Source organism: Sarcophilus harrisii, chromosome 1 (genome assembly GCF_902635505.1).
Source record: "Sarcophilus harrisii chromosome 1, mSarHar1.11, whole genome shotgun sequence".
NCBI classification, from domain to species: Eukaryota; Metazoa; Chordata; class Mammalia; order Dasyuromorphia; family Dasyuridae; genus Sarcophilus; species Sarcophilus harrisii.
The window spans coordinates 642,596,414-642,667,715 of NC_045426.1; the positions used below are offsets into that span (position 1 = coordinate 642,596,414).

At 41.4% G+C, this 71,302-nt stretch overlaps 2 protein-coding genes across 6 annotated transcripts; one reads left to right on the plus strand and one right to left on the minus strand.

The window, feature by feature from the left end:
- Nucleotides 1-4,608: 4,608 nt before the first annotated feature.
- Nucleotides 4,609-22,745, plus strand: CPSF1 (cleavage and polyadenylation specific factor 1). Of its 2 annotated transcripts, none has more exons than XM_031947371.1 (38): nt 4,609-4,770; nt 6,323-6,496; nt 7,102-7,129; nt 7,234-7,376; nt 8,011-8,091; nt 8,496-8,647; nt 8,937-9,083; nt 10,752-10,891; nt 11,014-11,124; nt 11,297-11,390; nt 11,650-11,737; nt 11,922-12,059; nt 12,273-12,324; nt 12,460-12,554; nt 13,334-13,408; nt 13,616-13,696; nt 14,104-14,193; nt 14,742-14,852; nt 15,163-15,304; nt 15,451-15,629; nt 16,016-16,152; nt 16,243-16,417; nt 16,698-16,904; nt 17,008-17,097; nt 17,499-17,642; nt 17,756-17,908; nt 19,417-19,533; nt 19,731-19,821; nt 19,948-20,032; nt 20,113-20,254; nt 20,336-20,488; nt 20,602-20,778; nt 20,870-20,936; nt 21,044-21,091; nt 21,240-21,395; nt 21,475-21,604; nt 21,690-21,828; nt 21,922-22,745. In XM_031947371.1, exons 2-38 carry the CDS (start codon nt 6,353-6,355, stop codon nt 21,967-21,969), a joined length of 4,350 nt encoding a protein of 1,449 aa, XP_031803231.1. In that variant the 5' UTR covers nt 4,609-4,770; nt 6,323-6,352; the 3' UTR covers nt 21,970-22,745. The 2 variants fall into 2 exon arrangements, with proteins under 2 accessions (XP_031803231.1, XP_031803232.1); XM_031947372.1 differs by lacking the exon at nt 4,609-4,770 and adding an exon at nt 5,009-5,228.
- ADCK5 (aarF domain containing kinase 5) lies at nt 22,174-57,057 on the minus strand. Of its 4 annotated transcripts, XM_012541984.3 has the most exons (15): nt 56,955-57,057; nt 37,618-37,736; nt 35,801-35,950; nt 28,396-28,471; nt 27,481-27,681; nt 26,906-27,046; nt 25,846-25,959; nt 25,550-25,681; nt 25,294-25,377; nt 24,928-25,009; nt 24,756-24,834; nt 24,497-24,588; nt 23,011-23,263; nt 22,613-22,729; nt 22,174-22,494 (listed from the first exon to the last, which is right to left on the minus strand). In XM_012541984.3, exons 1-15 carry the CDS (start codon nt 56,964-56,966, stop codon nt 22,389-22,391), a joined length of 1,758 nt encoding a protein of 585 aa, XP_012397438.1. In that variant the 5' UTR covers nt 56,967-57,057; the 3' UTR covers nt 22,174-22,388. The 4 variants fall into 4 exon arrangements, with proteins under 4 accessions (XP_012397438.1, XP_031803233.1, XP_023352422.1 ...); XM_031947373.1 differs by lacking the exons at nt 37,618-37,736; nt 56,955-57,057 and adding an exon at nt 28,728-29,657 and having other exon boundaries at nt 27,481-27,676; nt 35,801-35,883; XM_023496654.2 differs by lacking the exons at nt 37,618-37,736; nt 56,955-57,057 and adding an exon at nt 28,728-29,657 and having other exon boundaries at nt 35,801-35,883.
- Nucleotides 57,058-71,302: the final 14,245 nt, after the last annotated feature.

A 71,302-nucleotide genomic window follows, 5' to 3' on the forward strand; every position in this document is an offset into this window, starting at 1 on the left:
AGTAATTTGCCTTTTCCTTTTCCAGTTCATTTTACACAGGAGGAAACAAGCAAGCAAGACTGACTTGCATCAGATTACACAGCTAGTTAAATGTCTAAGATGATATTGGAACTTAGGAAGACAAGTCTTTTTTGGTCTTTCTTGGTACAAGCATATTGTTCTGCGCACTATGGCACCAACTGACTGTTAGATTTAAGGCAATAGAAAACTGCACTAGGGCTGGAGCAGTAAGGAAGTAAAATGATATATATCTAGGTTTCTAGGTTTCCACCCTAAGTAACTTGAGAGGATGGTCGTACCCTCTACAGTCATGGAAATTTGGAAGAGAGGAGAGTTTGGGGGGAAGAGCTTTGTTGAGTTTAAGTATGTTTATGGGACTTCCAGTTTGAGAGTCCAACAGAAATTTTGGGATGTGAGATTGAAGGTCAAAAGATCAGGGCAGGACAAATAGATATATTTAGAGATGACTATTGAATCTATGGGAACTGAGATCACCACAGTAGAACAGTTTAGATCAAAAAGAGAATGTGTCTAAGACAGAACCCCAGGAGACCTTCACTATTAACAAGTATAATCTGGATGAACCTTTAGCAAAGACGACTGAGAAGTGCTCAGATGGGTGGAAGAACCAGGAGAGTAGTGGGATTGCTAGGTCAAAGGGTATGAGCAGCTTCTGTTGTTGTATAATACCAAATTGAAATTCAGAACATTTGGACCACAGTGTCTTGCCACAGTTCCTCCGGTGCTGATTCTTTAGATTTTTGTTCAGCTTTACTAGTTTGAAAAGCATTTAGTGTATCTGATCCCTTAATGACATTTAAATATTAAATGACTTTTCCCAAAATGAGGTCTGTAGATATAATACTTGGTGGAAAAGGCTTAACAGGTTATGTATAAGAATCAAGACTAGATACAGGGGAGAGGGAAGACATAAAAGATTTATTTTCTTTTTCATCAGGCAATAATCTAGCTAATTAGTCTGGTTGTATGTCTCAACTCTTGACTATCCAGCCAGTTTCTCTCTTAATAAAGTGGATATGGGTGTGGGGAGTGTAGGCAGGACGGAAATAAGCATTTATATGATACCTACCTCATGCTGAAAACTGTGATGAGCACTTTTTACAAATATTACATCTCTGAAAATTATAGGCTATCATTATCCCCATTTTACTGTTAAGGAAAGGGAGGCATAGTAAAGTGTCTAAGGCTGGATTTGAAATCAGGTCTTCCAGCAGCGAGCAGGCTGTATGGGTGTAATCAGTCAACAAGCTTTTATTAAAAGCCTACCAGATACCAGACATTGTGTTCAATCAGGGATTTTGTATAATACTGGACTCTTTGTTAAAAGGAGCTGAAGAAGAAGATTGACCATTACATGCTCTTGTGGACACTGCTACCTATATAATAATGGCAACTCCAGATCTTGTGATCTTGGTTGACAATGTGGGGAAGGCCATAAAAGAAGAGAGAAAAGTCTTTCTCCCTCATTTTCTCAGCTTCAGGAAGCTATCAGGGCTAGAATGCAGAATTTAAAGCTTATACATCCACTGACCCAAAGCCCATTTGTTATATTGTTAGTCGATTCAGACTTTTTTTAACCCCATTTGAGATTTTTTTGGCAAACACAGTTGAATGGCTTGCCATTTCCTTCTCCAGCTCATTTTACACAGGAGGAAACTGATGCAAAGAGGGTTAAGTAACTTGCCCAGGGTCACATGGCTAAGTAAATTTCTGAGGTCAGATTCGAACTCAGGAATATGGGTTTCCCTGACTGCAAGCCCAGTACTTTGTCCACTAGCCTCAAATTCCCTAGCCAGGATCTTTCATATTAACTATTCATTCACATCTACTGTTGCAGCTGTCTTTTAAGGGCTCATAGCTTATGAGCCCTTTGATCTCAGAGGTGAGATGAATGAGGCAGGAGACTCAGAGTGTGAAAAGTGCTCCAATTTATTATGCCCTACAGCCTTGTTGATTTACATTTTTGCAACTGTGATCAGTGTAAATAGTAAGCAATCCTCAATCATCATTCAGAGAAGCAGCTTTGAGCTTTGCAGGTGTGTGGTATCTGTCAATGGGAGGAGAGCCAATCCAGCCACGCCAGCAACCTGTTCCTAGGCGAGAGGCCCTGTCAAAGCATCCCTTCTCACGAGCCACTAGCTGTGACCCTCGGACACCCATTCCCATGTTCACAAATCACTGCTCCTTGCTCAACAAAGGCATTTCTGCAAGGTGGCAGAAAACTTATTGTGCATCAAAGGTCCAGGTGGCCTACTTGGTACTCCCTTTTGGCAGAGTCCCATAACTCAGCAATCTACTCTACATTTGATTGACCCAGCCATTCCCTGGTTATAACTATGTCCTGATTAGTTCTACAATTATTAACAATGATAACATTTAAATAGAATTTACTATGTCTCAGGCCTTTAAGTCTTCCTGACTTAAGAATCCTGACTCTTTGATCAGGCCACACCCTTATTTAGGAACATAATTTGGCTACTAGATGGGAGCTGGATGGGAGAGAGGAAAGACTTGGAGCAGGGAAGTCAATCAGGAAGCTATTGAAGAAGGGATTAGGGGCTAACCTAACAAAGAGGATATATGAAGAGTGAGAAGCTCTGCCCAGGTTTGACTTGTTTCCTAGCTGAAACGGAGAAGGGAGAGAAGAGATTGTAAGGTACCATATAACTACCAAAAATATGCTCATCTACCATAATTAGGAGAGGGTCAAGTGCTAGTGGATACCTTGGCTAAAAGATTCAAGGCAGAATGCCATATTAGCAAAGAAGAGGTTCTGACAAGAGTACTCTAGGAAATTTTGAGGAAGTTAAGATTACTTTTTGAGGTGGATCCAGGACCAACATGATATGATCTATGGTATGGAGTCTGGCACCAAAAGATATGAGGCACCAAAAGTTGGGGGTCGGTCATGTGAAGAATTCACAATGGTCATTCTCCTTGGCAAAAGGTAAATTTATTTAGGGAAGAGGTTACAAACAAAATAAAGGGATACAATAGAAACGGGGAATGATAAGGAGAGTGGGAGAGCATATGAATGACAAGTTCTTCAGTGGAACTCAGGTTACCCAGAAGAAAGAGAATACCCCATGGAGCTGGGTGCATGGAGCACCCCATGCATGTCCTCGGCTGGCAGGCTAAATCCTGAAAGGGGCTTAGCATCCTAAAAATTACTTGGCCTTAAGGAGAAGTGGGATCAGAAAGCACAGGAGAGTTAGGAGAGATCCCACTGTGGCAGGGGGGAAGGAGAAGCTGAAGAGACACCAGAGCGTCCTGGGGGGCTGACCCAAAAGAAGGCATCAACCACGGGATGGCCCTAAATAGATTTTATAGGGAAAATTTAATCTCAAGAGACACGACTGGCATTTCTGACAGGCCATGGCAAGGTGAGACTGCTTGAGACCCCTACAGAGGGTGGGTCTCAGGGGCTTGGGATAAGCTGGATTTCAGACTGGCCGATTGCTCCAGAGTGGGACCATCGACTAAGCCTTCCCTGCCTGCGCCAGGGATTTTCTGTCCGATACACTACCCAGGACCTCTTCACTTTTAGTTCAGGTCGTCATGCTGAGGTGAGGGGCGAGGGCAGCTCAGGAATGAAGGGGGGTGGCTGCGACTGAAAGAGCCACAGGCAGAGGGTCGGGGGTAGAGTCGTTAGGATCTGGGGACGGAGGATTTCCCCGGAGTCCCCTCTGCAGAGTCCCCACTTATAAGGGGCTTGGGGAGCCTAAAATGGAGAGAGGGAGCCTCCGAGGCCGAGCCCCTGAGGCCGGGAGCCCCCGGAAGCCGGGAGCCTCTGAGGCAGAGCCCCTGAGGCCGAGCCCCCGAGGCCGAGAGCCCCCGGAAGCCGGGAGCCTCTGAGGCCGGGAGCCTCCAAGACCTGGAGCCTCTGAGGCCGGGAGCCTCCAAGACCTGGAGCCCCCGAGGCCGGGAGCCCCCGGAAGCCGGGAGCCTCTGAGGCAGAGCCCCTGAGGCCGAGAGCCCCCGGAAGCCGGGAGCCTCTGAGGCCGGGAGCCCCCGAGGCCGAGCCCCCGAGGCCGAGAGCCTCCAAGACCTGGAGCCCCCGAGGCCGGGAGCCTCCAAGACCTGGAGCCCCCGAGGCCGGGAGCCCCCGGAAGCCGGGAGCCTCTGAGGCAGAGCCCCTGAGGCCGAGCCCCCGAGGCCGAGAGCCCCCGGAAGCCGGGAGCCTCTGAGGCCGGGAGCGAGGGGACCAGCTCCCGCAGCACCAGACTGGGGGGGAGGGGCACTCTCTATTTTCGTTGGGCAGCCCCGGACGGGGCGAAAGGGTTAAGTCCTTTTTTAAGGGGAAAAAAGTTTTAAGAACGACTGAAAGGAGGAAGGCGGCCCATCACCCCCGGGCCTGCGGAAGATGCCGAGTCCGGTCCCCTTTACTGAGGTTCCCGTTACTAGGGCAGGGGCTGCTCATGCGCAGGCGCCGAGGAGAGCAGCCGGAAGCTCTTCCGGCCCGCGGCTTGCTCCGCCCCCACGCTTCTCCGACGTTCGACTACCCGGGTAGGGGCGGGGCACACATAGGAGGAGCGGAGCAGGGAAGGGGGCGGGACGAGAGCCGGAACGTTGGTACTGGGGTTCCGCGGAGCGGCCGGAACAATTTCCGAGACGTCCTCTGGCTCGCTCCCTTCCCCATCTCTTCTCCCCAGCCTGCCGCCGCGAGCCCAACGGCCGCGGCCGGCGCGCGCCGGGAGCGGGACCGCGTGAGAACGCGTGGAGAGGCAGAGGGGGCGGCGCGCGGTCCAGGTGGGGGAGGGGAAAGAACGTTAGCAATGAGGGGGCTCGGGGGGCGGGGAGAAGATGGGGAACCCTGAAGGGGGGAGGCGGAAAAGAACCCGGGAGGGGGGGAGCGCGCCGGGGCGCGGGGGGGGGGGGGGGGGAGCGCGCCGAAGGGTAGTCGGGGAGGGGGAGGAGAAAATGAATGATCCGGGGCCCCCCTGGAGGAGGGTTGGCCTCTGGGAGGAGGGAAAGATGCTGAAGGGGAGCCCGGGGGAGTGGGGGAGAGGCTGAGGGAGGACCTGAGAGAAGTAGGCTTGGGGGCTCAAGGAGAGCGGGCTACGGGGAAGGCTCGGAGGGAGGGAGCTTGGGCGCTTGTCTGGAAGGTCAGTGAGAGAGAAGGGTCCTGCCCAAGAGGGAAGGCGGCGCGATGGATGTCCGACCCTAGCACCACGTAGTGGTTGGTGGCCTGTTCCCTGAGCCTTCAGGTCATTTTTTAACGATAGTCACTGTTTGTATGTGTGCACGTCCCGCACACTAAGGTTCACAAAGCACTTTGCAAACGTCACCCCACTCGGTCCCCACAGTAGCCCCAGCGGGCAGCGACTGTTATCGTCCTATTTTATAGATGAGGAAACTGAGGCACACAGGCTGAGGGGCCTGCCTAGGGCCACAAATGTGAATCCAGTTCCTGCTGACTCCAGGCTCGGTGCTCTCTCCCCTTTTCCCGGGCATCCCCGCGTGATGCCTGACTTATTTATTGTGTGCAGAACCCCGCAGGGGGTATTAAGTGCTGGGGAAGAGCCATTCCTTGCCCATATAGAGCTTACAGGGCAACGAGACAGGGACAGATGCTTCTCATATAGAAATGCTAAATCCATGGAAGAGGGACCAAGCAAAGCCCTCCCTGAGCTGGGAGGGAAATGGCCATCACAGATTAAATGGGAATCGGGGAAGGCTTCCTCAAGGTGATGTTTGAGCCGGGCTTTGAAAGACAGGGTTTCAGCAAGTTTGTGAAGGTGAAGTCAGGAAGAATAGCAAATTTAGGGAGAAAGATAAGAGCAATGTAGGCTTTTTGTGTATCTGATTTATATTTTAATATATTGAACATCTACTGGTCATCCTGCCATCTAGGGGGGGGGGGGGGGGTAAGAGGTGAAAAATTGGAACAAGAGGTTTGGCAATTGTTAATGCTGTAAAGTTACCCATGCATATAACCTGTTATCTTTTTTTTTTTTTAAATAAGGCCAGTTTTGGATAAGTTTGTCAGGGTGGAGGAAGTGAGTGTGCCTGGGAAGCACGGATATGAGGGAGCCAGCCTATGGGGAAGGTCAGGGCTCAGAAAGGAGTATAACCGTGATGGAAAACCTAGGGAAGGGGGGTGCAGGGTTAGACTGAGCTCTCTGGGAGTAGTGTATGTGTAAGGGAGATTCGGGTACAGCCCAAAGAATAGTCTCTGAAGGTGTTGTGGGGCATGGATGACCTTATGTAGGTCTCAGCCGGATCTCTGAGGGAGTGTCTGGTTCTGGTACATGGTGGTTACCAGCAATCAACTTGATCCCTCTCCCATATTGTTTTATAGGTTGTGAGGTTCTTTCCTTCAATCACCACCATGTATGCTGTGTACAAGCAGGCCCACCCTCCTACGGGCCTGGAGTTTTCCATGTATTGCAATTTTTTCAGCAATGCTGAACGTAACCTTGTGGTGGCTGGGACTTCACAGCTTTATGTATACCGGCTCAACCATGATGCTGAGGTAAACATCTTAACTTTTCCGTATTCACATTCCCTCTCAGCATGTCTCTACCTAACAAATGCATCCCTGACCTTGTCCACAATACTTTGGTTTCCAAAGTAGTGAGAAAGAGAGAGACAGAAGGAAAAGTGGGGGAAAAGAGAGTGGGTGAGACAGAGAGGGAATTAGAGACAGAGCAAGGGGTGAAAGGGAGAGACAGAGAGGGAAATAGAGACAGAAAGGGAGAGGGAGAGAAGGAAGGAAGGAGATAGAAAGAGGGAAAGGGGGTGAAAGAGAAGGGAGAAGCAGAGAAAGGGAGAGGTAGAAAGGGGGGTGAAAGGGAGAGGGAGAGAAGGGAAGAAAGAGACAAAGAGGGAGAGGAAGTGTGCGTGTGCACATTTAGCTAAGTTCACTGGTTTACTTGGTTTATTCCCTTCCTAGGGCTAAGGGTGGAGTGGTAAATAGCAGTAGGAAAAAGCTTCCCAGTTGCTTAGGCTTCTGACCTTGTTCCTCCTATAGCCCCCATAATTCTGTGACCCTAGCAGGAAAGGGGAGCAGGGAGGGACAAGGGGAGGGGAATTTACTTTGCATCATCTGACTTTTCCTTTGTGTTTGTTTTTCCCAAGACTTCAACTAAGAGTGATCGGAACGCAGGTAAGCAGCTGGCCAATGGATAGAGAGGAAGGTCTGGTACTTCAGAGGGTAGGGTTGTCTGTGGGCAGTTCCTCATCCCAATATACCTTTGCTTCTACTCCCAGAAGGGAAATTACACAAGGAACATAAAGAAAAGCTGGAACTGGTGGCTTCCTTCTCCTTTTTTGGAAATGTCATGTCAATGGCCAGTGTGCAGCTTGCTGGAGCCAAAAGAGATGCCCTACTTCTCAGTTTCAAAGATGCCAAGGTATCAGGGCTACTTGGTACGGGTGAGGGGGAGAAGAGAACAAGGCAAAGGTAGATTACTTTTTCCTCTCTATGTTTCCATCTCTGTAATAATAATATCCACACATTTTCTGGATCTATTTGGGTATATTTGGATAACTACAGAAAGTGGAAATTTTTCCTTAGGGATTGGGGTAATTGCCCTACTAGGAGTCCTTTCCCTAGCCAAGATTCCATGATTCTTGATTGAAGTTCCCCAAAGTATAATTCTTAAAAAAAAAAAAAAAAAAGGCTTCTGATTTGGAAAATATTACATGTCTACCTTAGTTCTCCAGTTGTTCTAGTTCAATAATCTCCATCTGTACATCAGTTAACTCATGGATTTTGCTTGTAGTATTAGTGAGGGATTCTGACCTGGATAGACCTTCCCTAGCCTTGGGTCACAGATGGGTCCTTAGACAAGGTTACCCCTGAAGTGAACTTTTAGATTCCCCATTATGTTTCTGACTTTATTTCCTTTGCCCTTGTGGCTTCAAAGAGAGATAATACAGTCAGTCTAGTACCAGGATATGGATACAGAATCCCTGTGTGTGCCTGGGATGGTGTGAGGAATCAAGAGTGAAACTAACTCTTCTCTTTTTCCACCTGATTTTCAGCTGTCAGTAGTAGAGTATGACCCTGGGACTCATGACCTGAAGACCCTCTCACTACATTACTTTGAGGAGCCTGAGCTGAGGGTAAGAGTCTGTATGCCCCATCCCTACACCTTATGAATTGTTTCCCTCATGCTCCAGTATCTGGTTCTGTGTGCCTGTAGCTTCCTACCCTTCTCAGGCTGAACCCTATAAGTCGGGGCCTATGGGTTTTTTTGGTAGGGGGAAACTAGATTAAAAATTAAAAATAGAAAAAAAATGTTTAAAAAGATTAAAATCCTCTGAGTTTCCCTTTCTCTACAATAGGAGAAATGTCTCTGTGCCTCAGATATGTTCATTGTGGACCTAAATTGGTGCTGGTCTTGATACTACCTATCTGTTCCCCATTACACTTCTTCTCAGGATGGGGTTCTCTGCATCCTTGCACAGGCTTTGACAGGTGCGAATCTGGCCTTGTGTTCTCCCTCAACCCTTTTCCCCCATCCTAGGATGGTTTTGTCCAGAATGTACACACACCCCGGGTGCGAGTGGACCCTGATGGACGCTGTGCAGTCATGCTTATCTATGGAACACGACTTGTAGTGCTGCCCTTCAGGAGGGAGAGCCTGGCAGAAGAACATGAAGGGCTGGTAGGGGAAGGGTAAGTGTCAAAGAAGAGGGGTTGAGGGGATTCCTGATATCCTGGAGAAAAGCTGGGATCTGTGAACCTGGGGTTTCTCCATATATTTGGAATTGGGCTTTTGGAAGTCTTATCTTTCTTGGAACCCCTTGTTTTGTAGGTATATACTTGGATTGGAAGGGCAAGGGCTCTCCAGGTTGGGGAGAGATTTATGTTTGGATCTGCTTTTTGGCCATGAATTGGAACTGCCCAGAATGGGGACTTCATATAGAGTTCTCCCCTCCCTTTTCTCCTAAATCTCTCTCCCCAGGCAGAAGTCAAGCTTCCTGCCAAGCTATATTATTGACGTTCGGGCCTTGGATGAGAAGCTCCTGAACATCATTGATCTGCAGTTCCTTCATGGGTACTATGAGCCCACTCTCCTCATCTTGTTTGAGCCCAATCAGACCTGGCCAGGGTAAGGCCTTTTCTTTGTCCTCTTTGATATTTGTCATGAAAATAACAGTGACAGTAGACAAATATATAGTGCTTTGGGACCTTCAGAGTAAGTGCTTTACGGACATACTCTTGTTTAACCCTCACAAACTATTGAGAGCAACACTATAAGATATTATTGTCTCTGTCTTTGAGGAAAGAGAGCTGAGATTTAGGGAGGTAAATGTCTTGCTTGTGGTCACAGATAATGAATGCCATTGATAGAGTTTGAATTCTGCTCCTTCCCTAATTCAGTCTAGCATTCTTATTTTAAAAAAAAAAACAAAAACAAAAACAGGCTGAGTTTACAGGTACCATAGAGAATTTTCCATTTCTTTAAAGGTTTCACTATAAATGTTTGGTTTTACAGCACCCAAATAGTTGCCAGATATTTCTTTTCCCTAACGTGGTTTCTTCTGAAATGTGCTTGTGATTATATAGTGGGTACTTTTTTTTTTTTTTTTTTTTTTGGTAGTAGTACTGCATCCATTCAGTTCACTACCCAGTGCATTTATTGTCACGGGGAAGAGTTTCAGGGGCAAAACTAATAAGGCTAGTAGAGATGTAGACTTTGATTCTATTTAAAGAAAACTTTCCTAATAATCAGAGGTGTTCAAAAGAAAAGTAGATTGCTTTGGAAGGAAGTGAATTTCCCATTATTGGATCAAGCAGTGTCTGCACTTATTAGGATTGCTGTAGAGAGGATTTCTCCCCAGCTATGGAGTAGAGGAACTCATGAAAGTCTATGAAGTCTGAATTCTTAAGATTCCACTGTGAGAATGCTTAAGAATTTGGATTTGAATCCAAATAAAGAAGTCAGTCTTTCCAATTTCTAACAGTTTGATATCTTTGGGAGTCTAGGTGAGCTTAATGCATTCCTTACTCTGTTAACCTTTGGGTATTTATTGTTGTCCTTCAAGAAGGCCTTGGTTGTCTGCTTAATTGTAGAAAATTTCCCATATAGCTTATCCCATAGGAATTTATGTGACCATTGTCCACCTTTTGACCTTGTGAGCCAGATACTTATTCTCTACACTGGTGTTTATCAGATTTCATTTAAAGACAAGTTTTTGGATTCTACACAACATCAATCCAAGATGTTACTTTGACAGTTTTATATCTCTGGGGGCTATGGCAAAGACTTCTGGGTTAATTAGTAAATCAAGCCTCAGAGAAAATCTACAGAGGAGGTGCAGATATTGAGTCTAGCCCTGATTGTTTTTAATTCAGTACTTGGAGCTTCTTTCTTTAATAAGGATCAACCTTCATTTCTTTTGAATATTTTGTATCTATCCAATTTGAAACTTATCCTATTTAATTTTGTTTAAAATAAGATAATAAAATAAGATAACATTACCACCTCTCTAGATACATATCTTTTGTGCCCATCTGTATCTGATGATTTCTTGTGTACTTATCCCACATTCTAATGGGGGGAGGGGTTATTTAGCATGATGCATGCTCCTTACAAAATGGATCTACTTCCTCCTGGATTTCTCCCTCCGTGTCTTATGATAGGGGACTTTCTGTAGGATACATGGTTCATGATGAGCCTGAAGCCTTTTCAAGCACCCCTAACCCCTATTTCCCCACCAAAAAAACCCCCAAAAGCTCCTGGCAGCTTCTGAACTCCTGTATTTTCTTTGACCAGGCGTGTGGCTGTACGACAGGATACATGCTCCATTGTTGCCATCTCTCTGAACATTCTGCAGAAGGTTCACCCAGTTATCTGGTCCCTCACCAATTTGCCTTTTGACTGTACCCAAGCGCTGGCAGTACCCAAACCAATAGGTGAGCAGTGGGGTTGGGGACCAACCCACTTCTCTAAAGAGGAGTCTCTTTCTCTAAGGGAGGTAGAAGGGTTGGGAGATTTTTCTGGGAAACCCCACCTGCTTATCTACCTTTCCTCCCAGGAGGAGTAGTGATCTTTGCCGTCAACTCCCTGCTCTACCTGAATCAGAGTGTCCCGCCCTATGGTGTTTCCCTCAACAGCCTCACTGCCGGCACCACAGCCTTCCCTCTACGTGAGCCAGCCAGGGATGGAAGGAAGGATGGGAGGGAGTTGTGTGTGTGTGTGTGTGTGTGTGTGTGTGTGTGTGTGTAAGATGAATAGAGTTGGAGGAAAATGGGCTCAGTGGGAAGAATTGGGACTTTGGTGTGAGTCGTAGATGCTTGATGTGTTCTCTCTGCTTCTAGGCATGCAGGATGGAGTGAAGATCACCTTGGATTGTGCTCAGGCTGCTTTCATATCCTATGACAAGATGGTCATCTCCTTGAAAGGGGGAGAGATGTGAGCCTGCCCTGACTTCCAGCCCTTCTTTGCATGTTTTCCCTCTGTCCTGCTTCTGATTCTGCTTCCTCCTTCTCAGGGTCTGCGTCCAAAGACTTGGATTTGAATCAGACTATGTTGCTCACTGCTAGTACTCTTTTCAGGCCTTAATTCCTTCCCTAATAGAATGAAGCTTTAGTTTAGTCTTCTCAGGACATTCAGCTCGAGATCTGATAATTCAAGTAGAATTCTGTCCCCTGACTCTGCCCTCTCTTTCCAGCTATGTACTGACACTTATCACAGATGGGATGCGCAGTGTCCGATCCTTTCACTTCGACAAAGCAGCTGCTAGTGTTCTTACCACCTGTGTGAGTTCATGTGATGAACATAGACATTCCCTTCCCTTGGGAGGGTTAGGGAGGAGCCATTGTGGGGGGAAAGACAAACTTGTTGGGGGAAGCAGATCCTGGGAAGCAGTAGGTGGGGAATGGCTTCCAGGAACAGAAAGCTTTTAGGCCTTCTGGTATATTCTCCTTTCTGTCATCTCCCCAGATGATCACCATGGAGCCAGGTTACCTTTTTTTGGGCTCCCGTCTTGGGAATTCACTTCTACTCAAATATACAGAGAAACTACAGGAACCACCAGCCAGTTCTGCTCGAGAAGCCCCATCACGGGAGGTATCTGACAAGGTAAGATTTCTTATGCTACATGAAGACACCCTGACGACCCTCCAGGTCAGTAGCAGGAAGGGGCCTCGGTACAGGGAGTTGGAGAACAGGAAGGGGTAGTCATGACAAGGTTTCCCACAATAATTCCCTTTCTTTTTCCCCAACTTTTGTGTTTTTATGTAAACACCAAATTTAGTATTACATAAATGTGAATTTTTGTTATTATTTCCTCAGGATGAGCCGCCTGTCAAAAAGAAGCGAGTGGAGTCCACGCTGGGCTGGGCAGGTGGTGGGGGACACTGGCCTGGCCTTGGGGGTGGGGATGAGGAAAGGTAGCTGGGATTTTGAATCAGGGTGGGGTACGTGTTTCAGGGGAATCTGATCCTGGGCCTGAGAGTGTCTGATTGGGCTGACATTGCAGGTGGGAAGTCAGCTCCCCAGGATGAGGTGGATGAGATTGAAGTGTATGGCAGTGAAGCCCAGTCTGGTACCCAATTGGCCACCTACTCCTTTGAGGTGAGAGAGAGTGAATTAGAAAGGGAAAGGGATTTGTCCTTGAAAGAACTTTTGCCACACCCACCCACCCATCAGTTTTCTATTTCTACATAGGCTTTGACTGAATTGTGGAAAGGGTGGATTGGGCCCTTAATTCGTATCTGTCTTTCTGACTTAACAGTCTGTGATATTCATCTTTTTTCCTCATAATTTCTGCCCCTTTGCCTTTACTTTCTTCTTATTCCCTTTCTCAGTCTGTTTTCTCTCATCTGTTCTATTTTCTCATCTCCAACTTTTATCTCCTGCCCAATTGAGGAAGCATAGCAGACTGGAGCAATGATTCTCAAAGTGTGGTCCAGAAAATCTTGGGGAGGCAGTCTCCAAAACCCTTTCAGAGGGTCTACAAATTCAAAATTAGCTTTTATTTATAATATGATAAATATGTATATTAAAAAAAAACCCATATCAACAAAAACTTTGGAAAGATCCTCAGTAATTTTTAATAGTATAAAAATACTGAGAACAAAGTTTGAGAACCACTGGGCAGATACCTGACCTAGAGTCAAAGAGAATGGTGTTCAAGTTCTGTATCAAAAATTTGTAAATTGTATGACCCTAGGCAAGACATCTTAGCGTTTTGAATCTTGATTTCCTCATTGTAAAATGAAAATGATAATCAGACTTAGCTATCAAGTTCAGAATGGATACAGAATGCTTTGCAAACCTTAGATAGGAACTATTTTTTCCTATGTAGATAGGAACTATTTTTCTAATATCTTTGCTGCTTCTCAATTTTTCAGGTGTGTGACAGCATCCTGAATATTGGACCCTGTGCTAATGCTGCCATGGGGGAACCAGCTTTCCTATCTGAGGAGGTATCCACCCCACTTGGGGCATTTTTCTTTTGAAGGGAGGCAGCTGGAGTTCCAGCCCTGATGTTAGCCTCACAGAATAAGGTTGGGACCTTGAGGTAGGATGGGGAAAGCGGAAGAACTATAGATGACCACAATATTGATGGCCATTCTGGGCACTAGTGGGGATCCTCTGACTGATGCTGTTTCCCTTTGCTACCTGCTTTATAGTTTCAGAACAGCCCAGAGCCAGACCTGGAAATTGTGGTTTGCTCAGGTTATGGGAAGAATGGAGCATTGTCTGTGCTTCAGGTGATGATAAACCTATTATCTTCTCCTTTGGTCTGGGAGGTGAGGGGAACTGTGAAGAGGGACTATCAGAACTGATAGCAAAGGGAAAGAGGGAGCTGGTCCTGCACCCTGCGAAGGCCTGTGGCAGAGAGTGTGTGCTGTAGGTCTGGTACCAGTGCCACAGGAATCGCTACTCTTGGTCCCTTCCTGGGCTCCCTGCCTCCTGTTGGACTGCCTGTGAGCAGCAGCTGGGAACAAATGGAGATTTCTGGGGGGAAAGTCAGGAAGACTAAATCCCAACATGTGCTGCTTCCTACCCTCCCTGTAATGCATCCCAGGAGGCAGGAGTGGGAAATGGGGCGGGGCCCGAGGTGGATATAAAGGGTACCTCAGGGGATGACTTCCCCAACAAATGTTTGCCCCTCCAGAAGAGCATTCGGCCCCAGGTGGTGACCACCTTTGAGCTGCCTGGCTGTTATGATATGTGGACGGTCATTGCACCCTTACGCAAGGAAGAGGTCAGACCCTGCCCTTGGGGATCCTCCCACCATGCCCTAAGCCTTGTCAAAGCTAACACAGGAGCTAGAATGAGGCCTTCCCCTTGGCTGTTCCTACTCACCCCAGTTCTTTTCCTCTTCCCATCTCTTTCTGATGGTACTTTTGAATACTGGAGCTTGACTTAAGGTGGTGTAAGCCAGGAGATCAGGTTTGTTCCCCTAGGCACCGGTAACTGAGAATATCATGGTCTAGGCACTTCTATAATAACAACTTAAAATGAAGAGTAAGAAAATGTAATGAATAATTGCTAATTAAAAAGTTGGTAATTGACATCTTAAAGTATGTTGGAATGGAAAAAGTTCTAGATTTGGAGTCAAGGCATTGAGGTTCAAATCCCCTTTCTTGCTCTGCTTGAGTGATCTTGGGACAATCCCTTAAAATCTCCTTGATACTTTTCTTTGTGTCTCTTCTCCACCCCTCTTCTGGCACCCCATGTAGGCTTCCTCACTTGTCTCTTTTCTTCCCCTTATTTTGGATTCCCTAATCTTATGTCTTTCTCTACCCCCAGGATGAAACTACCAAGGGGGAGGGGCCAGAACAGGAGCCCAGCTCTCCAGAAACAGAAGATGATGGGAAGAGACATGGCTTTCTTATTCTCAGCCGTGAAGACTCTACCATGGTGAGGGGCCAGTAAGGGAAGGAGGACTTTGACATGGGGTAAGGATGGAGTACTGAAAGACAGATTGGTGTTAGAGAAAAGAACCCTTAACTGGAAATGAGGAACCCTATGTTGGAGTCCAGTCTATTCAGCAAATCACTTCACCTCTTAGAGGAGTTCCTTGGTATGTTTTCACAAATTATGGGAGGCAAGATAGATGGTCTTTAAGTTTTAGAGATGATAGCTATTTATAAATACCCATGTAATTCTTCATTGGGAAAAAGGTGCTTTTAGACCCTAGACCTGAGGTCTAATATCTTCTACCCCTTAGATTCTACAGACAGGCCAAGAGATCATGGAACTGGACACGAGTGGCTTTGCCACGCAGGGTCCCACTGTCTATGCCGGTAACATTGGTGACAATCGCTATATTGTCCAGGTATCGCCCCTCGGTATTCGTCTGCTAGAGGGAGGTGAGCGCTTTGGAGCCTGGGATTGGGGAAAAGCCTTGGGAGAAGCATAGTAGAAGAATCAAGCCTGAGTATGGGCCTGCTTCTTCATTGGTAGGGGAATGGGGTTTGGCCCTGGTATGATGATGGTTCTGTCGCTTGCCTTTCAGTGAACCAGCTGCACTTCATTCCTGTGGACCTGGGCTCTCCCATTGTGCAATGTGCTGTTGCTGATCCATATGTAGTCATCATGAGTGCTGAGGGTCATGTGACTATGTTTCTTCTGAAAAGTGATTCCTATGGGGGAAGGAACCATCGCCTGGCTCTTCACAAACCCCCTTTGCATCATGTAGGGAAATGCCCCTGCTCTTCAATCCTACTTTTTAATCATTCATCCTAGATCTAATTCTCTTCCTTCATTTCCCCTTTTCTATCCCCTTCCCCCTATATATATTTTTTAATTTACAGAACATGTGCATGGGTAATTTTTCCAACATTGACCCTTGCAAAACTTTTTGTTCCAAATTTTCCCTTCCTTCCCCCCACCTCCATCCCTAGCTGCCAGGTAGTTCAATTCATGTTAAATATGTTAAATCTCCCTATAATTTCTAAAAATGACTCCTTTTGATTTTTCTTACACCCAAATCATATTCTTGATCCTCTTTTCTGACCACCAGTTGCCTTCCCCACCCCTCTGACATGGTGTGCTGACTTCTTATTCTTTCCTTATTACAGCAGTCAAAGGTGATCGCACTCTGTGTGTACCGGGATGTCAGTGGGATGTTCACCACTGAGAGTAGAGCATCTGGGTCCCAGGATGAGCTGGGAGGTCGAGGGGGCTTGGAGGCTGAGGGCCTGGGACCTGAGATCAGGTATATATATGGGAAGGGGTCAGGGCCAAGGGCTAAAACTTTTGTGTATGAAGCCTGACTGTGCTTTGTTTTGTCACCGTCTGCCTCCAGCCCCACTGTGGATGATGAAGAGGAGATGTTGTACGGAGATTCCAGTTCCCTGTTCAGTCCCAGCAAAGAAGAGGCTCGAAGGAGCAGTCTCCCACCTGCTGACCGGGACCCTCCCCCATATAGAGCAGAGCCCACGCACTGGTGTGTGCTAGTACGAGAAAGTGGGGCCATGGAAGTGAGTGACCCATGACCCTCTTCCCTCTTCCCCACTGACCCAGGTGTGCTGATGCCAGACTGGGAAAACGTAGGTGAATAAACTTGACCTGAGTTAGTATAGGTTTTTGGGCCCATGGACAGCAGTAACCTCCACTGACACAGCCTCCTTGTATTAATGGGGCTATGGAGTTGTGGTCCTCTACCTCTTACCTCTGTGGTCTTGGTGCGTTGATACAAGAGAATGGGATTGGGAAGGGAAGGACCTTTTGGCCACTTAACCCTTTTCTTCTCTTTCCTAGATCTATCAGCTCCCAGACTGGCGCTTAGTGTTTCTAGTGAAGAATTTCCCTGTTGGGCAGCGGGTACTAGTAGACAGCTCCTTTGGACAGCCCGCCACCCAAGGAGACACCAAGAAAGAAGAAGTGACAAGGCAAGGAGAACTTCCTCTTGTTAAGGAGGTGTTACTGGTTGCCCTGGGTAACCGTCAGACCCGTCCCTATCTGCTGGTGAGTTTTATACATAGGATTCCCCCTTTCCTCTAAATGATTTCCCTTATTGCCAGGGGCAATCCTCCAACCCTCACAGCTCTTCCCTCAACACCTCCCTTAGGTTCATGTAGACCAGGAACTGTTGATCTATGAAGCCTTTGCCCATGACTCCCAGCTTGGTCAGAGCAACCTCAAAGTGCGGTTCAAAAAGGTACCTGAGCCCCTGGCTCCTCTGGTTTATCTTCAGTGTAGGCTATAAACCTACGGGTCCATTCATGAGGGGTAGGGCCATGACTGTGTGAGAAGGCAAAGCTCCAAGCCACAAGTAACAGCGGTCAAGGGGAAGTCTTCATGGTGATGCCAGGGCTGGGGTGACAGGAGCCAAGTTTGAAATAAGTTTAATATTTAGCCGTTCGTGTGACCTGGAGCAAGACCCATTCTTTATTTTTACCAAGATTTGAGAGCTGTAAAGTAATTGGGCTGCTTGGATGGTTCTTATTGCTCGGTGTCAGGGTTCTCCATACTACCTGGAAACCACTTCAGGTATGGTGGGGTGTTGCCCCCATCTCCCCTCTTACTCCCCTCCCCCCCCTCTTTTCTTCTGTGCCTTAGGTTCCCCACAACATCAACTTCAGGGAGAAGAAACCAAAGCCATCAAAGAAGAAGCCAGAAGGGGGTGGGGCTGAAGAGGGTGCTGGTGCTCGGGGCCGTGTGGCTCGGTTCCGTTATTTTGAAGATATTTATGGCTATTCGGGGGTCAGTGAGAATGGGGGAGTGGGGCAGGTAGATGACATGAGGAGTGGTCAGTGAGACTGGCTGGAAACTTTGGATGAGGTCTGAAACAGTTTTAATACTTCTCCTTTACCAAGGTGTTCATCTGTGGTCCCTCACCCCATTGGTTGCTGGTGACTGGTCGGGGAGCCCTTCGATTGCATCCCATGGGTATTGATGGCCCCATCGACTCCTTTGCCCCTTTTCACAATGTCAACTGTCCAAGGGGATTCTTGTACTTCAACAGACAGGTAGGAATGAAATAGGAACAAAAGTCCTTCATATATCCCTCCCTTTTTCTGCATTCTACTGCTTAACCCTAACCCCTCATCCTTCCCCATATATGGATTATTATTCCTCAAGATCTGCTATTTGTGCAACCTGATCTTTCATATGACTGCCAGACTACTCTACATAGCAGCACTTTGTCATGACTCTCTTGCAATCTTCAGAGCTCTGTAAAATACAGCCTTAGCTTGGCTCTTGTGACCTTGCAGTATATCAGTCTATTTTTCTATCTGAGTTGTCCCAGAACATATCACAGAGTCATTGATTTAGCAGTAGTGTGACGTGGACAGATTTCTGCTTTTAAAGATTATTTTGTCAGCTATGTGAAAGTTGGACAGGAGAGGGAAGATACTGGAAGTCCACTCTGATTAGGGCCTATTGTAATAGTCTAAAGCAAGGAGTGATGCTTGTCATTGTGAATGGAGAGAAGCAAATGGGTACAGGGAAATTATAAAGGAAGAATTGGCAAGACATGACAACTGATTAAATGCAGAGTAATGAGGAAAGAAGTAGTAAAGAAGAAGGTAATGATGATTTTAAACCAGGGTGTCTGAAATAATGGCACATTCACCAGGAATAGAAAAGTTGTAAGAAGTCTGTGCTTTGAGTTAAGAATTTAACATTTGTGATGCCCGTGGAACATCATTTAAATAAAATAATCTCTCTGAAGATATTTTTCTAACTTTGGGGAGTTGTGGCAGTCACTAAGAATTCAAAGAGAATGACCCAGGCCAAGGCCTAGGATATGGTAGGGAAACGATTATAAATACACTTGAGGTATGAATGGCAATTCAATAGAAAAGATTAGAATGACCAGACAGGCAGGAGAAGCCATGCTATGAAAATCCAAGGAATTTGAGAATATTGAGGAAGGAATTTAGCATTGCCTAATGTTACAGAAAGGGTAAGAATGACTGAAAAAAGGCCATGGGAGACCAGTTTCATTTAAGTGGTGAATTTAGAAGTCAATTTGTAAGTGAAAAGGAAGAAAGGAAAAGAAATGGAGACAAAAATTTTTCTGGAGTTCTGAAGAAAAAAGACATGGTCAAGTCAAGTTTTTTTTGGTTTGTTTTAAAAATTCTGGGGGGAAGGCCTTGGTGTGTTTATAAGCTTCAAGAAAGGAGTTGAAGAAGGTCATAAGGATGATGGAAGGGGGAATTTTAGAGAAGATGGGATCAAGGGCATAAATACAGTGGTGGATGGCTGGCTACTTCATCAGAGGCTGAGGCAAAGGACATAAATGTTTCACAGTATAGGAGATGAGAAATCTCATGGTAGATGGCATTTATATTTTTGTTAAAATAAGAGGGCTTCTCTATAACTCTATAGAGTTATATATTATATATATATATTCCTGAACTGAATGGGAACTTAAATGGGAAATTTAGATTTCATTTAAATTTAGAGGGGCCTGGAGAGTTTTGCCCAGGTCTAGGAACCTTCCTGATCTCTCTCTTTGTGGATTCCCCAGGGGGAGCTTCGGATCAGTGTGCTCCCAGCCTATTTATCCTATGATGCTCCCTGGCCAGTAAGGAAGATCCCATTGCGATGCACAGCTCACTATGTTGCCTATCACGTGGAATCCAAGGTTAGCAGCCTGTCCTCATGCTTCCCACTCCTAGATTTGCTTAAGAACTCATCGAAACCATAGCTAGTGATGTCTTGAAATCCCCAATCCCTTCTACCCTATCTTGTTCCTAAACCTCTTGAGAATTTTCTGTCTTCTGCCCCTCACCCATAATTATTATACCCCTTAACCCTGGTTCCTCCAAACAAACCAAATAGGTATATGCTGTAGCTACCAGCACCAATGCCCTGTGTACCCGCATTCCTCGAATGACAGGCGAAGAAAAGGAATTTGAGACAATAGAGCGAGGTTAGTGATTTGCTCACTTAGCCATGCCTTTTTCTTCCTCTCCCACCTCCAACTACTGTACTGGGCTCTCTACAAGTAATGGGACGAGGGGGAAAGGCTAACTCTTGACTCTTTCTCTCCTGCTAGATGACCGCTACATCCATCCCCTGCAGGAGGCCTTCTCTATCCAGCTTATCTCTCCTGTCAGTTGGGAGGCCATCCCCAATGCCAGGTAAGACCTCGGGTCAGAACTTTTTTTAAATTCTCAGCATTTCTTTAGGCCCCTCCAACGTTTCTGGGTGATCTCTGCAGGATAGAGCTGGAGGAATGGGAACATGTCACTTGCATGAAGACAGTATCCCTTCGAAGTGAGGAGACTGTGTCTGGCCTTAAGGGCTATGTGGCTGCTGGGACTTGCCTCATGCAGGGCGAGGAGGTCACGTGCCGAGGCAGGGTAAGCAGCCATGGGTACAACAGGAGGGACGTGGGTCTGGAGGTGGCTGGCTCTGAGTTTTTCAATTGCCCACTCCCACAGATTCTCATTATGGATGTGATTGAGGTCGTCCCAGAACCAGGACAGCCACTGACAAAGAACAAGTTCAAGGTGCTGTATGAGAAAGAGCAAAAGGGCCCCGTGACAGCTCTCTGTCATTGCAATGGTCACTTGGTATCAGCCATTGGCCAAAAGGTAATGACCCCAGCCAGATGGGGAGAGGCTGGGGGCAGAAGGGTTGGGCTTTGCCCAGGCTCCCCTCGGGTGACCCAAGTTGTGCTTCCTCCTCTTCCCTCTGTTTTCTCCAGATCTTCTTGTGGAGTCTTCGGGCCAGTGAGCTGACGGGCATGGCCTTCATCGACACACAGCTCTACATTCACCAGATGATCAGTGTGAAGAATTTCATCCTAGCAGCTGATGTCATGAAGAGCATTTCTCTGCTTCGCTACCAGGAAGAAAGCAAAACCCTGAGCCTGGTGTCCCGGGTATGGGCCTGAGGGTGTCGTCAGAGCCCAGGAAAGGCTGGGAGGAGGGTCTGGTCCCTCAGAGAGGAAACTAAACTCAATTTATCCTCAGGATGCCAAGCCTCTGGAGGTATACAGTGTGGATTTCATGGTAGACAGTGCTCAGCTTGGCTTTCTAGGTGAGTGAACCTGGAGCTCCAAGGAATGGAATGGAAACTTTCTAAGGTAGTTATGGATTGTGGATTGGCTGACCCTTCCCTCTCCTTTCCCCTTTCTTCCTCGACAGTGTCAGACCGGGACCGTAACCTCATGGTGTACATGTATCTGCCAGAAGGTGAGTGTAATTGACCTTTTCCCACAAACCTGACTAGAGGGAGCCACTAAAGCCACACAGAATCACTGCTTTTCACCCATCTCAGTGAGTTTTGAGGGAGGTGGGTGGGAGTAGAGAAGAAAGTAATAGTTCATCCCCATGTGCTTAGCCAAGGAGAGTTTTGGAGGAATGCGGTTGCTGCGACGGGCAGACTTCCATGTGGGTGCCCATGTGAACACATTCTGGAGGACACCATGCCGAGGGGCAGCTGAAGGACCAACCAAGAAATCTATTGTCTGGGAGAACAAGCATATCACATGGTTTGGTGAGTTAGTCACTAGAAAGAGGAGGAGAGTCCTTTGCCAGGTCTTTAGTTAATAATGCTGCTCACATTTTTCCTCCAGCCACATTAGATGGTGGGATTGGGCTCCTACTGCCCATGCAGGAGAAGACATATCGGCGGTTACTGATGTTGCAAAATGCCCTGACTACTATGCTGCCCCACCATGCTGGCCTCAACCCCCGTGCCTTTCGGTGAGACTCTTCAGCCCTCTTCTTTTAACATCCTTACTCATCCCTTTCCTTAGATGACACTGTTTTTAATCTCCCCAAAATGCAGGATGCTGCATGTTGACCGTCGCATCCTACAGAATGCCGTACGCAATGTCCTTGATGGGGAACTCCTCAATCGTTATCTCTACCTTAGCACCATGGAACGTGGAGAGCTTGCCAAGAAGATTGGAACCACACCTGACATTGTAAGCAGACTCTCAATTTGTGTGTGTGTATTGTATATTTGCCTGTGCTTTAGAGCCCTCATCTTACCCAATTCTCTCTTTCTGTCCTTCCAGATTCTGGATGATCTATTGGAGATTGATCGTGTTACAGCTCATTTCTAGTTGCCCCTATCCCAAATACACACTTTTGGATAAAACAAAGAGGTTTTGTTTTAAGGAAACTAAAGAGTGTAGGGATGTATGTAAGAGTATTATTAGAGTTGTACTTATTTTTTATGAAGAAGTGGCCATGGTGAAGACAGGCCTTTCTATCATTGAAGACTGCTCTCTTAGCACCCCATAACCAAGGAAGCGGTTGGAGGCTGATCATTACATCTACTCCTTTATTCTTTGCCCTAAGGGGCCTCCCTTGCCTTAGTCTGAGCAAGCAGAGGAGACTCGAGCCTGTCATCTCTCTTTTCCTGGCCGCTTGACTCTAGGGGGTCTTGCTGCCCCGGTGGCTGACGCCAGCTCCTCCTTTCTTTTCATTGAGGAAGGTGGATCTGTGCTGCTGGGGGTTGGTGTGACAGAGCCACCCAGATCTAGGGCTCCATTTTCTTGAATACCTCCTCAGGTTCAGGCATGACACCCAGATAAACCAGGAATTTGATGAACTTGGAGGTTAGGCGCATTGATAACATCTCCAACCTGAAACCAGGAGAGGGAGGGAAAGGTGAGACCTAGTAGTGGTTCCAGTCCCTCCATCATCATTCCCTCCCCCATCTCTCCCTCTCCCCACTTTACAAGGGTTACTGTCCCCTCTCACCTGAGGACAACTTCAAACTTGAAGCTTTCCCATGTGACCTTGACCCAATTCAAAAACCGTCTGTATAAGTTTCTTTGAGTCTGTTCTTTCAGCAGTCGGCTCCAGCTTCTCACAGCACTTCTCCGCCACCCCCCCCAAAAAACCCACAGCATTAGTACTTCTTTGTATATTATACATTCTCTACTACCCCATCCTTTTCTAACTCTCTGGGAGCTATAATGAAAGTGCTGAGACAGTCAAATAACCCAAACCTTCTGCTATGGGTTATTTTTTTGGGGGGGAGGAGAAGGGGGCACAGTAGCTCTCAATTCTATGCAGGCTCCCTCATTTTATGGGGCTAACACTTGGCTGGATAAGTCCCTCCCTTCTTTGGTAACCTGTGTTCCAAGGGCACAAACCTCTTGGCCATGAGGAAGTATCGGTCCACAGGGGACTTCAGGTTTATGGTGATGGAGCGCACCGTGTTGATGTTTCTCAGGACCAGCAGCATGGGACGGGGCAAGGCCTTCAGCACCTCCATGATTCGGGCAAAATGTTCCTTAGCCATTTCCTGCATGTAGGTCGTCTCTGCATGGCTCAGCATGCCAGAACGCCACAACTGCCCCATGTGAATTGGTCGTTGCATTAGGATTTCACAGAACAGGAAATAATCTTGGGATAGAAGGAGAGGGAATGTTTATAGTTTTAGACACTGGAGATGTAGGAGAATGTGATAGCTGTCTTACATGTACTTTAAAGCATAGGTGTCAAACTCAAATCCTAGCCTGAATCAGATTGTAACAATGTAATTGGGAAATGTTTAATAAAATATATAATACAATATAGAAAATCACAAATACAACATGGTTTATATAAGTCAACAAGAGTTTGAGTTTGAAACCTCTGCCTTAAAGATTGTTGGGTAAGAGGGATTAGCCTAGTTCTGGTGTGCAAAGTGAAGATATGGAACAATGGGAAGTTTGCTAATGTAGCTTTCAAGCAAAAACACTGCCTTACAATTAATAATTTTTGTCCAAAAGGGGGTTGGGTTTTTTAAAAATATAATGTAAAAAAAAAAAAAAAAAAAAAAAAAGTCACTTCGGGAGGTTAATTGTGCAAGGTCTAGAAAGAGACTAATCGTGAAATAATACTTTTTATTCTGTTCAGCTAGTATAACCTGGGAAGAGATGAGTAAATTTGGTGCTCATCAAAGTCCTTAGATGTCTATTAGTAACAAAAGAAACCCAGGACTGGGCTTCCATTGGAAGAATTAGGAAACACCTATTTCCTTGAATGTTAAATGAGGGGGACTAGGCTCTGCCAAGCAAGGCAAGCTTTTTTGTAACGCAAATAAGTTCTTATGTTTAAAAGGTGAGTTTTTAAAGACAGTGGGTTAAAGAGTAGAAAGCAGCTGCATAGAGCAGAGGCAACACATAATCAACCATATTCTGAGTGCATCCTGAATCAAAATATAATTGGAAAATATTTTAAAAAATAAAAACATACTGATATGCCTCAAAGGGATCCTTATATATGGATTAGAGTGGCCCCTTCTAGTTGGGTTGGATACCGGTAGTCTAAAACATTAGTCTAAACACTCCAGATGTCTAGTTTAAAATTAAAAAAAAAAAAAAAATTGTGCATTCCATTTTCATATGATTAGTCATTCTAATCATACTATGTCAATACTTAGTTGCTCTAATGCAGAGTTCTAATTCTATTAAAGAATCATTTATGTTGACCACCTGTGTAGAAGCTTGCTTATTTGAACCCCAATCTCAAAAGATCCAAGCAATACTTCCCAACTAACTAGAAGCTTACTCCTACCACCCTGTGACTAAGTCCTATACAGAAAGTCTAAGCAGGACAGCCCACCCCTCAACATCATCTCATTCCCTTTCTTACCTTCAACACCAAGCTCAGCAGAATGCTTCTTCATGGCTGCATCATCCCGCAAGATAATGGCCCGCCACAGTTGGCACAAGGCCAAGCGATCCCTGGGAAGGGGGGGGTGGTGACCCTTCTGGTCAGGTCAGACATTCCATCCCTTGCTCCCCGCTGCTTGGTCTCTGGGGGCCCACAGTATTGGTCCAATGCCAGTCACTGATTCTTTTCCTCTTTTTTCCCCCCAGGACTAGGGTATTGTCATAGGGATGGATCTTACTTTTCATCCAGGAACTGATAGAGGCCATGGTCCAACAGCACCAATTCGGCTTGCCCATCTGAACCTTTCCGTACCAATACTAAGAGAGAACGTGGGTGGGGAGTACCCAAACTTAGCCCAACCTAGGATGGCCCAGACTAATTTCTTCCCTCCCAAGAATGAGGCATCTTACCATTTCCAGGGTGGGGATCTGAGTGGATGAAGCCCGTGTAAAAGATCTGTTCAGCAAATACTCGGATCAATTTAGATGATGTCTAGAAGGGTAGGTGAGAATCACTTCTCAGAAGCAGAAATGGAACATCCCCGGCAGTCAGAAATAGCACAAGTCTGAACCCACCAAGCTACAACTTCTCATAAAAAAGACAGACAAATCCCACTCTTCCTCACTTCTTTCACACATTAATTTCGCCAAACAACTGTGTTTAGGATGTGTTAAGATAATACCAAATTTAAATTAAATAGTTCCTGCCCTGATAGAGATCAATCTAAGAGATAAAAAATATAAATTACAGAAATGCAGACAAACTAAGTTTCATACATCACTCAAGCTGAGCCCCTGCTTCTGGATTTCTTCCACATTGTTCACCTTACAGCCATTACAGAAGTCGGCAGTCAGCACCCTCTGGAAATTGGGAGACAAGGGCTGATGAGTAGGCCAGATCTCCCAGCCAGAGAGGAAGAGTAAGGTGGCTGAGGAGGGTGTTGTCAGAGGACTTAGTTTGGGCAGGACAGGGTAAGTCGTGGAAGGGAAAGAGGATGCTGAATTAGTCCTCAGAGAACCTCAGGGCTCAAACCTTGCTGGACTTGTCCCAGTGCACACGGGGTACCACCACATAGTGAAATTGCTTCAGGTCGTTAGCACAGCGCTCTGAGTTCCGAGCCTCATTCTCAAAGTCCAGTTCCTGAGCCAAGGTCCCTTTCAGGTCCTGAGGTAGAGAATCCGTCAAGGGTAGGCATCAATGTAGGGACTGGATTTGTTTGTTGGGAGGATGGGGGAAGGATGTAATAAGAAAGGCCTAAGGTAGAGCTGTATTTTTCACTCTCTTGAGTGCCATGTACAATGTATGTAAGGGGCGGGGTTCATATCTACCTTGAGAACCCAGCTGAAGCCAAAGCCGGGATGCATGAATTCGATGATCTGCAGCAGGAGCTCAAGGGTGTAGATGTCCCCATCAAACCTATCCCTTAGATCGATGTACTGCACCTGTACTGGATGTAGGGGTTGAATCATCTTGTCTCATCTACACACATTGACAACTCCTGTCCCCATTCCATTTTAGAAGTCCTTGCTTTCTTCAAGAAATAGCCCAGGGACCAATCCTATTTAAAGTCTTTCTTGATTTCCCCTCATTCTAAGTATTTTCTCATTCCTTTAGTTATCTTGTATTTACCACCTAGCAGAGGGATCTGATTTACAACCCCTGAACTGGTCTTAGGTCAGTAAGGAAAGGTTCAACAATATGGTACTTGCTTGGGAATAGACCAGCTTAGAAAAGAAAAAGCAATGGGGGCTGAGATGGGCCAGTAGGACGTCCTAGTGGTAGGGGGCCTGAGGTTCAATGAACCCTGGAAGACAGATAAAGGAGGAAAGGCATTCTAGGCATAATTGGGGATAGTGAGAAAAAGTAGGAAACAGGTGGATATAATAGGAAAGACTGGAAAGGCCCAGATTATGGAGGAGCCTCGAGTACTACCCTAACTTCCTGTTTTATTCTATGAACAGTGAGTAAATTTCACAAGCAGGGTAGTGACCTGATGAAAACAGCCTTTTGGTTCAGCCCTGTGCAGCAAAAGGCAGGAAGGCTAGCTGCTATACTGCTATATGAGGTAAAGAGGGCCATGTAACGGATTCAAGACTAGAGTCACAAGAGCTATGTTTGAATCCCACAATCTCTCTCAGGATCTAGTTTTCTTTTCTGAAAAATTCTACATAACTCTTAAGGTCCTTTTCTGTAAGATCCTGTGATCTCAGGCCCCAAAGGTGCCAAGGACTGTTCCAGCTGAACAAGAACTAAACATGCTGATCACCTACAAGTGGTGATAATCCCCCTGCCTAGTGATCCTCATGGTCCCATCTACCAGTCCCAAGACTTTGGGCAGAGCCCAGGCACACTCAAGGGGTACCCCATCCCCTCCGCACACAAACACACCTTCACAGCCACCTCTGTGCCATCCTTCAGCTTTGCTTTATGCACCTGGGCCAGACTGGCCGCTGCCACAGGCTCATAGTTAAATTCCTGGAACACTTCGTTGGCTGGGGCCTGGAAATCCTCTAGGAACAGCTCGTCCACCTGCAGGAGAGAGGGAGCCTAGCTCAGGGACAGTCTCCCACACTCTGCCTCAGGCCCACTAGCTCATTAGCTTCCTTTCTTATGATGACCAATAGGATCCTTATCAAGCAAAAGGGTAATCTTCTTCAATACTCTCCCTACATTCTCCCTCCCCCTCCCCTTCATATGGGTCGCCCCGGACTGTTTTCAATATGCCCTCTAAGAAGTCATGTCTTTGGCTCCTGGCATGAAGATGCCCCCTCCCAATACCCAGCACATCTCCTACAGCCAGAAAATCCCCAGAAATCAAAGCCTAGGCCTAGTTGCCTCTATAGGTGCTCCCAGTGCTGGGCACGGGCTGGAGCCCTTCACAGCTGTTGGCAAAAGAGTTAGCTCCCGACCTCCCAGTTTCTGTCCCCCGCTTCCCCCACTTCTCCAGGCCCAGGGCTGCTCACCTCTTTGTAGCCCCGAGTGAGGGCTTTGTCCTCCAGCAGGCGAAGGGTGGTGATGTACTCGGGGGGTAGCAGGTGATTAAAGGAGCAGAGTCCCTGGCCCAGCTTCACATAGAGGCCCCCATTGAGGATGGCTGCAGCTACCAGGGCATCGGCTGCCCGCTGGTGACACGCTGACATCACCTCCATGTAGCCAGGGCTGTTCTGGCCACAGGGACAGAAAGAAGGGATGGGGGAGGGGATGTCTACTCTTCCTCAGTTCCCCCACCCCCATCCTCAGGGCAATCCTAGGATGGCTTCCATCCTGGCCAGATAACTTTTTGGCTTCCCTCTCCTATCTTTAAGCCTTTGGTTCCCTTCCTCTGTCTTTTATGTTCATTTTACCTCTCTGGTCTATTTCTCTATCTGTAAAATAAAGGGGTCAGAGTAGGTGGTTTCTAAGGTCTCCTTCAAAAACCCATTATCCCATTCGTTTCTCCTTTATGCCATAATTCAAAACCAACTCCTAAGGGAAGGGTTCCTTGATCAACTAAATTCAATTTACAATCTCACAGGAATATTGTTAGAGATCAGAGGGTACTTTAGAGATAACACTGAGCCCAAGCTTCTAATGCTACAGGAGGAAAATGAGATCTAGCGAAGTAAAATGTCTTTCCTGAGGTGTCATAGCAAGTTACCCCAGAACTGAGCTTGGTCTAGTGGGAAGAATCACTGGCACTGGATTCAGAGGATCTGTAATCCTGTGATATCTAGGCCTATTGTTTCCCAGCCTGGTGGGAGCTTGACTGATGTTTTAGGGCAGGAAACAGCACAGCCGATCCAAACTGAAATGCTGACGCTGCTTGACTCTCCTGCACACTAGCGGGCTTCCCCCGGCTCCTGAAATGCCCTCTCCACTCCCAACGACAGGAGACATACCTCGTCCACCCCTCGGAGAACCACATTTGTGCACCACCAATAATCCATGGAGATCTGGAGGCCCACTTTGAGAGACCTAGCATGGAACAAAGGGGAGGGACAGGTCATTGTCCAGAATCGAACCGTCCCACACAGACGCCGACTGGACAGACTCCCTCAGGCCCCTCTTGTGGAGGGGAGGCTTGTGACTGGGAGACTCAAGGTCTGGGTGAGGCCAGCCCACAGGAGAGTCCCTTTAGGGGCCTAGGGCCCTCAGGCAGCCTGCTGCAAGGGGAAGAACCCTGATCTGGGAATCGGGACACCTGGCTTCAGATCCGGGTTCCACCACTTACTAGCTGCGTGAGCCTCAGGTTCATCTCTAAAACGGAGATAACTGCCCTGGCCCTGGATCTAGTAAGAAAATGCATGGGAAAGGTGTGAGTCATCATTCAAATGAAACATATAACAACAACCACCACAATCCCGGTTGGGGTTCCTGTCCTCTCCCAGAGGCTGGGCCCCTTTAATTATTATGAGACAACACGGATTTGCTAAGGGAAACCTGTTTAAGCAGGGCTATCTCTAAGAAAATTCTGGGGCTCACTTGGCACTGGATGAATTGGAGGGCGCTCTGGCCTTACCACGCGTTTTTTCTCTGCTTTTTCCTTAATTGAGATGGTGGAGGGAACAGTGAGGAAGGGCCATCTAATAAACTCAAGGGCTCCATAGCAATGTGGATGTAGCCTGCCAGAGACTTGGCAGCACAGCAGAGAATGCTCAAGTTCAAAAAAAGATGGCTTCAAATCCTAGCTCCAAAACCAATTTGGAACTATGCCTTTTGATGCAGTAAATGGCACTACTGGATATATTCCTCAAGGGGTAGGTGAAAATCACAGACAAGGAAAGATCCTCTTTACCAAATATTTCTAAAAGTACTTTTTGTGATAGCACAAAGGTGGAAGCACAATGGGTACCCATTAACTAGGAGAATGGTTAAATAAACTATGGTATGCCAACATGATGAAATATCACACTAAGAAATGACCCACATGAGGAATTCAGAGAACTTTAGAAAGACTTGTATAGACTGACAGACAATAAACAGAACTAAAAGAATAACTGTTCTGCTTACCCAACTCCCTATCACTTGTCCCCTCAGGGGTCCGGGGAAAAGAACCCTGAATGAGGAAACGGAATACCTGGGTTCAAGTCCAGGCTCCATCACTTAATAGCTGTGTGGCCTCAGGTTCCTCCTCTCTAAAATGGGGATAACCACCTTTGCCCTGGATCAAATAAGAAAATGCATGAGAAAGGATTTCTCTAAGTCATTATGGCCACCATAATGTAAGGGAACATATCATAAACATAACAGGGACCTAAGAATCCAGCTCAGTGCTGGGATCCATCCATACTCTAGGAGCCTGAGGATGAAACACACTTCTCTCTTTCCAGTGGAGTTGATATACTACAGATGTGGAATGAGACATATGTATCTTATATGGTCAATATATAAATTGTTTGGCTTAATTGGACTATTTTGTTTCAAAGTAAAGTTCTATTTACTAAAGAGAGGCAGCTATTTTTTTTTTTTTAAAGCACCAACGAACCATTTTTTAAGGTACATCCAACAAAGCTTTCTGGCTTTCTTCCAGTCTTAGTTAAAATCCTACTTTTTAAAGGAAACTTTTCCCAATTACTCCTTAAATCTTTTTTTGTTTGTTTGTTTGGATTTTAAAATTTTTATTTTTCTTCAACTAAATTTTATTTATTTTTCAATTTTATTTTTATTTTCCCCAGTTACACATAAAAATGAGTTTTTTATACATGTACCTTTTTTCCTTTTTATGTTTTTGAATTATGTTGGGAGAGAAAAATAAGAGAAAAATAAAACAGAAGAAAAAGAAAAAAGTGAACATAGCATGGTGTTGATTTTACATTCAGTCTCCATAGTTCCTTCTCTGGATATGAATGGCATTTTCCATCCAATGTTTATTGGAAACGCCTTGGATCACTGAACTGCTGAGAAGAACCAAGTTTGTTATAATTGATTATTGCACAAACTTGTTGCTGTATACAATGTATTCCTGGTTTTGTTTGTTTCACTAGGCATCAGTTCATGTAAATCTTTTCAGGCCTTTCTAAAACCAGCTTGTTCATCATTTTTTTTTTTTTAAAATAGAACAATAATATTCCATTACTTTCATATACCATAACTTCTTCAGCCATTTCCCAGTAGATAGGCATCTACTCACTTTCCAATTCTTTGCCACCACAAAGAGTTGCTACAAACATTTTTGCATATGTTCTCTCCTTTATGATCTCTTTGAGATGCAGATCCAATAGAGACTCTGCTGGATCAAGATGTATACACAGTTTTATAGAACCTTGGGGCATAGTTCCAAACTGCTTTCCAGAATGGTTGCATCAGTTCAAAAGTCCACCAACAATCCATTAATGTCCCAGTTTTCTCACATCCCCTCCAACATTTATCATTATCTTTTCCTATCATCTAAGCCAATTTGAGAAGTATGAGGTAGTATCTTAGAGTTGTTCTAATTTGCATTTTTCTAATCAATAGTTTTTTTTCATATGATGATGGACAGCTTTAATTTTTCATCTGAAAATTATATGTTCATATCCTTTGACTATTTATCAATTGGTTACCCCTAAATTCTAGTGCCATCCTTCTATTGATTATTTCCAGTTAATTCTGTTTAAAGCTTGATTGCACAGAGTTGTTTGCATGTTCTTTCCCCCATGGGATTACATGCTCTTTGAGAGCAGGGAATGTCTTTGACCTTTTTTTCTTTATATTCCCAGAATTGTGTATACCTCACAGTAGGTACTTAATAAATGCTTATGGACTAACAATCTTTAAGTAAGTTACTTCCTCTCTCTGAGTTTCTTTGAAAATTGAATGCTTTTCTTCATTGCTTTCCCTACCTGCCAGGTTACTGTAAAGTAAGTGAAGTAAGTGAACCTCAAAGCACTATAGGAACAAAAGCTATGATGAATATCTTTAAACTGAGAGCTGGGATTTGAGAGAGGGGTAAAAATACAGGCCAGTATGTGCAGGGAGGTCGATTTCCAAGTCAATACCTACTCTGTTCTCTCAAGTAGACATTCTCATCTCTGGAAGACATTCTCATCTGGGGCACAGGAAGAATAATTATGGCCTAACCCAAGCCTGTGGAGCTATGGCTAGAGAGACTGACTTAGCAGCAGCAAACTGTCCAGTTGGAGATTTCTTTCATCCACATTTCAAACTACTTTCGGGTAGATATTTCAGAACTGGCATCCTCTCTTTTTCCATTGTGAATAAAATCCTAGAAGATGTCTCCTTCTGACCCGAAAGTCCAGCAAAACATTGGGCAGAAGGGGAGGAGTGGACAGACACTGTCCTTAGGTATCTGATCATGGTGGTAGCAGCAGAGTAAGGAAGGAATAAAGGGCATTTGATCTCTGTAATCTGGGCACCAAAGCGATTCAAGGGCCACAAAAATCCAGGGAATTCAGGGGCTTGAGATTGGTGTCTGAGGCCTGGGAAAAGTTAACAAAGCTATGAAAGGTGAAATTCCTATGCATGAGGCCACATTTACTGTGGAAATCCTCCAAGCAAAGGAGCAAGTGCCCTGGGAGACTCAAGTCAGGTTTAAGATGAGCAACACAATAACCAGAGGGATGAGGCAAATGACAGAATTTCCAGCTTCAGATATGAGCCTAGAGGCCTTTTCCATCTCCTTCCTTCCGTCCCATCATAGTAGGGATCACTTTAGTACAATACTTTTTTCACCCCTTAATTTTTTTATATCATCACATCAAAGTCAACTTGTATCCATATTTATATCCTCCATGTATACCCTTCTAACTGTTCTAAAGAAGATAGAATTCTCAAGAGTTACACACACACACAATTTTTTGAGTCTTGTATTTGAAGATCAAATGTTCTGTTTACCTCTGGTCTTTTCATTAGAAATGGTTAAAAATCCTCTATTTCATTAAATGTCCATTTCTCACCCTGAAAGAAAATGCTCAATTTTGCTGAATTTGATTCTTGATTGTAGTTCAAGATCCTTTGCTTCATTTCTGCGTGATGACAGCCAGCACCATTGGTAAGAGAAGAAAAAAACAAGAGCAGGGACAAGTGCCACAGGAGCTCAATCCACTCTCTTTTATGAGAGCACAGGAAGCTCAGCAGAATAAGTTAATATCTGATTGAGGTCTTGCAGGGTGGGAGTGTCCATCAATTGGGAACAGATGAACAAGGTATGGTATAGTATATGACTATGTGGTAAGGAATGATGTTCAGCATGTTTTCAGAGAAATCCACGAAGACAGGAAAGAAAGGGATATGGCTGTATATGTCAAAGAAGAAGATTTGACATCCAAATGGAAGTTGGGTATGAAGGAGAGGCAGGAGTCAAAAATAACTCTGGATGACTACAAGTACTGGTATCTTCAATAAAAAAAAGTCAGTAAGGATTAAAAAAGGAATTCTGAGCTGGGAAACAATTTTTACAGCCAGTGTTTCTGATAAAGACCCCATTTCCAAAATATATAGAGAACTGAGTCAAATTTATAAAAATACAAGTCATTCCCCAATTGATAAATGGTCAAGGGATCAGAACAATTTTCAGGTGAAGAAATTATAGCTATCTATACTTATACAAAAAAATGCTCTAAATCACAATTGATGAGAGACATGCGAATTAAGACAACTCTGAGATATCACTATACACTTCTCAGATTGGCTAAGACAGGAAAAGATAATGATAAATGTTGGAGGGGATGTGGGAAAACTGGGACACTGAGGCATTGTTAGTGGAGTTATGAATGGATCCGACCATTCTGGAAAGCAATTTGGAACTATGCTCAAAGGGCTATCAAACTGTGTGTATATATTTTTGATCCAGCAATGTCTCTACTGGGTCTGTGTCCTAAAGAGATAATAAAGGAGGGAAAAATGTTTGTAGCAGCTTCTTTCATACAGTCAAGAAACTAGAAATTGAATAGATACCCATCACTTGGGAATTGACTGAATAAATTATGGTATATGAATGTAATGGAATATTATTGTTCTATAAAAAATGATGAGCAGACTGATTTCAGAAAAGACTAGAGACTTACATGAATTGATGCAGAGTGAAGTGAGCGAATCAAGAGAACACTATACACAGTTAACAGTAAGATTATGTAATGATCAATTATGATGGACTTGGCTTTTCTCAACAATTAAGTTGAATAACTGTTGAAAATTCAACAGGCTTGATATGGAAAATGCCATCCATATCCAGAGAGAGAACTATGGAGACTGAAGGCAGCATAGTATTGAAGCATAATATTTTCACCTTGTTTTTTCAATTTTTTTTTCTTGCATTTTTCTCCCTTTTGATCTGACTTTTCTTGTGTAACATGACAAATCTGGAAACATATTTAAAACGACTGCACATATTTAACCTATATCAGATTGCTTATTGTCTTAGGAGGGGGAGGTAAGGGAAAGAAGGAGAAAAATTTGGAACATTATATTACAAAAATAAATGTTGAAAACTATTTTTACATTTATTTGGAAAAATAAAATACAATTGAAAAGAAAAAAAAATGAGTTCTGCTTTGGTCGTAGTAAAGATGCTTAAAAATATATAGGCAGTGATATTTGGGGCTAGAGCACAAAGTTCAGACAAGGAATGGTTATATAGATTTAAGAATCATCTTCATAGAGAAAAAATAGCCTAGTAGAATCTAATAGGAACACTATGATCAAGAAGTTAGCACAGAATAGAGCTTTCGAATACATCTATGAATAGGAGGTGTAGTGCTAGAGTGCAAAGTACTCTGGTTTTGGAACTAAGGAACAAAGATTCATCTATCTCCTACACTAACCACTTATATAACTTTGGGCAAATTATTTGATCTCACTGGGCCTCAGCTGCTTCATCTTAAAAACGAGAGGTGGTACCAGCCCTGAAGTCAGTCAGGAGGACTCAAGTTTGAATCTAACTTCAGACAAACACTTCCTAGCTGTGTGCCCTGGGCAAGTCATTTAACCCCAATTGCCTCAGCAAAAAAGAGAGAGAGAGAAAGAAAGAGGGAGGGGTGGACTATGGTGATGATCTAGCAAATAAAATACTTCTACCATCATGAGGTGACTCTTGCAAAAGAGCCATGAAGGAGCTACCAGAGCTCTCTGTTGTACCTGGTCCCAGGATAATCCCTGGAGCCTTCTTCTTGGAGAGGTCAATCTAAAGAAAGTCTTACAAAAACAACAGAAGTTGGAAGCATTACCACTGTTGTCCTTTACACCAACTAGGGTGCATTGCTACAAAAGGGAACTCTTCATTAGGCTTAGTTTTTCCCCCAAGACAAAGGAAATGTAATATACCTGGAGAGGTAGTAGGCAAGGTAACTATTACTAATCCTATTGTACAAATGCAGAAACTGAGATTTAGAGAGGTAAAAGGACTTTCCAGAGTTAAATAACTGGTAAATCTCGTAGCTAAGATTAGAACCCTAATGTCCTGACTCCAAATCTAGTGCTCTTTCCATCATACCGTACTACCATCTAAAATGTCATGGACACAGACTCAAGGAATCAACAGTTTACTTCTTGGAGATACACAGTTACCTTTAAGGAAACAGAAATTATCAATAGCTGTAAAGGGCTGAAACTCTGAATAGGTGCACTTGAATCAGACAACCGAGCACTTAAGGCTATTTACCTATTGGACAATAACTCTATTAGCATATCTGGAATTTCTCTTCTCACAGTTAATGCTAGCTCAATGCTTGGGTTTAAGAGAATTGTAGGTGAGGATTAGGGGGTGGAGTGAGACAAGCCAGACTCACTTTGCAGGAGGACAAGGAGAAGGGAGGTTGTGGAGAGCTTTTGGCAGTTTGTCTGTTTTCTTCACTTCTCCCCCTAAAGACCAGGGACTTTTGCTTATCCTGACTCCGGCTGATTCTGAGGCCTCCAGGGAGCTAGCCTGGACTTTACAAATAACTACCTGAAAAAATGTCAAACTCCCTAGAAGGGACATGTAGTGCCTTGCACACAGCAGGCATTTGGCCAGGATTTAAGTGAATCACCAGTCAAAAAGACAGCTCAGGACATAGACGTTCTGAGCCTGCCCCTTAGCATCAGGCTCAGACTATGGTTTTCTCAAAGATGGTCAATGTTTCATAGGCAGTGAGTGACACCTGGAGGTAACACCTAAACACCTTTTAAAACCTCGATCCCTCCCTCCTGAGGCCCTGGGGGTGACGGGATCTGGTCTGGGACATGGCCTAGACCAGACATCTTCTGTGCTCAGGACAAGGTTTTAGAAACAGGCCAAACCAGGTAAAATGTTGTAGAGGAATCCTTTGTGGTTTAAGGCAAACTGGAATGATGAGCCCAGGAAAAGGCCCTCACACATCGCCAACTGACCTGCCAAATCGTCCAATGCCATCGGTCAAAAGCCTCATCTTCCTCCTTTCTCGTTTGTCAGCAACAACGTAGCGGAGCCCAAACAGCATGGGCACCCCCACCACCACGATGGAAACTGCCTTCTTCCATAAAGGTCTGGGAACTGTGCAGCTGGAGAGGAGCCATAGCATGGCGATGATTCTTTTTCCTGTTGTCAAAAACCCAACCCTTCACCCTCACCCTCCCTCATCCATCATCTTCCAGCAATTTCCCTTTCCACTTCTACCCCATTTCTTGCCAATAACATCATTTGAAAAGAAGCTCCCAAAAAAGCTACAGGGTGAACTTATGCAGTTCTATTAGGATTTTCTCTCTCTGTTCTGCCTTTTTTTTTTCACCATCCAAAGAACTTAAAGGTTTTGCTGCCACTCATACAACAAAATTTATTATACACATACACCTCAGTATTAACTGAAATCATGTCCTATTGTCCCAAAGGCAGTGATGGCTTGGAGAGATTGGGACAATATTTAGATAAATGCTATTCTTTCTATAAACTGCCCTAACTCCAGGCTGTCTTACAGAATTTTGGGTCAGAGAAGGCCCAGGTGACATATATATATCTTCCCCTATATATATCACTCTCCTTAGGCAGTCACAAACTACATGCATTTCTTTTCCTCTAATTCAGGGATGGGGGATGTCCAGCCCAAGAGACTATATAAAGCCTGTGAAGTCATTTGCCAAGGCAACTGTGGGCAATGATGAGCTGAAAACTAGGTATGACAACCTCCCACGGCTTGATATAAGTTGATAATTTTGTTTGGCCCGTGAGTGATGTTATAAATATCCAAATGGTCTTTGGCAGAAAAAAAGACTCCCTATCCCTGCTCTACATCCTGTATGATGTAATGTTTCAAACATCCAACAGAAAGAAGGCTGGAGGTCCAGTAACTGAAAAACATGGCTCCCCACCTTGAGCACTCCATATGTTTGTAGAGGTAGCAATAAAGGAGTGGAACAAAGCTAATTGTGAAGCCTGGAAAGCAGAATTTGAGTTACAGTTCCAAAACACACAAGTTAGATGATCTTCAGTTCTATGATTTTGCTCCTTTGTAAAATGTGAACAGGAACATTTGCACTATTTGTCCCACAATGGTGATATAAGGGCAGAACGTGATAAGTTGCCAAATGCTGTATAAAAATGATGTATACATATGTGTATACAAATGCTATATAAGTGTTGTATACAAATGTAGTATATAAATGTTGTATACTAATGCTAGGTTATAAGCTCCTCTGAACCAGAGACCAAGAGATCAAAGTCTCCTGATTGATCATGTACACACAAAACACATTAGGCTTGTTCACAAGCTGATTCAATATTCAATAATTCAAACAGACATGCTCCTAGAAGGCCAATAACTCACATATTCTGGCATCCCTCACAGGTATTTAATACAAGGCCTCAGGAAACATATTTACAGACTGATTGGATAACAATGATTGTTATTGGATAACAGACTGACTGGATAAGAAGCCATCCCTAATCAATCAAAATATATATATATATATATATGTAATGAATAAGGGATTTTTTGAGCCAGTCAGTCTATAAATATACATGAAGAAGTATGTTCAAGGTTCAGTATGCACTGAGGAGGACATAAAAGGATAAGCCAGTCCCCTTTATCCTATCAGAGTTAGTAATGAGGCCAGGAGAAAAAAGTAATGACAAGGAACATGGAGAACAGCCTATGGGCCAGGGCTAAATCTCAAGCATGTAGTACAGATGTGAAGTTCTCTAAGACCTTGGTGGCCCAAGGAGCTAACATTACCTTGTAGGTAATAACCTTGCAGGTCTCGCTGTCAAATTTTTCCTGAAGAATACGGCTGAGGATAGCCAAGGAGGCTGTCTGCTCTGCAGCAATGCTGAATGGAACCGGCAAAGCTGTAACTGGAAAAAGAACAAATGGGTTAAGGGGCAGGTAGAGAGGCAACATTTCTTCTCCAGCCTATTTATATTATAAGCCAGGGAGAGCTCCCATGGCCCTGGATTCAATGCTTCAAGACCTTGGATCTCATCAAGGACAATAAAGGCCAATAAGAAGAGAGTGTCTGCTCTCTGCTAGCTCTGCCTGAGCTATCCTGGTCCTCCTCTGATCCTTAGGTGCAAGTCTAGCATTGCACAGGCTTATGCAGCAAGCCCTCCACAAATGGCATGGACTTCAGGACACAAGAGTCCCTCGAATAGTGTGGCTACTAGTTCTGGCTTCCACAATTACCAGCTTATATGATAGTGGATTCTGTCATATCACTTCTGACTCTTGATTTCTCCTACCTTTAGTGCTGCTAGAAGAGTATAGTGTTAACGGTAAAGCCCTACAGAGATAGAAGTTATTTTTGTTACTACAAAGACATACAATGGAAGGAATACATTCTAGAAGGAGGTTGAGGCTCAGAGGGAACACTGAACAATCAGGTCCCCTTCCTTTAAATATCCAGCTGAAATCAGTAGTCTAAGGGAATGGGGTAACCCAAGACAGTACTAAAGAGGGACACACTGGTGGATGCTATAGAAAGCAAATAGAGGAGGTGGCAGAAATGGGGTGAAAGGACACCACAGTTAAACCAGTCAAAGTTAAAGGGCAGAAGCCACTTCACTTTATCACAGAAAGACATGTTTATCTGTGAATGCTAACACCACAGATTTAACAAGTTCCAAGAAACCAGCAGGTTCTATTGGGGAAAGGGAGGTTGAGAGACTGAGGATCTAATGATAGCAGGCAAGTTTTTGTTTTTTTTTTTAAATAGCTTTTTATTTACAAGTTATGTGCATGGGTAATTTTACAGCATTGACAACTGCCAAACCTTTTGTTCCAATTTTTCCCCTCCTTCCCCCCATCCCCTCCCCCAGATGGCAGGTTGACCAATACATATTAAATATGTTAAAGTATAAATTAAATACATAAGTATACATGTCCAAACAGTTATTTTGCTGTATAAAAAGAATTGGAGTTTGAAATAGTGTACTATTAGCCTGTGAAGGAAATAAAATAGAGGGATTGGGAATTTTATGTAGTGGTTCATAGTCATCTCTTTCTTTCATCTCAATTCTTTCGCTGGGTGTAGCTGGTTCACTTCATTACTGCTCTATCGGAACTAATTTGATTCATCTCATTGCTGGAGAAGGCCATGTCCATCAGAATTGATTATCATCTAGTATTGTTGTTGAAGTGTATAATGATCTCCGTCCTGCTCATTTCACTCAGCATCAGTTCATGTAAGTCTCTCCAGGCCTTTCTGAAATCATCCTGCTGGTCATTTCTAGCAGGCAAATATTTTTAAAAGTTGCTATTTATACATGCTTTAAAATTTACGAAGCATTTTGCATACATTATCATATTTGATCCTTGCAAAACTCTTTGACATAGGCAAGGCCATTTACATTATTTTATATATGAAATAACAGTTTCAGAAGAGTGACCTGTCCAAGATTAATAAATAGCAAAACAGGATTCAAACTTCAGTCTCTTGACTCCAAGGTCAGTGCTCTTTCTGGCCTAACAGAAGCCTCCCCATTTCAGATGACATCGGACCCTTTGACAACAGGCAGTGCCCACAGCAGGGGAAGGACACCATATAGATGAAGCACAGAGCAGAAAATCCATTTGGAGATGAGCAGTTCGAGAAGGTAAATAAAAATATAGCTCTAAAAACTCCACCCCACCTTCCCAGCATCCCTTCCCTCCCCAAAGTCTGGGTTATTTATTTAAACAAGTTTCTTTTCTGTTTCATATTGTATCTCATCTAACCAGACCCTCAAACCTGAAGAAAACTCTTCTTAGCTCACTCAGCAGCATTCACACCACAGACCACCTTGTCCTCTCATTCTCCCCCCCCCCCCCAATTTCTCTAGTTACTGCTCTTTGCTGAATTTTTTTTTCCAGTTTCCATAAATGTGGTATTTCCTCAAGGCCCAGATCTAGAATCTGTCCTTTATGCTAACCTCACAGCTCAGATCATGAAGGCAGCTTGACAGTCATTAAGCAATAGTGGGATGGGGTAAGAAAAGATCTGGAGTCTGGAGCGCTACTCATAAAGGCACCAGGGTAGAGGAGCACAGCAGAAAGGACACCATACCAGACTTGAATTCCACTTTAGATGCTCATTAGCTGTATTATTACAGGCAACAACCCAGTTTCTTCATCTGTAAAATGGGGAGGAAAGCCCTTTATAAATTCCTCCACCTTAATTCTTTCACTCCAACTCAGCCTCCCACAAGATTTCGGTTATCTGCAAGTGTTCTACTTCCCTAATTAGACCCTATGACATTCTCCTCTCTGACCAGAACCGCCTATTTATTTGACCAATCCCTATGTTTTACCCTTTTTAGACTTAACTTTAAACTTACTACTTCCCCTCATGGACATGTCTAATCCTTTTACATTTCAATCAATAACTGTGGACTTACATTTACTCCCTCAATTTCAACACAACAGTTAAGTTATTTCTATGCTATACTGTCCTCTTCTCTCAAATCTTATCTTTTTGTGGGACAAGAAATCTATTCTCACTCATCTCTTCTTAAACCTCAGCCATATATCTACCATTCCCCAGTATGGTTTGTATTCCTGAGCAGCTGCATGGAAACATTACAAATACCTGTTATCGAAACTCCACCCTAAAGCCAGACAGGCAGTCCTTTTATACCTTTCTAATTAATTCCTTATCTTACTCCCCCCATAGAAGAGGTTCTCTTTTCTTCTTTCTCCCACAATCCCCAAATAAGGACTTTGCCTCTAATTTTACAGAGAATATTTAGACCAATGGCTTCAATGTAAGCTCCCTCTGTCATCTCTCACTCCTTCCTTTACTGAAATCTCAGGGCCAAAAAGTAGCCCTTCTCCTTAGTTGATGCTGGATACCTCTACTTTGCTGTTCCACCAAAATCTCAAAATCAGCATTTCTAAAATGTTATTAATCTTATTTTCTTCCAAGTCTGTCTCTTTGTTCAACTCTCTATTCTTTTTGAGGCATCAATTAGGCTATCTCCAGTTCTTTGCCACTACAAAAAGGGCTACAACAAACATTTTTGCACATGTGGGTCCTTTTCCCTCTCATGATCTCTTTGGGATACAGAGCCAGTAATGACACTGCTGAATCAAAGGGTACGAACAGTTTTATAACCCTTTGGCTGATCACATAATTCTCATGCCAAACATATGCTTACCCCAAAGATTATTTTACAAAGAACTTGCACATTTTGAAATTTCACTCTAAATATATCCTTCCCATCTTTCTACCTCTCCCATTTTTAGTCAACTACTCTTTGCCTTTCATTACCTCCAATTTCTTGACCCATCCCTCTTCTCCCAAGTCTATTTCTTCCATTGTTATAATCACAAATTCAAGCTGATTCCACTCACTAAAAATTGTTACTTCAGTCTGTTTTTGCTCAAAATGTTCTTGATGACTCTCCATCTCATTCCTCAAAGTGAATTTTAAACCTCTACTCTCAGACCCCCAACTCCTATATTTCACACAGATGACTTAGCCTCTTACTTCAGTGAGGACACAAATCCTTACTTGATGTCTCCAGTAGGAAGTGATCCCTCCCTTCTCTGAATTATAATGGCATTTAATTTGTGCCTGTCTTTTGGTATCTACCCCAAATCTATCCAGTATCATAGCTATCTGTGCATTGTTAAGCAGAACATGGTATAATGGAAAAAATACTAGACTTAGGAGTTGGATTAGATGGCTTCTGAAAACTTCCAACTATGAACCTATGAATCTATGACTATCATTGGAACTATGTTTGAATCTGCACTTTTCCACTTAATACCTGTATAACATTGGCAGCCACTTTAATCTTTCTGGGCCTTGGTTTTTCTCATCTGTAAAAGAGGGGAGGAGTGTGGTAAGAACTATGCAGTTTGTCTTCTGTTAGCCCTCCCCAAGCCATGACAATTGTACCCAATACAGGGGAGGTAGAGCAAGAACAATGAAAGTTAACTGTGTTAGCTGGACTCTTGTTTTCTTTGTCACGAGCCTCAAAAGCAGCTATTCTAGTTGAAGAAAAAAAAAAAACTGAGGGCCTCTCTGCAAATCTTAAAGCACCATATAAATGTCTGATCTTTTTATCATGACATTGTCACAGCATTTCTGCCACCTGAGACTGTTATATGTTCCAAATCTCTAGGTTTCACATCCCTGACTAGGTTGTACATTTTTCAAGAGTGGGGGATTGTTTTGTTTCCTTTTGTATCCTTATCCTCCCCAGCATCTGGGATGAGGTTCACAGAAGGTACCTCATTTTTGAAATTATAACATAGAATAGGAGCTAAGTTGGGAGGACAGGCATTGTATGGTGGACGGGAACAGTTTCAGGCCAGGATGCACTCCCTGGACTTCTTCAGGGAGGAAGCTTTTTTCCCCTCAATTGTTTTATCTTTAAGCCAAGAAATAACATCATGTTAACTTCCAGAAACTGGCAGAGATGAACTTTTTGAAGTCCTTTCCAGCACAGGACATGTTCTGAGACCAATTTTCCCTAGCTATTAAAAGTCAGTCAATGAATTTACTCTCCACATTAACAGGCTAAAGGCCAAAGGTCTCTTACACTATAAGATGTCTACATGGTACTCCCAGATAGACAATGTTTCAAGAATAGCAACTCTTTGATTTGGGAAAAATTTCCATAACATTAAAAACCTAATGGTATTAACAGCTATTCAGAAGCATAAACAAAATCAATAATCCAAAGGAAGGAATAAAGAGGAAAACATTCTCTACCGATCAAACGAATCTATGAACCACAAAAGGTTTGTGCCTGGAAAGAATATTGTGGGTACATGGATACAGCTCCCATTCTCTGTTTCACTACACCCCTAATCCTCTCTAAAGAGCATGCGAGTCACAGCTGGGCTCTTCAACTTCACAAAGATAACCATGAGATAGAAAAGAAGTTGTGAGATGGAAGGATAAAAGGAACAAGATTACTGAACCAGAAGAGGTAGTAGAAAATAATAGGCTGGGAATGACCACTCTTGAAAAGTAGCAGGCTTAATACTTCTGCTAATATAAGGATCTTTATACTTTAGGACTTCATTTCCTGGACCACCGGGACAAGAAAAATAAGTGTTAACTGTTGCTTTATGGATATGCTATCCCTGATAAATTGACTTAAAAAACAGGTAGGGTGAGGACTGTGACGCAAGTGATCCTGGAAAGGATGGAAACAATGGGAAAACATTTTGAGGACCAGAAATGGAAAAGGGAAATAATCACTATGAAAAGTAGGAACAGTTTTGAGCCAAGGAAGAGATACAGAGGAAAAGGGGGAGAAAATTCCTGTATCCCTTTGACTTCAAAGCCTGGTCCCTGCCCTGGAGCCAGAATTTGGGTTGATATCCTCTTCATGGACCAAGTTCAACTCCTACAAAAAATGAGGCAGTGATTGTTTGATATGGCCTGGGGTATTCTAATGTCTCCCTAGATTGACTGGTACCATTACAATACCTTGGGTAGACCCTGGAGCAGACCTATTCCACTACTAAGTACTTACAGCAGACCAAACATTGGCACCAACTCAGCAGGACATTTTAGCCAAGGAACTTGGCATTTCAGACAATCTCAAGGTCTACAAAACAATTTAAAATTCAAAGGGAAAGGTCCTTGAACTACTGTCCTAGAAGAACTATGTTTTCTTACAGAAGAACAGAGACTGACAGAAAAACTTAAGTTTTAGCAAGGTCATTCATCCACCCACATATCAAGCACACCCACACAAACTTGGGGACTATCCCTGATAGACTAGAAAACTTTAAAAAAAGGTGAGAAATGCAGTAAAATTCAGAGTCAGAACTTACTCATTCCCATAATTCTTCCAGGTCTCGTTAAAGAGAGCACTGTATAATCTGGTAGCCATCCCCACCAAATACTCTATGTGATCTTATATCTCTGCTTAGGCATCTTAAGGAGAATCGGATGCTTACTATGTGAGGAGGCTTGTACCTAACCTGAACTGATCAATCACAAAGTACTTATTAAAGGCCTACTACAGTGCAAACAAATGGTCAGATATGTGCTTTGCAAAATAATGTTTTGGTCATGTATACTTATTGTGTATCTAAGTTATATTTTAATATATTTTAACATCTACTGGTCATCCTGACATTTAGGGGAGGGGGTGGGGGGGTAAGAGGTGAAAAATTGGAACAAGAGGTTTGGCAATTGTTAATGCTGTAAAGTTACCCATGTATATATCCTGTAAATAAAAGGCTATTAAATAAAAAAAATTAAAAAAAAAAAAAAAAAAAAAAAAAAAGATATGTGCTTTGGTAGCAGTGATGGACCAGAGGGGAAAGAAACAAGTCAAGATTAATTAAGACGCTGTTGCAATAATTTAGATTAGAGATGAGGAAGTAAACTACAATGAAAGCTATGTAAGGAAAGAGAGAGGGGCAAATGTGAGATATTGTGAGGGTAAAAATTTTAAGCTTTGGCAAGTGATTGGAGATGTAGGTGAAGAGAACGCTGAGCTAAAGAATCTGAGAGATGGACTTTTCAACAAAAATAGGGAAGTCTGAAAGAGGAAGAAAGAATTGTGGGGAAAGAGGGGTTCACTTTTGGCTATGTTGAGTTTAAAATGTTTCTGAGACATCCATATGAAACGTCCAACAGTTGTTGATGTGGACCTGTAGCTAATATGCTAAAGAGGAAAAACAGGAAGAACTGGCAGGTACCTTCATCAGCTATAGAGTATACAAAGAGGACAAGTCTTTTTTGAGCTTTTATTCCTTCTCCTGCTTCTGCCTATTCAAATCCTATTAGATCAATTAAATCAAATCTTTAGTTTAACTCAAATTTCTTCTCTTCATTGGAAAATGAATGGATACCTGTCAATTGGAGAATGGCTTGAATAGCTGTGGTATATGAAGGTAATGGAATATTATTTTTCTGAAAAAAATGAACAATCTTGATTTTAGATATATTTACACAAAATGCTGAGCAAAACAAGCAGAACCAGGAGTACATGGTATTCAATAACAAGACTATGTGATGATCAACTATGAAAGACTTGGTTCTTCCTAGGGGTTCAGCAATCCCAATAGACTTTGGATAGAAAATGCCATCTTCATCCAGAAAAATAACTAAGGAGATTGAATGTAAATCAACATATGCTATGTTCACTTCCTTTTTCTGTTTGTTTTTTTTTTTCCTCTCCCATGGTTTTTCCCTTTTGTCCTGAGTCTTCTCTCCCAACATGATTCATAAAGTAATATGTATTAAAATAAATAAATAAAGTTTTTTTAAAAATTCATTTCTTCCAGGAAAATGTTCTAAGTTACTCCAGCCTACATTGATGTTTCACTTTTTCAAATTCCACTGGCACTTACTGATGACCACACTAATTTGGGCATAGGTTGTGCCGATTTTTCTTTCTTAATTATTTTTAAAATCTTATTTCCTTAATAAGAATGTTAATTGCTTACACTCAAGTGATTATGAGAAGTAGAAGGGACCATGAGAAGTAGAAGGGACCAAAGAGGGAACAATTTAGTATTTTCAAAAAGAGCGAGCCCTCAGGGTAGGAAGGAACTCTAGGTGGCATATAGACCAGAATTCTTTCATACAATAAATGATTATTAAATCATTCCCCTTCGGATAGCTCTAATTACTCGGGAGCTTCTTCCCTAGATGCAGTCTAAATCTGCTTTTCAGCCATTTCTATTCACTTAGACTTGATGTGAAATAGTACAAGTCTAATTCATCCATCTATATAGAAAGCCATTCAAATACCTATACATGACTACCACAACTCTAAAACTCTTCTGCAAGTTAGCCACTGCTAGTCAGTCCTTCAACTATTCATGGTTAATAAAGGATTTTCTCACTATCTTCTTGATAAGTGCCATACTTGTCAATCCTCTTCTTAAAATGTGATGCCTAGAACTGAACACACACAAAAATGTGATCTAGGGGTAGAAGACAGAAATTTGTTATCTTCCCTGTTCAGCTTACCACAGGTTTGTTTGTTTTAAATGCAACTTTTTGATGCCTCTGCTCTTTTGGCTGCCATGTAAAATCAGGAAAATAATCTCTGTACTATTTACCTCATGAGGTTATGGACAAAACTCTGTAACTCTTAAAAGTTTCATAGAAATGTAATTTCTGGTTTTTCTTCTTTTTTTTTTTTAGTTGAATTCCATTTCTTTCTTTCTTTCTTTTTTTTTTTTTAATATAATAACTTTTTATTGACAGAACCCATGCCAGGGCAACTTTTTTACAGCATTATCCCTTGCACTCACTAATTTCTGGTTTTTTAAGAGATTTGTATCTGTATAACTAAGTTAATAATATAACAATAACTCCTTTTTCCCTAGCATGGATTTTAAAGGCTTAAAAGATTTTTAAAATGTTTTGCTCACAACCACCTTTGATCTGAGCTAATATAAAAGCAGCTGAAGGCAGAACAGCTTAGCACATTGGGTCTAGGGTCAAAAAGATCTGAGTTCAAATTCAGACCAGGATACTTACTCTGTGAGCATGGACAAGCCACTTAACATCTGTTTGCCTTAATTTCCTCGAATGCAAAATTTGTTATAAGGATCAAATGATTTAATGTTTGCAGAAAACACTTAATAAAGGGCCTGGCATGTGTAGGCACTATGTTAATACTTATTCATTTCTCCTCTAGTGTAAGGATCATCACCCTCATTTAAAGATGAGAAAAGAAATACCTGGAGGGACTTACATGAACTGATGCTAAATGAAGTGAATGGAACCAAGAGAACATTATCCATGCAACAAGATCATATGATGATCCACTCTGATGGACTTAGTTCTTCAGAACAATGAGGTAATTGAGAGCAATTCCACGGGTCTTGTGATGGAGAGTCATTCAGAGAGAAGACTATGGGGACTGAATATGGATCATAATATAATATTTGCACCTTTTTTGTCATCGTTTGCTTTTTTTTTCTTTTTGATCTGATTTTTCTTGTGCAGCATGATAAATTTCCCTCATAGCTTTTCACTATTTTGCAAAGTAATATTCCTCAAAATCTTCCATTACATCTGCCATGTTTTCCAACTAAACTTACACTGAGAGTGCCCTTAGTTGCCTCTTCTCACCCCATGGCAGGAAGACTATATGCTAACTAAATATAGTTTCTAAACACAGTTTGCTGCTTCATTGTAGCAATTGACAATTGAAACTTTTGTTTTCAAAAAACAAACAAAAAAAATGCCAAGATTAATAGCCTTATTTCTATTTTCAATTTTTTGACATAGCTCATTTAGCTAGCTATGATTGAAACTACTATAATCACATGTAGTATATTCTTATATTTATTTTTCTTTCAATTTTGTTATTGACTTTGTCCATTGTTATAATCAATGACTGAACTGCAGTCAAAAACTGATTCTGAAATAATATTTAAGTCTAAAACCAGTTATTTCCTGACAGAGTCAATGTCATTTTAAAAAATGATTCCATATGACACTAACATTCTCAATTATGTTTAATGCCTTCCAACTCTCTCAAAGAAAATATAAGATATAAAGATGAAGCTTCTAAATAATCTAAATAAATAATAATTGATATCTCTCATTTCTTAAATTTTTTGTGTATATATATATATATATATACACACACACACACATATATATATATATATAATTTTTCCAGTTACATGTAAAATAATTTTTTAACATTTGTTTTTAAAACTTTGAGTTCCAGATTCTCTGCCTTCCTTCCTCTCCACCTGTCTTCATTGAGAAAGCATATGTGAAGTTATGCAAAACATTTCCATAAAAGTCATGTTGTGAAAGAAAACATAGATCTTCCTCACCCCTCAAAAAAACACTTAAGAAAAACAAAGTTAAAAAAAAAAATTTGCTTCCATCTGTATTCAGACACAGTCAGTTTTTTCTCTGGATAAGTCCTTAGAACAGTTGTAGATCACTATATTGCTGAGAATAGCAAAGTCTTCACAGCTAATCATCCCACAACACTGCTATTACTTTGTACACAGTACATATTTCATTTTGCATGAACTCATGGAGGACTTTCCAGGATTTTCTGAAAATATCCTGCTCAATATTTCCCATAGAACAATAATGTTCTATCATAATCATATACCACAATTTATTCAGCCATTCCCCAAAAGATGGGCATCCCCTCATGTTTCAATTTTTTGAACTGAGAAAAGAACTACTAGTGTATGGTATTTTTGTCCATATAGGTCCTTTTCCTTTTTTGTTTTTTTTAATCTCTTTTGGGATACATGATTAATAGTGGTATTGTTAGGTCAAAGGGTATACATGATTTTATAGCCCTTTGGGTATAGTTCCTATCTTTTGTTCATTTATCAATTGGGAAATGGCTCTTATTTTTTATAAATCTGACTCAGTTTTCTATACACTTGAGAAATGAGGCCTTCATCAGAGAAACCTGCTTCAAAATTCTTTTCACAATTACTATTGCTGTCTTCCTCCTCTCCTGTTAATTCCATTTTCTCTCTCCTTTCACGCTCAAAAGTGTTTTGCTTCTGCCTATCCCTTCCCCCAATATGATCTCCCTTCTATCACTCTTCCCTCTTCCCCTCCTACTTTCCTGCAGGGTAAGATAAATATTTCTTTCTCTTTCTCTTTCTATGATAATCTTTTTATTTTTTTTAAATACATGCAAAGATAATTTTCAACATTCACCTTGGCAAAACCTTGTATTCCAAATTTTTCTCCCTCCCTTCCCCATTCCCTTGACAGCAAGCAATCCAATATAGGTTAAACATGTGCAATTCTTCTAAACATATTTCTATATTTGTCATGCCGTGCAAGAAAAATCAGATCAAAAGGAAAAAAGAAAACATAAGGAAGGAAAAAAGAGCAAACAAAAAGTAAAAATACTATGCTCTGTTCCACATTCAGTTTCCATAGTTCTTTCTCTGGATGCAATAGCTCTTTTCATCACAAGTCTAATGGAATTGTCTTAAATCACACTATTGTTGAAAAGAGCCAAGTCCCTCATAGATGATCATTACATAATCTTGTTGTTGCTGTGTACAATGTTCTCTTAATTCTACTCATTTCACTTAGTATCAGTGTAAGATAGATCTCTTATTAAGTGTGTATGTTATTTCCTCTTTCAGGCAAATTCTGATGAGAATAAGGTTCACTCATCCCCTTTCCCTTAGATGTAAAAGCTTTTTCTTGCCTTTTTTTTTCTTTTTGCATTTTTTAAGAGGTAGCATAGATAATCTTTATTGTTTTATTTTTAAAATCTTTTTTAAATTATAGCCTTTTATTTTCTTTTATTCATTTTATAGATAAAGATAGCTATTTATTTATTTTATGGATAATTTTTGACATTCATTCCTACAAAATTTTGTGTTCTAATTTTTTTTCCCTCCTTTCCCCCTCTCCCTCAGTCAGCAAGTGATTTAATATGTTAAATATGTGTAATTCCTCTACACATATTTCCACAAATACCATACTGCACAAGAAATATCAGATCCAAAAGGGAAAAAAAAGAGAGAAAACAAAATGTCTTGCCTCCTTTTTTTTTTTTTTTTTTTGGGGGGGGGAGATAATTTATACCATTCTACCTCTCCTTTGGCCTTTCTCCCAGAACATGCCTCTCTTACTCCTTAATTTTATTGTTTTAGATATCTCTTCATATTCAATTCACACCTGTGTCTTTTGTCTATATGTACTCCTTAACCATCATAATAATGAAAAAAGTTCTGAGTTCAAGTATCATCCTTTTATGTAGCAATGTAAAAAGATAAACCTTATTAAGTTGCTTTCCTGATTATCTCCTTATGCTTCTCCTAAGTCCTGTATTTGAAAATCAAATTTTCTATTCAACTCTGGTCTATTTATCACAAATGCTTGAAATTCCTTTATTTCACTAAATGACCACCATTTCCTCTGAAATATTATATTCAGTTTTGCTGGATAGGTGATTCTTGGCTGTAATCCTAGCTCCCACTGCTCTATGGAATATCATATTCCAAACCCTCCGATCTTTTAATGTAGAAGCTATTAAATCTTCTGTTATCCTTACTGTAGCTCCACTATACTTGAATTGTTTCTTTCTGCCTGTTTGCAATATTTTCTCCTTGACCTGGGAGTTCCAGAATTTGGCTACAATATTCCTGGGAGTTTTCATCTTGGGATCTCTTTAAAGAGGTGATTGGTGGATTCTTTCAATTTCTAATTTATTCTCTGATTCTAGAATTTCAAGAGTTTTCTTTAATGATTTCTTGAAAGATAATATTCAAGGGGCAGCTAAGTGGCACAATGGATACAGAAACAGCTCTGAAGTCAGGAGGACCTGAGTTCAAATGTGACCTCAGACACTTAACACTTCCTAGCTGTATGACTCTGGGCAAGTCACTTAACCCCAATTACTTCAGAAAAAAAAAAAGATAATATCCAAGCTCTTTTTTACTTAATCATGGCATTCATTTAGACCAATAATTTTTAAATTATCTATCCTGGATCTATTTTTCAAGCCAATTGTTTTTCCAATGAGCTATTTCACACTATATTCAATTTTTTTGGTTTTGTTTCTTGATACCTCAGAAAGTCATTAGCTTCTGCTTGCACAATTCCAATTTTCAAGAGTTTATTTTTCCCAGTAAGTTTTTGTACCTCTTTTCTATCTAGTCTATTTTGCTTTTTAAGGCATTCTTCACTTCATTAGCTTTTTGTATTTCTGATTGGTTAAGATAACAGGAAAAGATAATGATAAATGTTGGAGGGGGTGTGGGAAAACTGGGGCATTAATGCATTGTTGGTGGAATTATGAAATGATTCTAGACAGCAATTTGGAACTATACCCAAAGGGCTATCAACTGGACTACCTTTCATCCAGCAGTGTCATAAATATCCCAAGGACATCATAAAAAAGGGAAAAGTACTCACATGTGTAAAAGTAGCAGCTCTTTCTGTTCTGCAAGAAACTAGAAATTGAATGGCTGCCCAACAGCTGGGCAATGGCTGAATGTTACAGTATATGAATGTAATGAAATATTTTTGTTCTATAAAAAAGATGAGTTGGCCAATTTCAGAAAACTCTGAAAAGTCTTACATGAGTGAAGTGAGCAGAATCAAGAGAACACTGAATACAGTAATAAGATTATGTAATGATTAACTGTGATGGACTTGCCTCTTCTCAACAATGCAGTGATTTCAAGGTATTTTCAAATAGAGACAACAATGGAGACTGGACATGAATTGAAGCATCGTATTTTCACTTTTTTCCCCCCCTTTCTTGTGTGTGTTTTTTTTTTTTTAACCTTCTGGTCTGATTTTTTCTTACGTAACATGACAAATATAAAATGTTTAAAAGAAATGCTTATATTTAACCTATATCAGATTGCTTGTTATCTTAAGAAGAGGGGAAATAAGGGAGAGAGAGAGAAAAATCTGAAAGAGTCTAAACAAAATTTTAAAAAATGTCATCTTTGGCGTCTCTGGACTGACAGCTCTGGAAATTGCTAGTACTGCCGCTGATTCAGAAGCCCCAAGACCACCTCCTGCTTTGGTGGTGCCTGTGCCTGTGCCTGTTCTAAGCAGTGCTGGACTCCCACTATGGTGCAAGACCTTTCATGCTGACCTTCCAAATTGTCTTTGCTGGAAAATTGTTCCACTCCATCTTTTTGGGGGTTCTGATGTGCTAAAGTTTGTTTAGAGTCATTATTTAAAGAAATTTGGAAGGGTTTGGGGGGAGAACTTGGGTGAATCCCTGCCTTTACTCTGCTGTCTTGGTTCTGCCCCCTCATTTCTTAATTTCAAATTATATCTTCCATACTATTTCTCACCATTTTCCCTTGTGCCTTCACCCTCTATTTAAAAAAAAAAAAAAGCATAGGATGGTGGTATACAGCAAGAAAATAAAATGTACATCCTGTCAGTGCTGCAGCCAAATAGTAAGAAAGCCACAGTATTACATAGGAAGGGAAGCTTAGGATAGGTGATATGTATAGTGCTTATTAGTTAATAAATAAAAATGCTGAGTAACATGGTATAATCAACTTGAAAGAACACTAGGAGTCAGGAGACTAGCATTCCTTTCCAAACCTGTACAAAATTGGCAAATCCACATAGCTCATCTAAAACAAACCTGTTATGACATGAGAGAATTCTAAGACACAAACCACCTATAACTGGAGTTAATCAAGTATGATTTAATATAATTAGTTGTTTTACACAGTCCTTTCTAGATCCTTCCTTTGATCATACCCATCTTGGCCAAAACTCTTATAGTTCTGATTTCTCTTACTAGAAGTGTAATATGAAGAGGTCTTGATCTGGCATCATTATGAAAACTAACTACTAAACTACTTACTAAGCCAGCTCACTGAGTCTCTTTGGAACTCAATTTTCAAATCTATAAAATGAAGGAATTAGATACTGATCTCTGTGGTCACTTTCAGCTTTCTAATGAATTTGAGACATGGCTTTTCACCCTGGATCTTGTCCTTATTCTTCTCATCTTCCTGTGCTCATAGAAGCCTAGCTCCCTCTGAAAGATACTGCACCCTAGTCACACTCTTAAACAAGATGATCCTTCTCTCATGTCCTCTGACACAATGGTCAGAAGGAGCTGGTGTTACTCCTCGCTGATACTCCCAGACCTTTCTACTGTTCTCATTATTTAGTAACTTCTCCTGGAGATTCACTCTGTCTCTATCACCCAGTCCAGACTCTTTTTTGCTGAATCTAGCAGCCTCATCACCCTGACTACTTTCATGTCTTCCTCCCTGCCTTATTCCACTTCTGGTATTGACCACCTGTGTTGATCTTAAGCAAGTCACTCCTTAACCTTTCTGGATTTCAAGTTTCTTCATCTATCAAATGGGAGAGATTAAGAACTAAACATCCTCTGAGGTCTCTTCTAGCTCTTAGCCCTCTGAACTAATAAAAAGCTAGCATGGTAGTATATAGTTAGAAAATAAAATGTACCTCCTGATAGTGTTACAGTAGCACTATGACTCTGTATGACTGTAGGAAGTCTCTCACCTCTCTAATTCATCCTCCACACAGCTGCCAAAGTGATATTCCTAAAGCACAGGCCTGACCATGTCACTCCCCTGTTCAAGAGGTTCTAATGGCTCCCTACTGCCTCTAGGATAAAGTACATCTTTTAGAATCCTTTCTAATGTGATTTTAACCTAACTTTACAGGTTTGCTGCACATCCCTCCGTGTACTCTACAATCCAGCCAAACTAATATTGTCACCTTTTTCTGAATATGACATTCCACTTTGTCCCCATGCAAATGCACAGATTATCACCCATAAAAGGAATGCCCTTCTTACTTCAACCTCTCAATTTTGTTTAAAGCTCAAATCAAATGCTCCCAACATGAGGCTTTTTCTCATACCTAACTGCCTCCCTCTTATAAATTATCTTCTATTTTATATACACACAAGCACAGACATATATGTGCGCGCGCACACACACACACACACACACGATACAGATCTGACTTGAAAATGAAGCTATCCTTGCCCTCAAGAAATTTTAGGTCTATAAAAGGAGATAAGTATAGATATATCTATGTATGCATATGAGAATGTGTGTGTATGTGTGTAAACATATGGTGTGTATACTCTATATATTCTCTCTCTCTATGTATTATATACACACACACTTTTATCTATACTTGTTATCTCCCTTGATAGACTCCTACAGGATAGGGATAGTTTCATTTTTGGGTCTTTATAAACGTGAGCTCCCATTACCCCTAATTTAGAAAGCTCTTGGCACATAGCAAATTATTTAATAAATCCTTGTTTACTGACTGATTTCTTTCCATACCAATCTACAAGATTAGTTGTCAGTTTTTTTTTGGCCTTAGGAGCTCTTTATTGCATTTTAAAATTACTGAATATTTTCAAAGAATTTTTATTTCTGTGGGTTATATCTGTAGATATTTACCATATTAGAAATTAAAATGTCTTAGTATTATTATGAAAATAGTTTTGACCTCAAGGATCCTCTGAAAGGGTCTCAGGACCAGCAGAGATATTTTGAATGGATATGGAGCTGTTTTGCCTACAGAAGAAAAGATTCAGGTATTTGAAGGACTATTATGAAAAAGGGATTATACTTATTGTCCTTACCCAAAGAGCAGAACTAGAGCAATGAATAAAAATTGTAAAGAAGTACATTTAGGCCTTTTAGAGGCAATACTTTCTAACACTAGATCTCTCCAAGAGCATAACTATCAGGAGGTAATGGATTTTCCCTCATTGGCAACTTTCAAGTAAAGGGTGTATGAACTCTTTTAGGCTATCTTGTAGAAAAGATTATTTGTTAAGTATGAGTTGGACTAGATAGTTTCTGAAGTCCCTCCCAACTTTGAAATTTGGTGGCCTTTAATCCTTCCATCCATTCTTATTTTCTAGTCTATCACCTCTATTGACTTTTTCTTTCTTGAACTTCATCCTGATTCCCATCCATTTCTGCATAAAAAACAATTCTGCTTTCTGGACACAGACTGCATTTCAATCAGACAGCTGTGTGCAACAGGTCACAAGGGACACCTTAGGGAACCAACTCAAAAGCATATTCATTCATCAACAAAATGTCATCTCTATATACATTTTTGATGCCAATATTTTTCATGTCTTTAATGCTGGTATGGATGGAGTCATAGATTCTGAGAGCTCAAGGAGGGTCTTGGAAACTACTTAGTCACGGAAATTTGGAATCTCAGAGCTGAAAGCAACCATCTATTCCAACTTGTATTGAGATGAGAATCTCTTCAATGACTGCTTTCAGACCTTCAATGACAGAGAACTCACTACCTTATTTATGAGGTAGCCTAACTTACTTTGGCACTGGATATATTCTTTATATAGAGTTGATAAATCCATCTATCCCCCTCATTTTTCATAAGCAAAAACTGAACACCCAAAGATTTTCACAAAATCCCACAGCTAATTAGAGTCAGAAGAGGAACAGAGATACTCAGTTTTCTCCAGTATGTCAAGGACTCTTACTTAATGTTAGCTAGCTAGTCATTATTAAGAACATCAAGGCCATTGAATTAGACTGTTGATGGGAGGCAATGTAGCATAGCAGAAAGAGCCTGGCCCAGAGAAATCAGGACACCTGGCTCTAGATTAGACTGCTCTCTTATCTTAAGCAAGTCTTTTCCCTCTCTGGCCTCTTCCAGAAAAGGAGGGTGCTAAATCAAGTAATTTTTAAACACTTTCTGGCTACATCATTTTAAGTTCAATGTGAAATACCAGTAACCACCAACAGGAATGTAACACCCTAAGAGTTTTGAGCTTATGGTATTTTGTATGTGGTAGTAAATCACAGGCTTGCTACAAATAAGAAAAACATGAAAATAAGAACATGAACCTGGAACTTAAAAGGTCCAATGTTTGGTCCAAGAAACCATGTTTCTAAAACATCTCTACAGAGAAGCAGTTATTAACACAAACTACACGTATTAAACAATATACCTACAAGATTAAAGGAGGGGAAAACTCTAAAGTGAAGAAAAAAGTATGATAAATTCAGAATTACAAAACTTTTGAGTCAGAAGAGACCTTAGTGACCCTCCAGCCTAGTCATACATGAAAAAAATTTGCTTCTTCAATACCTTGACAAGTTATCATTAACCCTTCTCTGGAAATGCCTCTAATGAGGCATCTACCTCCTCTTGAAGTAGTCCATTATAATTCTGCACAGTTCTCATTGTTAGGAATAGGGCAGTTGGATGGTATAGTGAATAATAAATAGTGCAGGGCCTAGAGTCAAAAAGACTTCTCATGAATTCAAACACAGCCTGTATGATCTTGGGCAAGTCATTTAACCTCGCTTGCCTCGATTTCCTTATCTGCAAAATGAGTTGGAGAGGAAGAAAGCAAATTAAAACAGTACCTTTGCCAAGATAGCCCCAAAAGGGGTCACAAAGAGTCTGACATGACTGAAAAAAAAAAATGACTAAACAACATTGTGAAGAAATTTGTCTAACCATAGCTTCTATTTCTAGGACCAAGCAGGACCAATCTAATCCCTTTTGTATGTGACAATTGTTCAAATACTTTAAGAAATTCCCAGAATCACTTATGGCAAGATCTCAAGGACTTGCATCCTGGCTGCTCTCCTTTGGACATCTTCCAGCTTATCACTGTCTTTCTTAAAATGTAACACCAAGAAGGAAACACAATATTCAAAGAGAGAGTTTGATCAAGGCAGAATCGCATTTTAATGCAGTTTTTTTTTTAAAAAAAAATCACATTATTTTGCCTACCAAAGCACACTCCTTCCAGGCTCTCCTTCCTAGCAGCTACATGACATAAGGACATCGAGAAAGCAGGAAAAGCAGGAAAAGCAGAACCCTCTTTGACTGGGATTTGAGGAAATAATGGGATGCAGCACTGAAAGCCTACAGGATTCAGAGACAGGTCTTTTTAAGTCAGGACAGTTGTCTAAACTTTAATTTCTTCAAGAGTTTGGAAGGTTTGTTTGTTTTCCGTACGCCCCCGTTCTTTTAGGTAGGAAACTCCAGATATGAAGATTCCCTGGGCGGTTTCAGTTTAATTTATAGACTTGTCTGGCACACTGAGAGTTTAACTCCTCGCTGCTCAGTGTAAGAAGCAATATTCAAACCCAGATCTTCCTAACTCCCGGACTGGCCCTTTAACCACCGCTTTCGGGCTCCGGACAAGAGCGCGGAGATAACCAGAGAAAGCAGCGGACGCCGATAAAGTCGCTCACAGCCCCAGTAAGACAGGGCAGTGACTGCAAGGGTGGGAGGAGGGACAGCGTGAACAATGGGGAGGTCGGGGAGGGGACGGAGACGGGGAGTCCTCCACAGGGAGGATTTCGGGGCTAAGATGTAGCCGGGGGGGCAGGGCGCCTCCCCGAACGCCCCCCTTCTTTCTCTAAGGGGGGGGAGCAGAGTCGGAGTTCCTGGGGGGAGGTGTCAGGAAGCCGAGAGAACTCTCTCGGGCTCTATGGGAAGATGATTGCTTTCGCGGCGGGGTGAGGGATGTCCGGGGCCGGGGAGATGTGGGGAGGGAAGGACGTACGGGGAGAAGAGGTCCGTCAGGTTCGCAGGCGGAGGTCTGGGGGAAGGGGCTGGCCTAGGGGCCTCCGGGGGAGGGGGAGGGGAGGGGGGGGGGTCTCCTCACCGTGCGCGACATCCCAGCTCTGCGCTGCCGCAGCCTCCACAGCCCCACGCCAAGACGAGGACCGGCAGCCCCTGCGCCGCCCCGGCGCGTGCGCGTGCCCCTTCACCCAGCGGCGCGCCCCGACTTGCTCGCGGCCCCGCCCTCCTAGGCAAGGCAAGGAGGCAAAGAGGCTACTCATCTCTCCTCTGATTGGCCCGTTCTCAGCGGGGTGGGGCCCGCCTCTTTCCTTTGGATTTGGGAGGGGGGAAGATAAGGGTAAGAGGACCAAAGCCAAAGGGTATAGGTCAAAGGGTAGGAGCGGGTCTAGATTCTTATCTAAGAGAGGGCCTTTGGGGAGGTGACTAAAAGGCGCCTTATGCTGACTTCTGATTCCACGCGTGCAAAATCTTAAAATCTTCATTCCACAACTCATCATCATTGAAAATTAGTCCTCCCTCTGCCCCTCAACCTCCTCCTGATTCTGTGCTTCCAATCGACGGACGCGAGTTTATTACGCTCATACTGTGGGCCAGGAGGTACTGTGTGAGGATAGACATACAAAAAACCGAAATCTTCTCCGCTCCTAAAAAGCTTACGTTCTCTAGTAAATGTAAATGTAAATCTATTCGGCATAAATATAAAATTAATAAATGCAAATATATTTGCATAAATATGCATGCATATATTACATATTGACTATAGCCTCAGGAACGAGAATTATGTGAGTTTTTTATGTGTTTTTTTGTACGTGTAACATTGATGCGGGTTGCGGTCCCTTAAAGAAACTAGTCCCTTCAGATTGACTTATTCCTTTCTGGTTCCCAGCCCTTCCTGGCTGATGCTTATGAACCCCGGAAGCCGGGACCTTTGATTCACAATCCTGGTCAAAAGCATCCCTTGGGATTCCAATAGGAGATCCGGGCTTCTCCCAGCCCCCATCGGATCCGAGCCAACTTGCGCTCTCCCAACCCCCACCCAGCAAACTCCAGCCCCCGCTGAAGCCAACTTGGGCCTCCACCCACAGGCCCCTTAGCTAAATCTCTCATTATAAAGGAGCCAAGCTGGAGCCCTCTCCTGGCAGAGGGTGGGAACGTGCCAGCCTCACGCCTGGCACCAAGGACCGTGTGCCCACTAGAATCCTGGTTCCGGTGTCCTCTCATCTCCACCTTCACCGTCTCACTAGACGTCATCTAACTCTGCACTCTTGCGCCCTTGCAGGGGAGCTCCATTTGACTTGTCACTAGACCTCAACTAAACCCTAATTTCATGTAGGTCCCCCGAAGCTAGACCTCATCAATATGTGTATGGGTAGAGTGAGTATATATGTGCATTAAACACAAGACATTTGTATTTAGATGGAGGGCGCTCCCAAGGTAATTATGGGGATCAAAAAGGGTTTTATGGGGGGGGAAATGGTGCTGTATTTTAAAGGAAGAGAGAAACGTTGGCTACAGAATCCCAGGTCTATAGAGTATCACAGCTGAAAAGCAGCTAAGATGGCCTTTAGTCCTCTGCCCTTTGTACAAATGAGGAAACTCGGATCTCTACAGAGTATCACCACTGGAAAGCATCTAAAATGGCTTTTGATCTTGTGCCCATTGGACGCAACATCTCAGATGCCCTTTGGTTTTGTGCCCATTGAACAACCGAGGAAAGAGCCAAGTCCATCTGAGCTGATCATCACATAATCTTGTTGTTTCTCTGTATAATGTTCTCTTGGTTCTGCTCACTTCATTTAGCATCCGTTTGTGTCTTTCCAGATTTTTCTGAAATCAGTCTGCTCATCGTTTTTTAAAGAATAATATCCCATTACATGCATATACCATAACTTATTCAGCCACTCCCCAACTGATGGGCATTCACTCAGTTTCTAGTTGAAGGAAAAGTTTTATTGGGAGGTGAAGGAAGCCAGTGTCACTGGATTAAATGGTACTTGTCAGAGAGTGAGGTAGAAGAGGACTGGAAAGGGAGGAAAGGACTTTGAGTTTCAAAGTATTTTGTATTTGCTCCTGGAGGCAAGAGGAAATTACTGGGCTTTCTTGAGTAGGGGGCAATGGTGACATCACCAAGCTGAACTTAAGGAAAATGGAAAATCATTCGAGTGACTGAATGGAGAACAGATTACAGTGGGGAGAGATTTGAGACAAGCAGGTATGAGGTGAAGAGCGAATTTACCAGAGGAGTGGCAGTGTCAGAGCAGAGAAGGAGGCATGTTCAAGAAATAAGCTTTGGCAACAGACTGGATATAAGGGATGAGAGAATGAAGAATCCAAGATGACTCCTCGGTTTCTGAAAAGTCTGAAGGATTTGGAGGATGTTGTTACCTTCTCTAGTAATAGGGAAAGTTAGGGGAAAGGGAAGGATAATAAGTTCTGTTTTCTACAAATTAAGTTTAAGACATTTCCTGGATATACAGTTTAAGATGTTGGGGATGTGAAATTAGAGATCAGTAGAGCAGTTGGGATACACTAGGTAGATTTGAGAATCATTGACAAAAAGATGGTGATTAAATATATGAGGATTGATAAGATAATCAAGATAAGAAATAGAGAGGGAGAAGAGAAAAGGACCCAGAACAAAATCCTGAGGGACTCCTATAATTAGAGGGCATGATATGAATGAGGATCTAGCAAAGGAGATGGACAAGAAGCGGTCTGGAAGAGAACCAGGAGAGAATGTATTCCAAAAACTTAGTGTATGATGGAGGAAAGAGTGATCAACAGTGTTAAAGAGAGGTGAGGGAGAATGAGGACTGAAAAGAGGCCATTGGATTTGTCAATACCAATAACTTTGGTAAGAGCAGTTTCAACAAAATGATGAAATAGGAAGTCAGATTATAAGGAGTTAAAAAGAGAGTAAGAAGATAAAAGTAGTGAGACCTATTATAAATAATTCTTTCAAGGAGTTTAACTACAGATGGCAGAGATGAAAGGATCATGTGATGGAATAGGTTAGATTCACAAGACAAAATAGTTAACTATAACAATCTAGTATTTGACAAACCCAAAGATCCTAACTTTTGGGATAAGAATTCACTATTTGACAAAAACTGCTGGGGTAACTGGAAATTAGTATGGCAGAAATTAGGCATGGACCCACACTTAACATTGCATACCAAGATAAGATTAAAATAGGTCCATGACTTAAGCATAAAGAACGAGATTATAAATAAATTAGAGGAATATAGGATAGTTTATCTCACAGACTTGTGGAGAAGGAAGAAATTTGTGACCAAAGATGAACTAGAGACCATTACTGATCACAAAATAGAAAATTTTGATTACATCAAATTAAAAAGCCTTTGTACAAACAAAACTAATGCAAACAAGATCAGAAGGGAAGCAACAAACTGGGAAAACATTTTCACAGTTAAAGTTTCTGATAAAGGCCTCATTTCCAAAATATATAGAAAATTGACTCTAATTTATAAGAAATCAAGCCAGTCTCCAATTGATAAATGATCAAAGGATATGAACAGACAATTTTCAGATAATGAAATTGAAACTGTTTCCACTCATATGAAAGAATGTTCCAAATCACTATTGATCAGCGAAATGCAAATTAAGACAACTCTGAGATACCACTACACACCTGTCAGATTGGCTAAAATGACAGGAAAAAATAACCATGAATGTTGGAGGGGAGGCGGGAAAACTGAGACACAGCTGCATTGTTGGTGGAGTTGTGAACAAATCCAACCATTCTGGAGAGCAATCTGGATTTATGCCCAAAAAGTTATCAAACCTTTGATCCAGCAGTGTTACTATTGGTGCTGGGTGGTGGGGTATAAGTGCTACTTATACCCCAAGGAGATACTAAAGAAGGGAAAGGGACCTGTATGTGCCAAAATGTTTGTGGCAGCCCTGTTTGTAGTGACTAGAAACTGGAAAATGAATGGATGTTCATCAATTGGAGAATGTTTGGGTAAACTGTGGTATATGAATGTTATGGAATATTATTGTTCTGTAAGAAATGACCAGCAGGATGAATACAGAGAGGCTTGGAGAGACTTACATGAACTGATGCTAACTGTTGCTATCAACAACGATACTGTATGAAGATGTAATCTGATGGAAGTGGATTTCTTTGACAAGAGAAGATCTAACTCAGTTTCATTTGATCAATGATGGACAGAAGCAGCTACACCCAAAGAAAGAACACTGGGAAATGAATGTAAACTGTTTGTATTTTTGTTTTTCTTCCCGGGTTATTTTTACCTTCTGAATCCAATTCTCCCTGTTCAACAAGAGAACTGTTCGGTTCTGCACACATATATTGTATCTAGGATACACTGTGACATATTTAACATGTATAGGACTGCTTGCTTTCTGGGGGAGGGGGTGGAGGGAGAGAGGGGAAAAATCGGAACAGAAGTGAGTGCAAGGGATAATGTTGTAAAAAATTACCTAGGCATGGGTTCTGTCAATAAAAAGTTATAATTATTTAAAAAAAAAAAAGAAGAAGAAGAAAGGATCATGTGAGAGGAGACATATAGGGAGTAGGGAAACAGACAGTAAATGAGGAGAGATTGAAAATAAGAAATAAGAAAGAAAGGAATGAGAGACAGCAATCTATTGGAAGAGATGAGATAGAACAGGATCTCTTGAACAAATAGAGGGAATTAGCCTTGATAAGGAGTAAGGCCACTTCATCATTTGAGACAGAGGTGAAGAAAGGGAAAGTAGCAGTAATAGATGAGAAAGAGGGAAGATGAAGCTCACAGCACATGGCCCTAATTTTTTCTGTAAAATATGAGGCAAGGTTCTCCACTGAGAGTATTGAAGGAGAGGAGTCATGAGAGGTTTGAGGAGAGATGAAAAAGTTTGGAAGAGCCACTGTGGAGTGTAAAATAATGAGTTGATAATATAGGTAGTATAGGGTTGCCTAGCAGTAATGAGGACCCTGTCGAGTTATATACCACAAATTTGAAGTGAGTCTAGACAGAAAGATTGCGTGATTTTCTCTATCTTCATTCATTCAGTAGCATGTATGTAGGCTTGAAAGCAATAAATAGTAGGAATGATCCAAGATTGAGGGTTGACTCAATTGTCATTGAGTTATGACAATATAATATGTCATTATATTGACATAATGGTCAATATAAGAGGGTAAGGATTTCAGAGAGGAGACAGTGTGAAGTGATTTAGTACACTTAGGAGTTAAGATGGAAAGAAGAAGAAAGAATGGCTAATGCAAAGGAGATAGTCTGGAAGAAAAATGAAGGGTCAAGAGATTGGAGATCACGGTGTGGATGAAGAGTAGAGTTAAATGATGGGGTGAAAAGCTAATAAATTATGGTCAGATAAGGGAACTTCAGAATCTTTTAACACGTTAAGTGAAGTCTTTGTGAGTGATGTCAAGACTAATCTTTAAGAGCCCTTCTAGCTAAAATATAGACCCCTACAAGGGCTAAAGTTAAGGGAAAATGACTAGTGTAAAAACAAAACAAAACAAAAAAAACAATCTATTTAGCTGCCTTTGTGAAGATTTTTTACAAAGAAAAAAAGAAAAGGCTCAGAATGTGCTTAAGTTAGTAGTGAATGCTAACTTTGGTGTAAGAGATTACTTCTGTATGTAAGGGCCTGAAGGTCATAATGAGAATAGAAAATACCAACCCAAAAAAAAGGTCTCAGAAAAATCACATTGTGAAGTATAGGCAATGTAGAATGTCAATGACCCACACCCAGAGACCTTTTAGGAAGAGGAAGATGAAAGGTTATTATTTTGTTTGTTAGTTTAATTTTTTTTTTTCCTGAACTTAACCAAATGGCTATTTCCACATATACAAGAGAGAAAAAGATTATATAGGAAACAATGAGTCTTTGTTATATACATCCTGCTTTTCTTTTTACAACATAAATTCAACATGTAACTTTCAAAGCTGTTCACTTATTTATGATTTCTGTTGCCCTTTCTGTCCTTTTACCTATATTTTTTTTTTTTTTTTTTTTTTTTTTTTTTTTTTTTTTTTGCTGAGGCAAATTGGGGTTAAGTGATTTGCCTAGCGTCACACAGCCAAGAAGTTTTAAGTGTCTGAGGTCACATTTGAATTCAGGTCCTCCTGACTTGAGGTCAGGTGCTCTTTCCATTACATCACCTAGCTGTCCCTTTTACCTGTATTTCTTTAAAAGAAAATGTTTCAAAAAGACATCATTCCCATTTCCCACTTCTCCGTTCTGGGGAAGGGATAACTGATTTTAGAGTAATATATTCTATTAGTATAAACACATTTAAAGTATGAGGATAGAAAGGTAACAACTTTTGTCATTGGCTCTGGAGAGTACCAGACTCTCAGACAGAAATACTGCTTATAGACAATTTATAATAAGCAGAGAGAGGATGGAGCCAAAATGACAGAAAAGTAGGAAGAAATACAGTGAACTTCTTCCCATCTCCAACTTCTCTAAACTGATCTGGAATATGTATTAGACTGAATCCTGATTGGGAGATTCATTTTAAAAATCACAGTGAAAACCTCTCTCTAGATATTAAGGACAGAGTCTATCTAGAGAAGGTCCACAGAATCATTCTAACACAGGGTCAAGAAATCCCAAATCTAGCACAGAGAAGCCTAAACAAGTAAAAGGGAAAGAACAGGTACAAACTGGAAGTTCAATTGCCTTACCACCAAGTTCTGGGTCATACATAAGGGGCTGTGAATAGGGGAGTAATATTCCAGCGTGAAAAGTACCTTTGCTGTATAGTGAGTGAGAAACAAGTTCATAAGCAAGCAGCAGTTATGTGCACAATTACCTTCATAAATGATTACTGCCATAACTTTTTCAGCCATTTCCCTATTGAAAGTTACCAATTGAGATTCTTTTGCTTCAAAAGCTTCAATGACACTCTTTTCTTCCTATTTCTAAATTTCTTCTTTTTTCCCCTTCCCTAACTTCCCTTTCCCTTTTATTTTGCTGTAAATAAAGAACAAGAAAACCCTTATAGTAAACATGCATACTTGAGCAAAACAAATTCCCCATATGTTATATCTAAAAACATTTGTAATATTTTGTATTTTGAGTCCATTACTATAGATAAAAGTCTTACAGTATTTATTCTTTGAAAACTCTGAGAAAGAACAATGAATATGATAAATAATATCTGAGCAAGGGGTCAGATAGTCTGCCTCTAGAAAACAATATCATTTATTCAGATCTGACTGATTTGAATCTTAGAGTGCATTGAACAATAAGCACCAGACATTCAAATCTGGGATATTTAAAATATAAAAGAAAACTTGGTGAGAATGTGGAAAATAGAACTGTATATGATAGTGGAGGTCCAAAGGCTAATTTTCTTTCCTCAAAGAGCTTGCATTTTACTTTGGGCAGTGGGGAACAGAAACAATATATACACAAATAAAGAAACACAAATATGTGCAAAGAAATTTTGTAAAGATCAGAAAAGGACACCTTATTGAGAGGGAATTCTTAATTGGATTTAGGTAATAGAATCATCACAGAATTTAATAGATTTCCAGATTTAAAGACTTTGGTAGTTATCTAGTCCAATTCATACCTGAAAACTCCCCACTCCACCCCCAATCCTGTGTATACCAACAGATATCATCCAGACTTTGCTTGAAGACCTCCAATAAAGTGGGGGTCTCTCTGAATCAGCCCATACCATTTCTTGAGCTCTTGAAATGTTGGAAAGTGTTTTCCAAAAATGAAGTTTCAATTTGCCTTTTTGTAACTTCCAATTCATTGCTCTTCCTTATAGGCTCAGAATAAGTTGAATTCTTCTTTCCTTTTCAAATTAGATTGAGACTTTCCTATTCAAGTTTTAAGTGTCTGAGGCCACATTTGAATTCAGGTTCTTCTGACTGTTCCTATCCTTCTTTCCTATTCAAATTAGATTGAGATTCCAAAAAGGCTTAAAATGACCCTTCTCAGTCAAAAGAATTCATTTGGAGGCTGAAAGTATTATTGTGCTGAGATCCAGGGAGAGACATTATCTCTACCTGTGCAAACATAAGAATTAACTGAGTTTTGGCTGGTATCTGGAGTAGATCACCATCTAATGACCAACTCAATTACTACATCTTGGTAATTCAAACCACTTGGCTGGATTTTTACTTATGAGACTAATGAGAACTCATATTTCAGGGAAAGTTGTATATGGGTATTTACCTCCAAATGTATTATTGTGTTTGTATGGGTTACTACCACATGCATATTGTCCTATGTGTCTTTGTCCTCCACTCTCAGGAGACAGCACAGTGAGTAAAGACTCAGATGTAGAATTAGGAAGACCTAACTAAACTCATATGTAGTCTCAGGCAAGTAACTAGCTGGGTGACTGCCTCAGTTTCCTCATCTGTAAAATTGGAATAATAATAGCACCTACTTCTCAAGGTAGTTGTAAAAATAAAAGGAGATAATAATTGTAAAGCAATTTGCACAGTGCCTGGCATTATGTAAATGTCAGCAGCTATTATTGACTAAACATCAAATTAATAACTAATAATTGAATGTTATTATTAATTATTGTTAATGGGGCAGCTAGTTGACACAATTGATAGAGTGTCAGGTCTAGTCTGTCTTTTTCTGTTTCTCTTTCTGTGTCTGTCCATCTGTCTGTCTGTATCTCTTTGCACCAAGGACAGCTAGATATGGAGAGATAGTTACCTGAAAAAAGCAATAGCTTCAAGGATTATGACCCATCATGGAAAGAAAAGTGCTGGTTATGGACTTGATAAAAACAAACCCAAAAAAAAAATCCCCCAATCCTTGGAGCCCAGCTGAGTAACTCATTAGACTCAAGGTCAAAGAGTAATAAATAACATTACTAGCAGAGTTCAGACAGAAAGATAGAATGATTTTCTGCTACAAATGAGAACTAGGTGGTCATTCATGTACTGAATGCACTCAAAAAGAAAATCAGATGTTTGTTTATCAGACCCTGAATAGAATAAAACCAGTTTGATAAAATAAGGTCTGGATCAGGGACAGAGATCATCTTGGACCTCAAGGATATACTAGCCTCATTTCCCATATATATATTCATTTCACCTGAATTCATAGGACTTTAGGAAAAGACCATGCAGATTAAACATGAAGAATGCCATGCTATGTTAGACACAGAATCCCATTATATTCCATTCATACATCACACATAAATCAGGCCTCAGATACTTAACAAACTGTGTGACCCTGCACAAGTCATTTAATCTCTGTCAATTTCTTCATCTATAAAATGAAGGTAATAAGAGCATATACAGACCTCAAAAGAAACTGAAGAACTCAACCAATAAATTATATGGAAACTATACCATTATAACAGACCAATGTGTTCAAATATAACTTCTGTACATAAAAATTTAAGAAAAATGTTTTTAAAATGTAGATGCTGCCATCATAAATAGTCACAATCTCCAAGTTACGTGAAAAAATAGCTTCCAAAATAAAGAATATTAGCAGAGGCTACCAAAATCATGTGGAAATAGCATAAATGCCTATCATCCCTCTTGTCTTAACTGAGATTATCAAGGATAGAGAGGATGAATTTATAGATTTTGTCCTACCATACAAAAGTTCATATAACATTAAATATACAAGAATAATGGCAAGGATAATCAACTATGATAGACCTAGTTCTCAACAATTCAGTGATCCAAGGTAATCCTAATAAGCTTTGAATGGAAAATGCCATCAACATCCAGAAGACCTATGGAGACTGAATGTGAATCAATACACATTATTTTTACCTTTTTTTTTTTTCTTCTTTTTACCTTTGTTCTTCTTTTTTCTCTTTCTCATGGCTTTTCCTTTTTGTTCTGATTTTTCTCTCCCAACATGACTCATTCAGAAATATGTAAAAAATGAACATATATGTATAACCTAAAAAAAGAAAAAAAAGAATAATTACAATTACAAGATAATGACTTATCCCATGACCATTTCTAGATAACAAACTACTCATCAAAAAAGATGACTCATACAATGTAATTCGTATTCATACAATATATGATCATTGTATTCCAGTCATTTTCTGAGACACTCAAGAAAAATAACTTTACATCCCATGAAAAAGAGCTTGGAATTTGGACTAAGTGATAAGGACTGTTCATATTTGGATTCTTATCAAAGAAAGTCTGAAGTTTGCTAAGGAACTGGTTAATGATGACAAGAAAGATGATACCTTGGCTCTGGTACTTTCAGCAGACGTAAACATTTGTCATTAAACCAATCCTCTTAGCCACCCTTGCTGTTGAATGATAGATACAGAATGGAAATAAATGGTCAATGAAAGTCCAGATTTTGGAATACACTCAGATTTGCCCTTCCTGATAGGTTATACAAGAGCAGGGTATTGCTTGTTGCTAGTCCAACATGTGTAACTTCAAAATCTGTTTTAGCCATGATAACCAAGAGTTAATATTATGTAATGACAATGAGCTTCTTAATTGGCTTTGGGGTCAGATGGATTGATGAGTCAGAAGAGTCCTGAGTTAGATCTGAATATGCATACAACAGTTAAAACAGATCATCTCTCCTTTCTTCCCTTGCAGGTGCTGAGGGGAAAGGAGCTGATCATTTCCCCTCCACTTGACCAATGCTGTCTCTATTTCTTTTATGCTTCTTTCCTAATCTTTGGTGAGTATGTATTCCTGAGATGGGAGTATACAGGCCACAAATGAGCCTGGAAGATCCATCAAAGTTATCCAAGATCTCACTGCCAACCAGATAGTAGCACAGTCCACCAGTATGGTAGTAATTAACTACAAAAGAAAAATGAATGTGGAAAGACAATTACTGAAGGACACCAGCAGATTCGTTCAGAGATTGTGACCCCTCTCACTGTAAAGAAGTAATAGCTTTGGATTCTAAAAAGGCACCAATTCTTGGAGCCCAGCAAAGAACTATGTATCTAAAGGAAACAGTGAGGATTACATGAAGGCAGAAAAGGACTTCTAAGATGAGGAATTGAGCCATATGTGATCTCTATCCATATGCCTTACCACATGAGCCCATCCTCCCATGGAATTCGTGTTTGCAAAGGAAAAATGTGCTTCAATTTGGGGGATGATTTGTAACTTCAGTTCTTTCTATACCTTTTTAATAAATGCCTTATAGAGCTTAATAGAGTTCTATTGTTTGATTGTTAATTTTGGAGAACATACCATAGAGGGACTCAGGAGCCAGTATATCAGAAGCTATAATCCCTTGGAGATTTTCTAGAGCAGTTATCACTCCCCTCTGGGAATCTAATCTGTCAATGCAGGATGAATTGGCAAGTGTCTCCCAAAGGAGTGGTACCCTAGCAACATAAGCAGATTTTGGTGAAGGATTTTGGAGAGGATGTAAAGACTCACCTTTTGCTGAAAGGAGACTTAGGGTGTGCTCCCTGGTGAGCAGGAGAATGGAAATGGTGACAGTGAATTAAGTAGGTTCTGAAGAGAGGAGACTACATATCAGTTTAGAGAGCCTGATGTCTGAGTTAGATAAGAGTTCAAAAGGTAATGATTTTGTATGAAGACATTGTATTATGCTTCAGCAAAACTGTCTGACCCTCAATCTATATGGAGAAGTGGGAAGGTAATGGAAAGGGGTGGATTTAGAGGTATCTCCTTTCCTAGACAGCTAGGTAATGCAGCAGAGAGAGCACAGAATATAGAATAAAGACCTGAGTCTGATCCTTCTCAGAAACTTTTTATTTGAATGAATCTGAGCAAGTCACTTACCCTGTGCCTGAGATGGGAATGAAAATAGCACTTAAGTTTAAAAATGTTTTTATTAATACTATTTTATTTTTCCAAATACATGCAAAGATAGTTTTCAATATTCATCTTTGCAAAACCTTGTGTTCCAAAATTTTCTCCCTGTCTTTCCTTCTTTTCCCTCCCCAAGACAGCAAGCAATATGATATAGGTTTAATATGCAAAATTCTTCTAAACATATTTCCATATTAATCATATTGCACACAAAAAAAATCATAAAAGGGAAAAAAACACAAGAAATTGAAAAAAAAATCAAACAGCCATCAGCAACAAAAAGATGACAATACTGTGATTTGATTCACATTCAATCTCCATAGCTCTCTCTCTGGATATGGATGGCACTTTCCATCACAAGTCTATTGCCTCAAATGACTTCATTGAGCAATGCTTAACTTACAGGTGGTTGTGAAGTTCAAATGAGTTAACATATGTAAAGAGCTTTGCAAACCTTACAACACTATCTAAATGCCAGCTGCTGTTGTTGTTGGTATTGCCAGCTACCTCAGCTGCAGAGACTCCTAGGGTAAAGATACAATCCATATGTTTGAAAATACTGAAAGCCAATCTGGGACATCTACCAGCTCTGTATAGAAATTCAGACCTATATAGATTTATTTCTTTTGGAGATATTCACCAGTATTTTCCCCTTTTCTTCTTGAGACTCTAACTCTCAAGCATGGGAAAGCTGACAAAAACATTCAGACTCACCTGATTACAGGTACTAAAGTCTAAGAACAGGGAAGATTGAGGAGCTGAGAGTGGTAGCTTATATATGGTAGGTCACCAGTCCCCAGTCAAGCAACAATAAACATTTATTAAGAACCTACTATGGGCCAACCATTATGCTAAGCCCTGGGAATACAAAAAGAGGGAAAAGATGTAAATAAATACATGCAGTGAAGAATATGCATGATAAATTGGAAATATTCAATGGAGGGAAGACATTGGAATTATGATGGGTTGGGAAAGGCTTCCTGTAGAAGGTAAAGTTTTAGCTGAGACTTAGAGGAAGTCAGGGAGGTCAGCAGTCAAAGCACTAAAGGGAGATCTTTCTGGGCATGGGAAACAAAGAAAATACCCAGAGCCAAAAGTTAGAGTGTTTTGTCCATCGGGCAGTCAGGAGGCTAGTGTTACTGTATCGAAGAGTAACTGTTGGAGAATACGTTGTAAGAAGAGTAGAAAAATAGAAGACTAGATTATGAAGGGCTTGAATGCTAAACAGCAATTTGTATCTGATGCTGGAGGTAACAGGAAGCCATTGAAGTTTATTGAGTAGGAAGGTGACATGATCTGACCTGTGTGTTAGGAAAATCATTTTGGTGGTTGAATGGGGACCCACCAGCAGCAATTGCAATAATACAGGGATGAGGTGTTGAGGTCCTGAATTAGAGACATAACAGTGTCAGAGATGTTGCAAAGGTGAAATCATCTTTCAAAATGTGTGATGTTTGTGTGTGAGTGTACTTGCTTCCCAGAGCAAACCTTTACAAAGGTGCAGTTAAGAATTGAATCAAAGTTCACCTCCTTATCCAATTATTTACTATGTCAGGGATGAAGAAGGGAAGGAAGGAGGAATTGAATTTGAAACCCCAAACTTTAAAAAAATGTTTAAAAATTATTTTAACATGTAATTGGAGGAATACACACAAACACAAACACACACACACACACACACACACACACACACACAAAGTTTACCTCCTTAAACATGGCAGCAAGCCAACCTCTTGGGTAATTCAGTATTGTATTTTATTACCTTTCTATTTCACGCTGTAAATGTATTCTAAATCCTAATATGAATGTAGTTTCCTTTTGGGTCATGCATGACTGGGATGAAGATAAGATTCTTAACAGTAAATTAGAAAGGTGCTATATTTAGAGATTTTCCTAGAGTTCAGGGTAGGTACATAATGAGCCAATTTGAGATAAATTTATGACATATTGCATGAACATTATTTTAGATTTTAGACCTAGCAGGATTCTAGGTCAGAGTAGGGGGGAGGCACTTCTGTATTTAGGCAAATTTCTTGAATTATCTGACTACAAGAGATTACAGCCCTAACACTTTATTAATAGAGACTAACCAGAGAAGGGAGATTTTGCAGGCAGTGGCAGTCTTAGGGATTTTCTCAAGAATTAACAGTTTGGAATTGTTGTATCTTTTAGAAAGAGAAACTGTATGAACTGAGAGAGGTATGCTTCTTGAAGAAAGATCAATCATGTGGTCCCTGAAGCTGAAGGACTAAAATCACAACATGGAAGGGACTTTGCCATTCCTATTCTATTTTCTATATTTCCTATATTCTATATAGGAAAGTAACTGGCTATCTAGTGAGCAAATCCATTTGCTTTCTAGAGGGAATTAAACTATACGGCATGGTATGAATTTAGGAAAGACTGGATAGGTCCTTGTAGAGGATCCACTAGTATATTAATAATTTGTCACACTAACATTCCCAAATTTCTTTCTTTCTTAGCGAAACTACTATGATTTTTTTTTTTTAATTGAGCTAAGGATCCTGTGAGTCCTTTTAGTGTTATGTGTATTTTCTGTACTCATATGGAGGGTTCTGTGATATCCCTTTTTATCTACATTTTCTTTGGGGTGAAATAAAGACTATAATTTTTAATCTTTATTCTTCTGTTA

Coding starts and splice junctions, on each gene's coding strand:
- CPSF1 (XM_031947371.1), top strand. CDS start 6,353: ATGTATGCTGTGTACAAGCAGGCCCACCCTCCTACGGGCCTGGAGTTT. Junction 7,130..7,233: donor TAAGAGTGATCGGAACGCAG/GTAAGCAGCTGG, acceptor TTCTACTCCCAG/AAGGGAAATTACACAAGGAA. Junction 13,697..14,103: donor GAGCATTGTCTGTGCTTCAG/GTGATGATAAAC, acceptor TTGCCCCTCCAG/AAGAGCATTCGGCCCCAGGT.
- ADCK5 (XM_012541984.3), bottom strand. Junction 24,835..24,927: donor AGATCCCCACCCTGGAAATG/GTAAGATGCCTC, acceptor GTTCTCTCTTAG/TATTGGTACGGAAAGGTTCA. Junction 23,264..24,496: donor TGCTGAGCTTGGTGTTGAAG/GTAAGAAAGGGA, acceptor TTCTATCCCAAG/ATTATTTCCTGTTCTGTGAA.